At 38.2% G+C, this 72,089-nt stretch overlaps 1 protein-coding gene across 6 annotated transcripts; it reads left to right on the top strand.

The window, feature by feature from the left end:
* Positions 1 to 16,945: 16,945 nt before the first annotated feature.
* On the top strand, positions 16,946 to 42,052 carry LOC149200373 (uncharacterized). 6 transcript variants are annotated; one of them, XM_089402699.1, is made up of 4 exons: positions 16,946 to 17,519; positions 23,641 to 23,778; positions 40,520 to 40,617; positions 41,030 to 42,052. In XM_089402699.1, the coding sequence occupies exons 3-4, from the start codon at positions 40,528 to 40,530 to the stop codon at positions 41,774 to 41,776; spliced, it is 837 nt and encodes a 278-aa protein (XP_089258825.1). In that variant the 5' UTR covers positions 16,946 to 17,519; positions 23,641 to 23,778; positions 40,520 to 40,527; the 3' UTR covers positions 41,777 to 42,052. The 6 variants fall into 6 exon arrangements, with proteins under 6 accessions (XP_089258825.1, XP_089258822.1, XP_089258823.1 ...); XM_089402696.1 differs by having other exon boundaries at positions 40,498 to 40,617; XM_089402697.1 differs by having other exon boundaries at positions 40,471 to 40,617.
* The last annotated feature ends 30,037 nt before the right edge of the window (positions 42,053 to 72,089 follow it).

Genomic DNA, 72,089 nt, shown 5'->3' with positions numbered 1-72,089 from the left:
TTGATAAAGAGTCCATGAAAGACGTTGACTCTTCTCGAAAGTTTGTTATTTTTGCGCTTTTATAAGGGTTAGGGGCAACAGTTGACGGAAGTCAAGGGAATAGCAATTGATGGGAATAATTTTTGTTCCCCAGAGTTTGTCTCCCAAAGGATTCTATTGCACCCACTTTTGGATAGGTCAAGGTGACATAAGGCTAGGAAACATGTTTGACAGATAAAAGAACTGTGAACCAAGTAAAAGGACTAGGGACCAGGTCACGAGGTTAGTCACATTGCGTGAAGTGGGAGGAAAAATTTAAAGTGTCGGGAGCTAATAAAGTGGGTTGCACTTATATATGATATATATGCTTGATCTCGGTGGCTATAATAAGAAGATTGGATCTGGTGGTTTTAAAAAAAGTCTATATTATACCCTTATAGCTCCTCCCATACAATTACAAATACTGAGGGAATTAATTTCCCTTAATTAGATTGTTAGAAGGCCCAAATTTAACATTATGAAAATATTAAACTAACATATTAACACAACCAATATTAAATCAACATCACTAAAACATTAATAAAATCATATAATAAATACATAAATCTATTTTAAATGAATTAATAAAAAAAAAATTCTCTCGTTTATTAATTTTCCCACCAAAAAAACCTAAAACCCCATTACATAGCAAATCAAAATAAATGCCTGCACAATAATTTTCCATCTCCACAAATATTAATCTTCATCTATACCAAAGATACAATGTCCTTGTATTCTTATCCTGAACGGAGAGGCGAGCTGCTAATCTATTGCCATAATCTATTGCCAAAATGAGTGTCATTAAAATTGATAAATAAGTATTGCAACAATGGAAAAATGAAAATGAAAATTACCATAGGCCCATTAATGCTTGAACCCACTTTACAGTGAATATCATCATATTTATTTACGCCTCAAGGCCCTCTGAAAATAACTAGGCCACCTGTACCTGAGTCGTTGATTAGGATGTTAGAGGATTAAAATAGTCTATACCATTGGATTGATTTTTGACAGGTATTAGTAAGTTACGATGTTATTCAACCTGCTCAGACTCCAACCGTTCAAGTTACGCGGGTTCCCTCTAAAAGAACTGCATTTATTATCTTAGATGGCTGCTTTTTACGTTACCACAATCATAGTTTTTTCACAAATTTTTAGTGAGAGAGCTTAAAAATATGTTTTCTGCAACAGTCAGAAACCAATTTGCCAGAGTTCACAATTACTATTAGGGCCCTGCTCCTAAATATTCTTTATAAAGCTTTGAAGAGTCCCAGTGTTTTTGCTGGGGAGCAAGGCGTTGCCCCTTATAATTCGACAGAGCACATCTACAGCTTGGCACAATGTTGGAGAGCTCTGCCCACAAAAGAGTGGCCGGCGTACCTACAATTTGCATTGTCCCAAATATATTACAATTTCATTGTTAGAGCTCTTGGATCAAAATTCGGATCTGTGAATTGCTACCTACGTTCCGAGGTTTATCCATTTTTCAATCCTTCGATTATTTCACCGTCGCCCTCGCCGATAGAAAGCCCTCGAGTAACAGGTATCTTCTTTCGCATAGTTTCACATAATTTATAATTATCTGAAATATCATGGGGGTTTTGTAAAGATTTTATTTTGGTGATTCCTTAGCTTCCTTGTGCAAATTATCTGAGATTTCTTGTGTAATGAGAAATTAGCTTGTTGGCGACTGTAGCGAATCCGGAACTTATTTTCAAAAACCACTTTGAGAGGAGCCACGTCTAATTTTCAGGCACAAAGAAAGCTTGGCGAAGGCGGTTTTGGATCCGTCTTTAAAGTGAGTGTTTGGTGCTACATCCAGTTTAATTTATTTTAATGTAGATACCATTGTTAATGGTTAAACCATAGAAATATTTTGACTGTGCATGATGCTTCTTGATGGGCATGGGGATCTACCTGATGGCAGGGAGGTTTGATTTCCATCCATTCAATTTATCACACAGGTATGTCCACCCACGCTGGTCCACCCACTCTGTCCTTCCTTTATTCTATAAGTCACTCCTTATTTTTGGCTAGGAGCAAGGAATTGCTATAAACTGTAAGAAGAGCTCCCTGTTTTAGACAGACCCCAAATAGGAACTTTTTTTGCGTGTACTGATTCTTAGTAATGCACAGCTGAAAAGATAGCCTCATGAGCTAGGAGATATGGTAAATGGTTTGCAAGAACTATATCTAAAGGAATTACCGGAATCATTTTCAACGCTTGGATATTTAAGAGTGTTGAGAATCAGCTTTTGTTATGGTCTGAGACAACTTCCAAAAGCTTTTGGATCATTGAATTCTCTGCAAAAACTCTATTTGTTCCACTGCAAAAGTCTAGAAGCTCTTCCTAGCAGTCTTGAAAATCTTACATCATTACAAAAACTTGATTTGGGTGGGTGCAAGAGTCTAAAAGCACTTCCTAGCAGTCTTGAAAAGCTTACATCATTGCAAAAACTTGATTTGTGTGGGTGGGAAAGTCTAAAAGAGCTACCTAGTAGTCTTGGAAAACTTATATCATTGCAAGAACTGTGTTTGGACTTGTGTCAAAGTCTAGAAGCCTTACTTACCAGTCTTGAGGAGCTAAGACCACTAATCTTAGCTTTGTTCAGTAAACAAGGCCAGTCTTTGGCATTTGTCAACCTCTTTTTTGTTCACATGCTTACTATCTAAATGCACTGTTTGCAAAAGATTACTCTCCAATTGTTGTATCACAATCGGTAGGAAAAGTTGGTGGTGACATCTTTATACCCCTTTGACACAGTTGATGACCAGAAGAGAGTCACCAAAGATCTGAACTGAATGTTGTTGCATCATCAATTCAACATAATTATTTGAGCCTCCCCTAAGGCCCATTTTTAATGAGAAATTGTGTGTATTAGAAAGGTAGAGAAAAGCACCCCTATCCCCTCGTACTTCCTACTAGCACCTTGTGACACCTTGCCAAAGAATGCCCATGGCCTCGTGGCGTAGTTGGATTCAACAATTATGGTTTCGATTGTAGGGATCTGCTCTTTTTGAGGCAAGAGAGTAAAGATGGCTAGGCATTGTGTCGCTATTTTATTAAGGGAGGATAGGAGGTCTTAGAAGATTGCTTTGTTACGTGCGAGCCATACACTCTAATAGACAATTAAGGGAAAGTGCCTTTGGTTCCAAACATCTCAATTATCCCACCAATATCCCTAGGATTCAAGGATTGACCCACCTTTCCACTCGCCCAACAATCCCAACAGGGTTTTGCAAATTGTCCATACATATTTTGTGAAAAGGCATTGTATGAACATATGGCTCACTGTCTCATACTCTTATTTGCATAGAATGCACCAGCTCGGGTCTTCTAGATGGAATTTTTGAATGTTGTCCCAGGTTGGCGCTTTGTTTTCTAGGGAGCACCACATAAAAAGATGCAATTTTGTCAGACATTTTAACTTCCATAGTGGCTTCCATCACCAAACCTAATTTCCATTGATCTGATTCTCAATTAGATGTTGGTATCCTTTTTTTGTAGTATAATCTCCAAATGGAGACAAATACCAAAGTAGTTCATATCGTCTTTCCATCACATGGATTTGGTATGTGTGTAAAGTCGTGATGAATCTTTCCCAAGCTTCTAAGTGGAATTTTGGGATATCCAACTGCCTAGTTGATACCCATCCTTGTGTTCACAGGGTTGTATGTGCTAGATATGCCACTTAGGAGACACTAAGAAATCCCATTGTTATTTAAAGAGGCCACTAGATCTTGTGGGAGGCAAAATTTTGCACCACATCTAAACCAGGGATTAATGCCCACTCTTACCTTCTGTCCGTACCTAATTCTCCATGCCAAACCATCCTCGATGAGCTGAGAGGCGGCTAGGATTGCCATCCAAATCACTGAAACATTATTTTGAACCTTGTTAGGAGTTTTGATCCAACCTTCAACAGTGATTGGATGGATATATTTCCTCTGAACCATTGGCATCCATAGAGTTCAAGTAGATAGGAATCTCCATCCTACTTTAGCTACTAGAGCTTTGGCGAAAAGTGGGATGTTTTTAAGGCCCCAACCTCCCCAAGCTTTTAGAATTACGATCCTATCCCATTTTACCCATGGCATTACAAAATGGTTCCGGGGTCTTACCTGAAGGAATATGAGGCACACCTCCCTTAATTTTTCTAGAATACCTTTGGGTATCCAAGAGAGGGACATCTAGTAAACTGAGATTGCTTCGAGGATTGATTTTATCAGCACTAGCCATCCTTCTCTACAGAACCATCAAATGCTCCACTACTTTAGCCTTTTTTCCAGCTTTGCCACTAGCTAGTTTGAATTTTCCTTCCTATAATGATTTGGCTTTAAGTGAAAGACTAGGTATTTCAGCCCATCGTCCAATGGAAGAGGTGTATATAGAAAGAGAGTTTGGAATTGGAGTATTTCCTCATCTTCTAGACATCTTGTGGAAAGAGTTGATTTTGCATTATTTATTTTCATACTTGTAACTCTCCCAAAAAGAAGCAAAGAGGATTGTAAAAATTATGCATCCCTTCAAAAGACATATCCAAAGATCAAGATATTATCAACAAACAACATATGTGTGATTGTTAAATTTTTTGCAACTACTATTCCTCTAAATTCCCCCTCATGTTTCGCCTCCCCCAACATTCTGCTCATACCTTTTGCCACAAGGAGAAAGAGTAAGGGAGATTGTGGGCATCCATGTCTCAACCCCCTTTTCACTTGGAAAAAGGGGGACATCAATCCATTGAAGAGGATTGCAAAGGATACCGAGGATATGCAGCTCATCACCTAAGTAATAAAATGAATTTCAAATACTAGATGAGTTAGGAGAATCTAACTAGCTATTGCACCAGATGTTGCAAAGGAAATGCTGTAAGACATAAATTCGAGAAGAATCACGACATATAGAAGATCACTGAATATAAAAATTAGTAAACGAAATGTCATTCAAAACTAGAAGATAAAGAGAAATCACTTACATTATACAAAATTTATATCAATTATATCAACATCCAAACCAATTAATATATATGATTATTTTTATGAATCTTTAAAATGCTATTCATTGTTATCAATGTTGTCTCTTGGCATTAAATGTGATTACCTAGTCAATGCATCCTGGTTAGTGTCTTCACCTGTCACTTGCTCAAACACACTCGTCTCTATCTTCACTCTTGAAATAGGAGCGTCTAGAAGATTTTTCCCTATCTTTACTGGCTCTTCGAGGGTCTTCTTAATTGAGAGATTCGTAGAGATACAAGGTTCACATCCCTAAACAACCATACGACAAAATTATATATATAGGGAAGAAGGAAAGGACATGGATTCTTAAAAAAAACAGAGCTTTGAAGAGGAACAAACCACGAGGGAAGGGACTTTACACCATCACATCAATTCATAGATATGTATCTATTGGTTTGATATTATTAACTGAATGCATATGCTTTGATTTCAATGAATCTCACAACTAGATTAAAAGGATTTTCTTACCTATTTTGGATCTCTACCCTTCCAATCAACTAGTGGAGATCAAGTAGTACAACTGTAGGAAAAATCCCATCAACATAGCGGAATTTTCCAGCTCTCATCTAACCCAACATGTACTAGAACCACATAATACCTTGATATTAGTTTTTCAACAAAATAACATCTCACCCATGTTCAACTCTTTCAGCACCCATTTAACATTGCCAATGACTTACCTCCTATGTTTATAATTACTCTCATATGCCAGAAGCCTTAGGCTATACCATAAGATTTTCAGCAAACAAACACAATGAATAGGCATTGATTAATATGTAAGGTTAGCTATGCAAACCATATCAAAAAGCAGTAGTCAAAAGTGGCTATGGCCATTTAGTAATATCACACATTTGCTTCAATGTTATTAACTTGATAATTTTGATTAAACACCCAATCAAATGTAGAAATTTGAATAATATAACACTTATTCACAGAGATTATCCTGATTATACACTATTTGCGGAATGCATGCATAATACATAACCTCCTCTACCATTGATCATCAACTTGCGGAATTAAAAAAAAAAAAACAATCGCATGCGCACATTGAAACATCAATCACACATATCAACATAGTATGTAATGGGGAAAGCATACAGATGAAAACCCCCAACTATCTGTATATTATAATGATAGATAACATGTAACAATACATAGTACAATACTACTCACAAGTACTCAGTACTATCTCCACATGCTACACACAAAACTAGCTTAGATCTGAACAAGTCACGGGTTCAAATCTCCTCCACTGTTTGCCTGCCTCTACTACGCAATCCAAGTTCGAATTCCCTTTTTTCTTGTACTGCGCAATCCTCGTTGGCAATCTCAATCAATGATTGTGCAAATCTCATGCATAGCTATAGTCACAACTAATAGTAGTCTCACCCTTTCACCCACCTCTAACACTTGTCTCCACTGAACTGTCCATGCACTAAGTTAACTGATGTATTCTTTAGTTGATTTATGAGTTAATAATTAGTGAATTAATTAATAATTAATTCACATCACTCGTCACTGGTGTATTTGGCAGTTAGACTAAATACAACTAGTTCAACTAAGTCAAACTAAACACAACTCCATCAACTCCTCAATCAACTCCACCAAACTTAATCACTTGAGTTCTAACTGAAGTCCATCATGCAATAGCTCAACTAACCCATAGGAAAAGCGTATTTCCTTCTGGCAGTTGCATGTGCCACATCCGTAGCTCGAACTGAAGTGCTGCAAGAGGATAAGATAATGTTTATAGTCCAAATATTATTAAGAGCTAATAATATTCAACTGTTCTATTTTTTGACTGGCAGTCTAAAAATAGACTTCGCCCATATGTCTAAAAATAGAGGTCCATCTATTTTTACCAACATGACCAATCATCCATAAATAGCATCCTGCAACTCATAGACCATGATCCATATGTCTAAAAATAGACTTTGCGCCAAAATAGCCTGCGGGCCCACTTAGTGAAGGCGACTTCTTTTCACTAAGCTCCATCATCTTGTTGCATTTTCAACACTCCCTCTTAACAAGATATGGATTATCTGCAACCCCTATCCTGCCTCTGTGGTATTTGAATTTGCTCCTGGTGAGCGCCTTCGTCAAGATATCAGCATCCTGATCCTCCGTGGGAATGTATGAAAGTAACATGATTCTCCACTGCACACAATCTGTCGATGTGCTTGAATCTATCATGAAATACTGGATTAGCCGAGAGTTTAATGCAACTCTGGTTATCACAATAAATCACAGTAGGCTCCAAGTGTGACCCGAACAACCCGACCAGGATCTTCCTCATCCATATAGCCTCGCATGCAGCCAAACTTACTGCCATATACTCGGCCTTTGCTGAAATCACTGCCACGGATCTCAGCTTCCTGTTGTACCAAGAAACTGTTGTCGACCCGATACTGAAGATCCCTCCAGATGTGCTCTTTCTGTCCGTTGGGCTCCCTGCCCAATCTGCATCCGTGAAGCCACATAGCTTCACCTCATTCTCCTGTCTGTACCACAATCCATATCCCGATGTGCCTCTGAGATAACGCAATACATGCTTGCCTGCCTTCTAGAAGAGCTTGGTTGGCTTAACCATAGCTTTTGAAAGCTGGTTAACAGCATAGAAAATATCGGGTCATGTATTGACCAGATACATAAGCAACCCCACCAACTGTCGACAAACAGTGGCATCCACTACCTCCGCTGAAGTAGCATCCTCCTTCCTCCAACCTCCAGGAAGAGGAGTATCAATAGGCTTGCAGCCATGCATGTTGAACTTCTCTAGTATCTCCCGGGCATACTTACCCTGAGAAACAAATAGTCCATCACTGCGCTGCCAAATTTCCAATCCTAGGAAATAATGAAGGAGGCCCAAGTCCTTCATCTCAAACTCTCTAGCAAGATCCTCCTTGCATGAAAGTATCAACAGCTCATCTCCCGTCAAAATCAAATCATATACATAAAGTACAATGATCAACAACTTACCCTCCACCACAATCTGGTATAGGTTAGGATCCGCCTCACTCTTAGAGAATCCAAGTCCGGTGAAATAACTGTCTATCCGTGTGTACCAAGCACGAGGTGCTTGTTTCAACCCATACAACGCTCTCTTGAGCCTGCACACATGCGACTCGCTGCTGAAGATCTCGAAACCTTCAGGCTGCTCTATGTACACCTCCTCCTCAATGACTCCGTTGAGGAACGCAATCTTCACATCCATCTGATGGATGTGCCACCCCATCTGCGCTGAGAGAGCAAGAATCGTCCGTATGGAAGAATACCTTGCGACAGGTGCAAAGGTCTCCTCATAATCGATCCCCTCTATCTGTGAGAAGCCTTGGGCAACAAATCTTGCCTTGTACTTCTCCACACTCCCGTCAGCTGCCTGCTTCACTTTGTAGATCCATCTCGAACCCACCACTGATTTCCCCTCCGGTCTTGGGACAATCTCCCATGCACTGTTTCTGACAATCGAATCATACTCTTCCACCATGGCATCTACCCATGCGGGATCCTCCACAGCTTCCTCAAAAGAGGATGGCTCAGTCACGACACATTGTGCACAAATCTTTCTTTCATGAAACCGACGGTCTCTCTGGGAAGCAATAGGTCGTTCGATTTCATGTGGGTAGAGGTTAAAAATTTTGTATGTTCCTCCTTCCTCTGGATCTGTACTGTTAAGGGTTGAGACAAAATCATGAGAGTATTTATATAACACGAGGGAAGTTCAATGTCAATTCAATATAGAAACAGAGTATGTATAGATACCAGTAATGGTGTGAGAGAAGTACACATCATCCAAATGCATTAAATGAACCTTGTGGCTGGTTGAGAGTACAATCATGGCATTGTGTAATTATTGTAAGTTTTGGTTCTTTGAGTTGGAATTTGGTGATTTAATTCTTTCTAGGATTGAATTTTTTATTTTCCAATATATTAATGAATTTAGAAGGTATTGGTGGTGAAATTTCCACACTTCAAACATATAAATCTCACAAATTCTAATTATTCTAGAAAGAGGCCAACTGTTAAAATAGTTGCACTAACCAAAAAAGTTCAGATTCTGGAGAGATGGTTCTCTCTGTACATCATATTCTGGTACGGATTCAGTTATCTCCCCATTGACGGTGACTGACCTGCTCTCAAGGAATTTATCTCTGTTCTGACTACATTATATGAACTTGAAACCAGTAAGGATCCTCACAGTACTAACCAGACAGCCTTACACTACAGAGTGAAAGTTTACACATGCATCCCTATCCATTTCAATGGTATCAAAGTGGTTTACATATTGAGTACCAGAGAATCAACACCATATCATCTCTGCCTCCTTCCAGAACAAGATCAAACATACCCCTCAGAGAAGCATGAATGCTTCCTTTGCATGTGAAGGCACGTTGAAACCTGCTACTTTTCAAGTTGATGATTCTGTAACTGAACATGATATTGTAGTAATGGATATAAAGGGAAAATATTTTAAGGTACATAGTTGCCAACTTCGACTTTGAAGAAGACATGTGAAAACAAGCGACCATGGTTACAAACTTCGAGTTTGGAGCTCATTAGACATATGGAATAAACTGAGAATAAAAGTATAGATCCCACCTGTCTCCTTAATTAATCAGTTTATTAACTGCAAAAAAATAGTAAAGTGAACATGAACAATTAACTAGTAAATTGGATATGATATCCTGAATACTATACCTTGAGCTTATCAAGAGCTTCTGCCGCTTCCGGCCGGCTGTTGTCGGCCACGCTGAAGGCCCCCACAAATTTTTCCTCTGTTCCAAAGTATCCGACTGTTGCTCCTCGGATACCCCAGGTGTCTGGTACATCTGCAATATACCATGTTTCACAATGTTAATTCTTTCAAATAGAGTTGAGTTACATTAAACAATACTTGTGGGTGGCCTCATGTGAAATTAGATGCAAACTTACATTCGGTCCAACCTAACCGATTTGATAAACGAGCATTGCCAATGTAAACTTTGTGGTTGTCCACCACTCCGCAGATGCCTTCTCCTTCTAGCATCTCGTCACCTCTGCTGATGGCTCTAGGCCTTTCTGTCGACAGTACAATACAATTGCAACGGACATGGGATGACTTGATCTACTTTCAAGGCTTGCTATCCTGCAACATTCATTCAATACTTCAAAGCTGATTAAGGTTTCTAGTGGAAAAATTTATTACGAAAATATTTTTTTTGAGAGAGGTTTTCGGCAATAATCACATAAACCTCTCTAAAAAATTGGATATGGATCACAAAAGCCTCAATTCAATAACAAAAACAATTGCAGAGAAAGAAAATTCCATGGTTAGTTTTCTTAATCGGATTCCCCTGAAATAATGACTTACCAAGATATCCATTTTTGCTCATCAATGGTTTCAGACTCAACAAACTTTACATCTACCACCCTGAATATTCCTTCTGTGAGTGTTCGAGTTTTATCAAACACTATCAGCTTAAGCCTCCCCAGGGCTTTTAGATACCTCCCAACTTTGATGAGGAGGCTTGTTTTAGTAGCATGGGATAATCCACAACATGTGGTCATTGGAGTTAAGATAACCAATACACATGGGCAAGCAGTCACCAGAACAACTAAGGCTTTGTAAATCCATTTGCGAAATCCAAGCGAGTGGTCAATCAAAGGTGCCAATGTCATCGCTATAATTGCCACATGATATAAAATGGAATCAAATGTTTTTTAACTTCATGAAGATTGATGAAACGAATTTAAAAAACATTACTGCATACAAACCTGGAGTGTAATATTTTTGCAAATTTTTGAAAGAACTCTTCGATGGAGGAGTGTTGACTCCATGCTTCCTCCACAAGCTTCGCCATCCTTGCCATTGTAGATTCTTCATTTAGAGCCATAGTCTTGATGCGAGAAGGTCGACCCGCCTTGGGATAAGGATCCATATGGACCGGGGAAAGTGAAACCCCCTGAAAGGGATAATTCCCCATAGGCCCTGCTTCCTCTAAAACAAATGTTTTAATTGCTTCTTCAAATGTAAAACAAGATGTAGGAAAATTATTATTACCTGGGACCGAGACCATTGAACATAATACTTTTCGACATGTATTTTAAGAGCACCTGCGCAGTGGCCTCAATCAGCATCTCCACGGATGGAGACCTAACCTCTTACATGTCCCCACGCATTTAACTGTACAGGCATTCCAATACAGCAAAGCCCCATTCCCTCCTTCCATCCTTCTAGCAACATCAAAGCCCCATTCCCTCCTTCCAGCAAGGCGCCAAAAAATGAAATGGCCTAAGCCGATGCGGTAAACTTTTCTCTCCAACGGGTAGGCAAGCAGTAGTATTTGTTGTTCCTCTGCCAATCTTGCCACCTACTACCAGTCTTAGGGTGGCAATAGTAGTCGAAACAATGACCAACCATTACTCCTAGTAACCGTAGATGTATAAACCCGAAATTTTCAAGCGAAAGCCACCAATTGTTGGGCAGAAAATGAGAAAATTGGAGTTGTAACAGAAGTGTATAAGTGCATCTTGCTGGGACATCAATGGAACGGAGCTCTGGACACAATTTACGAGTGACCATGGAAACTTTGGCTCATATCTGTAAATTTTTTACAAGAAAACTGTTAGGGTTTAATTTTTCCTTCCAATGAACTTTGCTTTGATGATCGAACGAAAACTATTAGGGTTTAATTTTTCTTTCCAACAAACTTTGCTTTGATGATCAACGATTGGACATCCTCCAATCATCTAACACATGATCCAATGATCCAGAGTAATGACAAGTAGGCAAGAGGGAAGTTCTTCCCAGAGGGAAACACCTTATGACGTAAATATATAGCTAGTTTACTCTGTCATAAGCCTTTGATAGATCAATCTTTAGTACAACACCTTTCAAACTCTGGGATTTGAGGCTATGTAAACCTTCTTGTGCCACTCTTATGGCCTCATGGAATTGTCGGTCCTCCAAGAAACCAAATTGCTCCAAGGATATTGCTCTCGAGAGGATGGGCCTAATTCTTCAGGCTATCAGCTTCAAAATCACTTTGTAAAAGCAATTGCATAAAGAGATCGACCTGAAATCATCAAAGGAGCAAAGATGATCCACTTTTGGAATTAAGGCTATGGACATAGAATTGAAGGATGCCAAGACCCTCCCCTCCATTTTAGATTCTTCCACCACCCTTAAAAGGTCATCCCCAATCACATTTAAGAGTCTAAGAAAGAATTCCACTGACCATCCATTTGGCCCCTCACTCTTATCCTTTTGGAAGCTATGGAGGACCTCCTTGAGCTCATCTTTGGGAATTTTTTCCATTAGGTGTTAATTATCCTCCTCATTCACCAAGTTTAGGAAGAGTTACGCTAGGCATACTTTCTTAGCTATGGATGTTCCATCCTCTTCTTTAAAAAGATTGCTAAAATGTCTCTTCCCCAGATGAGCCAGTTCCTCAAAGGAGCAGGCTTGAGAGCCACCATGATCCTCCAATTTCCAAATTGTGTCGGTTATCTTCCTTCCCTTTGTGAAGTTTTGAAAAAATTTGGTGTTGTCATTACTGCACTCCAACCAAACTGCCCTACTCTTCAACCTCCTTGTAACCTCCTTTTCCTCTTGCATTATTCTCTTTGTAGCTTCCAGTTGAACCAATCTCTCCTTTGCTTCTTCTGTGGATAAGCCTCCCCCTTTTGAGCCACTTATACCACTTATCTCATATTTCGCATTCCTGAGCTCTTGTTCATCAATCAATTGCTTATGGGATGCCCATTGGAGAGTCTCTTGTTTGACCCTGAATAGATTTGTAGCAAACTGAGCTGCCAGAAAGTCCCTAGATTTTGGGTTGTAGGAGACCTAATTTAGTTGAACCAAGCCCAGGAAATCTTCATCTTTCAACAAGGATGCATTGAATTTAAAGGGGCTTGTCGGCTTTTTACGTAGACCTTTGATTTCCAGGAAGATGGGGTGATGATTAGAGGCCCCCCCCCCCGCCCCACTATTGAACCAATGACAAAACCTCTATAAGTCTTTTTGCCAAGAGGAAGCAATTCAATTGTTTGACCACCCTTACCTCCCCAATTCTCTTATTTCTCCATGTTGACACCACCTTGACTTATTCTACATCCACTAGGTGGTGTTCCATAAAAGGATAAGAAAATAAGTTAGTCAGAGGATTCATCTAAGCATGAGGCCCCCATACTTCTGCTGCACCTAGAGAGAAATTTAGGTCCCCTCCAAGGATTAATAAATCTGATTTGATTAGTGCCTTTTGAAACAATGCTTTCGAAAAGGACATTTTGTCCACAAAGGGCCCATACATATTGACAACCATCAACTCCCTTCCTAGTTCTGCTGAGAAAAAATCTAGGCCTAGAGTTGATTTAAAGTCAAGGAGCAAATTTGGTTTATACATTGGGTGTTCCAACCAATGGCCAGTCCCCCTGATCTACCCCGAGCATCTGAGCAGAAGAAACACCAACTTGGAAACAATAACTCTAGTAATTTCGGAATGACATCCCCCTCCCCAAAGTCTCTTGGAGAAGGATAATATCCACATTGCTTGAGCTTACTAATTGACAAAGGGCTAAAATTTTAGATGGGCTTGCTAGACCCCTGCAATTGAAGGATAGTATGATCATTAGGTTACCCCTTAATGGCATTTGTTTCTCTAAGCACCTCATCTATGCATTGTTATTTACTAGTTGCTACATCAAGGCATGCTTTGACCAATAATGACTTTTGCCCTTGGCCCTTTCCTTCACATGGATTCAGTAAGACTTTCCCCAACCGCCCAAAGCAAATTGTGGATGAACCTTTAGATGGATGAGGCTGTAGGTTGTACCGGGAAGCTGTTTCAATGGAATTCCCTGGGCAAACTTCCTTCAATGAGACAATTGAGGGAGGACATTGACGGGCGATAGGAGGACACAAGCAAGGGGGGGGGCAGAAGCAATTCACAATTAAGATCCCATATCACCAGCCTGACCCATACTTAAGTAAGAAAAAGAAACAACCATACTCAAAAGTGAAGGAAGATGAGAGGAATTACCCTTTGTAGTGTCCTCTTGATGTGTCATGATTGCTGGTGCCAAAGCCTCAAGACCCTACACAATTGTTGTCTTCATATGCAACTCTTCTCTCCATAACAAATGACATAATAGGGGTGGGAAGATGCACTTTTGTCGATGTCACCAATTGGTCATGAGCACCATTGCGTGGCAGTTAATATCCCTATCGTGGACGACTCTCTTTTTATTGTGGCTGAGGGAGCCAAGTCCCCTTTATGGCTATGGAACGATAAAGGGTAGTCTCTTACGATATGGGCATGTTGATGGCATCTTCTGCATTGGAAAGATATACATTTGCAATCCATAATATGAGAATGGGGGTGGCCAGGAGGCCCAAATTCCATTTTGGCTGCAAGACCTTCTTGTAGGTCAAGGTTAACTAAAATTCATGCCTCTAACACCCTTCTAGTCTCTTGAAAAGACATATTAGCTTCCAACAAATGCCTTAACTTGTTTCCAATGGCTCTGAAGACATCTAAAGACCAAAATTGAACTGGAAGCATCAACAAACGAACCCATAATGGATCCTTATTCACCCTTTCTTGGCTTGCATCAAACAACGACATCCATCTCTTTAAAAGTGCCACGGAAGAGTTTATATGCCAATTTCTTTCCAGTACCCATGAGGCATTGAATCTTGAACTAAACTAGAGGAGAAACCAACCCTTTTCCAAAGGGGATACCACAGGAAGAGGGTTAATTTGTTGACCCCAAACTTGTGCAACCCAATCCTTTATCGTCTTGATCCTAAAACGACAGCTGTTAGCTCGACTTACCACTACTAATTCTACCATTTGAATTACCTTATGCATTTGAACGTCTTCCCCAAGGATCATCTTAATCTCCTTTGCCTTAATCTTTGCACATCAAACCTTTTTCCTTTTCGCTCGTGAACCACCCTTGCCACTCGTAGTTGGGGATAAAGTCTGGGTTTTTCTCACCTCTCCTGATAGTGGGAGCTTACCCCTTTATTCCTTTGAGAGAACCTGCCCTTGCTGTCCCTCTTGACACAAGACCTTTGCACCCAACCTACTATTGCTAAGGGAAAAGTCCTCTTTTGGTCCAGGTGTGGCCCCCAAAGAATTAGCCAAGAAAACTCCCCTAAAAAAAGAGCCTTCTACTCCCGAGGGCTCCAATGGACTTGATGAATATGGCACATAACCCCTTTCTCAAGCAACCCTTCAACTCCATTGTTTGCATGTGCTCCCATGAAATCTTACTGCAAATTGTAGACATGAGGAGCCTTCGAGCTTTCAAGAAACCCCTCAACAAAGACACATCGGGTTTCTTCCTCTAGCTGGAAGGGAAGAGGAGGTTTGATTAATCCAAGGGAGCTTCCTACAACATTTCGAGCCAAACCCTATCCCTGAGAGCTTGCCGCAGTAGCATGCCCCTTTTGTTACGGATCCGAACTGAAATAAAAAATGATCCCCCCCCCCTTGGCCATATGAAGCCCTCCGCATCAATTAGAGCCCGACCAAAACCATCGAAATTTGTCCCCATTCCTGCTTCAAACCCCATTGACAAGGCCTCCTCCATCCTTGTCTGTGAATTTGTCATATGGCTCCTAGATCTGACAAAATTAGTATGGGTCAAGGGAGAAGTCAACAAGAATATCTTCCATAGCTTAGACAACTAAGCTCCTTTAGTAGATCCTCTTCATTTTTCTGTCTTGATGATGAACCACATTGGTTGGTTCAAAACGCGTCGACCCCAAAATATGCATGTGATTGATCCAGAAGAGTTATTTCTCTAAACTAAGCTCTAGGAAAGAAAAATTTAACCAAAAGACATGAAAGGATAGATAGATGCACAACTATGATTGTGACCTTTCATCTGAATCCTAACCTAGCTTCAATTAGTTTCTTGGTGAAAATTGTTATTCAAACTCGTATGAATTTTATTATGAGCCATACTTTTCCATGACACTTTACACCTAGGTGTTTTGGTCTATTTTAAGACGATACATATTATTAACATTTGGAAAAAGAAATAAAGTTCATAATGAAATTTCATCTCACTAAAAAGATGAACTCCTCATACTCATGAGTTGTCATCATACAACACATGTAAAGGGACAAACCTTATAAACTAAACAAAGTTGCCATAAATACAAAACCCATAAAGTGTAAATGGATTAGTTTATGTGGAATTTAATCATCATTAGGTTTGGTGTTCAAATTTCACAAGAAAGGGTTGAGATAGGAGCTTATTAGTGTGAGGATTGCATTGTTCTAAGAAACTTGTAACAAGAAGTTAGCAACAAGATGAACTAGTCTCCTCATGGGATGACTAAGAAGTTAGCAACAAGATGAAGTAGTCTCCTCATGGGGTGACTGAGTGGTTAACATAATGAGATGTTATCCCCTCCACTTTGTTTCAAATCCCATGGGGGCATCTTTGGTCCATTGTGATACGACTCAATGAGTAAGCATCCCCACCCTCATGGAGTCTTGCTAAGTCATAAATTCATGGTATATCTCGCTTTCTAGTTGTTAGATATATTCTTGGTGTTATAATGACAATTGTTAGGTTTGACCTTGAGCTTAGTTATAGCAAAAAAATCTTCCAACTTACATTTAAACTATCCCTCACTTAAACACAAAACCCATAAAATGTAAACCAAATATATATATATTTTAAATTTAATCATCATTAAATTTGAAATTCAAATCTCACATTAAAATATCAATTATTATAAAAATTACATTTTCCCACGAACATGGTGATGAGATGAACCATTCTTTTAACTAACGTAACTAACCTTCACTTAAACACAAGATAATATGGAAAAGAACAAATATTTTCAAGATTCCAATAAAAAATCAAATAAAACGTTAACGGTCTCAGATATTCAATGAGAACTTAGTGACTTGCAACACACACCCAGAGAGACCATCCCATCCCATAAGGTGGTAGGGCGAGCAAATCCTGATATGCAGTCGAATTCGACCTAAATTTTGGTTCCCTGTTGTGAATGTTTTGACAATTTGGAGTTGTCGTCGCGACAGCCTCATCCTCTTTACATTTCCGAACATTCAGAAAGTTGAGGTTCCATATTACGCCTGCTTGGGGCCTCTTGGTCTTTAAATATACCTATCATCCACAATAATTGCTAATCCCTCTGTCGGGATTTGGATTTAGTGACGGAGCAAAACTGTTGACTCTCGTTCTCTGTGTGGCTTGAGCGTCTGATTTTTCAATAACCTTTCAAGGGAATTGAGTGATAAATTCCTTTATACAAATAAGGACCCTCACTTCAAAACAAGAAGGGCTTCGAAGCCACCGCTGATATCATCTCTCCAGTTGTTTCGAATTCGGATGCTCTGCGTGGGATTGAACCTTGGACCTGCTTGATACAGTAACTGGTCCATTTGACTTCATTGAACCTTGGACCTGCTCGATACATTAACTGTTCCATTTGACTTCTATATGAGGCAAGTCCCGAGTGATTTTTCTTTTGAAAAGGTCTAGAGTGATTTCATTATGGCATCAATTTCAAGTAGATGTTAAATGTTCTGCAATCTGAATCCCTGGAACTCCTTTGCAGTGTAAAATAATTAGAAAATATAAGGGATTTTAGGGTTAAAGTTGAATGTGTAGTTGTTGACATTGAATCAACATTGTTTTGACCTGTATATGGTTTTTTAGGACAATTGTGTTTATTTGTTTTTGTTCTTTCTTGAAATCCCGTGGTATACGCATTAAGGGCTGTTTTTTAGATGTTTTGGTCAATGGTAGGAATTGCTCCCGGGGACTTGTGAAGACGAATCTTGTTTATGAGATTAGGGCAAGGTCAATCTCTTCCGAACACGTGGGAATTGCATTGGCCAAACTCATATGAAACAGATCCTTGCGAATGTAGGTGATTCGTATGAAAGCGATTTTTTGTTAAGATAAATCGTCTCAGAAAGGCCAAGCACATCATAAGTGAGAATTGATTCTTGGGTAGGAAGGATAGACCAGACTACATTGACATGATAAGGATGTGTGCAAGTTCGTTGTCACTACCGAGGTTAGATCTCAATAAGGTCGTGAAAACGGTTCAGAGGCAAGTATGTGATAAGTGAGAGGGGCTAAGTAAGTGAGAATCGATTTTAAATGGAAAATTTAATAATGCCCTGCGTTAACCACCCAAGTTAAATTTTATTAACACATAATCATATGTGAAAATGGTTCCATGTGCAAATAATTGTTGCATTTGCAGATAATAACAGCACTATAAACCCTCATAGGCGCCATTCAAACACCATTTCGACGCTTACTCATAAAATTAAATCAATGCAAAAATGCTTCACAGCCTCGATTTTTTGTCAACTGTTCTCCATTAAATCGCTATATGACCTGAACTTCCCGCGTCCGTTGAATAGCTTCGCTCACTGAAAAACCTAAAAATTCTCTTCATTCAACTGTGATATCGCATTGATGCCAGAAGCTCTGCTTCTAAAAAAAAAATAGAACGACAATGCTGAAATCTCACTTGTGGGGGAAAAAGAAGGTAATCTCGAGAATGAAGGGCTCTTGCAGACCGGCAAAACATGAAATTTACCAGCCAGAAGTATAATTTTTTACAAATTTAATTGCGGCGCACTAAAGAGACTTTCAAGCAATTAGGATCCGGCAGTTAGTGAATCAACCAAAACCGATCCAAAATATAAATGACGTAATATGTATGGCAAGGTACCGAAATTTATCAGCAGTTAGTGAATCAAGCTTCAACCAAAACCAATCCAAAATATAAACGACGTAATATGTATGGCAAGGTACCGAAATTTATCAGCAGTTAGTGAATCAAGCTTCAACCAAAACCAATCCAAAATATAAACGACGTAATATGTATGGCAAGGTACAAGCGGCGAGAACAACAAGTCGGATGCCATTCCCTATTAAATTCGTTAAATGAAGTTTAATGAGACGATTATATTGATGATGACATACCTGTCCAAACCGGACCAGTACTGATGGAACTGGCTGGTCCAACCATTTTGACCCCAGAACTGGTCGCAGTGGCTTGGAACGGGAAAGGCCGGTTCAGTGATTTGACCCCAAATTCAGTCTGGCCAGGAATGGGCAAAGGTCAGGTCAGTTTGGTACTTAATCAACCTTTTTTCATCGAATTGGCTGGTTTTGTATAATGCAACCATGGAGTTCCCGATGCAAATTTAATTAAAAAAAGGAGTAATTTATGATCGGCGCAGCCTAACATTCAATCCTAGGGCCCTACTAATGCTATGTGACAAAGGGACATTCTCCTTTATCTTTCAATTCTCCTTTCAAAGTAACATTCTCTTTTTCTTTTAATTTTCCTTTATCATCTTTCATTTTCTTCCTTTTACTTAAAGCTTTAACATTTCCATTAATTGTTTCAAGATGTTTGATTCTTGAGAGTGGTTCCAACATCATTGGATTTCATATGGAGAAAGTAAAATTTTCTATTTCACTCAAATCCCAGCTAGTTAGCAGTTTTTAGGATTAATGATTTGGTGGGATGGCAATGTTTTCATTGGATTCTATCGTTTACAAGGATATGGAACTAGCATTTAATCAAGAGCACCAAGCTCTCTATATACCTTGATGTTAGTGGCATTGATTGTTGAATGCCCCTTATCATGATCCCAGTAAAATTATCACTCAAGCAAAATCTTTATTTGACATATTAAGCCTTTTTTATCTTATTTTAATACTTGGAGGGTGATATTGATGATGATGATCCCAATACAAGCAATGATTTTGATGTTATGTAGTTATTTGTTGTAAGCTTTTTTTCAACACTAGAATCCATCTAAAGCCTCTTTGTTTATGTATTTTTGGTTGAATATTTTATGTATTTTGGTCCATAGGTTTTTTGGTTGGTTTTTATTTTTTGTTGCCTTTATTTGGGTTTTGGTCCTGTTCTGACTGGTTCTCGGTTCTCACTTCCTCAAATTATTTGTTGACAAGGTGGTTTACAAAGCAATTGTTGTGTTGTGGGCAGTGTGGCTTACTGAGCAATTTTAGTATGGCTTATTGAAAGGGTAAAATCATTGTCGACTCCTTAATAAAGGGTGTTTGTTGGTCACCATCATAAGGTCACTAGTCATTCATCTAAACTTTGATTTTGATTTTGGTTACATACATTAACCCTCTATGGGCGCCCATGTGGAAATCAAGAAGACATATGGTACGGGGATAAGGAAACTTGGAAAGAGATGCAAGTTGTCACACATAAGCACAACAACTCCAATCAATCGAAATTAACTCCAATCATTTGAAATTAACATAAAGTCTATCTTCAAAAGACGATCAATCACTTTCTGTAACTGTGTTAATACATGGTTGATTTGAAGGAGGTGCAAAATTGGATCCCAAAAGCAGAGGAATTCCTTCCACCAAAGCAACTTTTCTTATATTCCTATGGTTATTTGTCATGGTCAGGATAGAGATGTCTTTTTAATAATCACAACAGTTTGTTCAAATTATTTCCACACAGCGGTCGGTAGTCTATTTGTCATGGGAATGGACTAGATTTTTCTTTTTTGGCTAAGATTTTTGTTTTTTATTTTTTTATATATTAACAAGGTCTAGATTGTGCAAAAACTTACGAAACTTGATGCGGTATTAATTACCCCATTAGCTGCTTCAGGCCTTCAGACACAGGCTATCCCATTGACCATTAGAAAAACTGAATTGTAATTATTAACAGGATAGTTCAATAGCAGCTTCTCACTATTACCTACAAGACTTAAGTCTTAGACCGTCCTCAACAGAAAAATGCCCAATGGATTGAGCTACTGAGTCACTGAAGTGGAAGGACAAGTTACAACCTTACCAGATAAAGCATAGTTTGCAATTAAACAGTTCATACATAAAATCAAACTTCTAAAACATATCAGCACATAGAAGGTACCAGAGACACACTATTTATGGGGTTGGGGTCGGGGACAGGGGCAGTAAGTGTCGTCATCCTTTTCCTCTTCAGTGATTACTATTATGCTAAAGAGCTCTTTCAGGACCAGTCCATTGACCAGTTCTCTAGTCTGTTGATTCTGCTGTCCGCTCTTCAAGTTTGGCCATTCTAGCTTCTTGAGTTTTTTGCTAACATTCAACCTGGTCCAAAACTTCCTCCATCTTATTCACATTCCTTTTCTCCTTGTCTTCCAGGTCAAATCCCTTTCCAGCCAAAGAGTGCACCTTCTGTTTCATCCTGCACCATCAAGAAGGTATTTCTTTGTGGCATGGACTGTCCCAGGTCTTACAGCTCCAGGCTGCCTAAACAGCTTGCCTTGCCTCCTTAATTTTTCTAGAGAATCACTCCTCCTGGAACCTGGAAGTTTATTCCACAAGCCTCTCTTGATGGGCCATATTGCTTTGATACTCCAAAATTGGGAAAGATAGATTGCTCCTTTGGTGCTTCCTCTTTGTCCCCTGTTTGATCCTTCTCTTGGGTCCCTTCCTACCTCTGGTGTCTTCTGTGCTTTACTATTATTTGGGCATTTACATATGCATTTCTTCTCCCCACCAATTTGCACTTCTCAGCAAATTCCTTGGCTCTCATGACAATTCCTCCTCATGGCTTTACAATTCCTGTGCAACAAGATTTCTCCCTCTTTGAGCTGGCCAGGAGTATTCTTAGCCTTGCATGGCTTTTTCCACCCTTTGAAATTATTAAGCTGATCTACTTTCAACCTTGGAATTGTATGTGGGATCTCTCTCCTAAATTCTCAAATTAGAACAGGTCCTTCTAAAAAAGCTTATATGATTGGACTGTAACCCATAGTAATGTTGGGGAATACTGGGCCTCTGAAATGCCTCTGAAATGAGGGGATTGAAACAAGACAAATGAACTTTAGATAAAAGACTTCCTAAAGATCATTGCAATTTGATTGGACCAATTTTTGAAGCTTGACGTCCATTCCCCTTCAGCTAGGTTCAGTGAATTTGTGTTTAGGTCTGATCCTTCTATTCCTCCTCTATTGCAATATTGGCCAATAGGTCTGCTACCATATTTCCTTATCTCTTTACATACTGGAAGCTGACCTCCTTAAACTTTCTAACTGTTTCCCTTGGCCAAGTGAGTTATACTTCTGAATGCAATGCAAGATTTTTGTTTTGGTTAAATTTTTTAAAACAAATTGTAACATTTTGCTAGAACATGTTCACATGCAAGCCCAGATGCATCCTCTGAATTCATGAAGTACCAGGGCCTTTGTGAAGGTACTTGGACCACTACCAGATGAGTTTCCTCGACTGTGTGATGGAATTTTATTTTTTACAAGCTATTCCTGTCTGGAAAACACTTGCAATTCACAATAATTTGGAATTCTATCCAAAAGATCATCGGGAAGGTTGGAATCACATTCTCCACAGTACATTATTCACTTTCTAAATAGGCTTAGGAATACAAAATACCATTGCATTGCTCTTGCACTACTTAAGTTCCTCTTTCAATTTCTCATCCGATTTCCTTCAAGAATGTTGTACAGACAGTGTGACTCATCCACGGGTGGAGACTTGATTAAAGTAGGCACTCGAAATCCGTGTTTTTGATAACTAGATATGGATAGATAAAGAAGAAAGTAGGCCATCTAGCATGAGAACTATACTGCAATAGCAATTTTCCTGCTGGCAACAATGCATGAAAATTTCTAAGCCCCTATTGATGGCCTGATTAAAAAGCAAATAAATCTGGAACTTAGGTTCAGATGGAACAGAGTGAACATGTTAATCAGAATAAAGATAGAAGCCCCCTTATATATCATAACTGTGTGCAAGGGGAGAGAAAAATCCCAATGTCCGATGCACTGAAACACAGACTTAGAGGCTTTGGCCATTTGCAGTAAGGCCCATTCTGTGGCATGGTACGAGGCTTGCAGGAAAGTCTGTTGTTTTTATTTCTATTAAGGGAATCAATAACTGAGTGGATTCATACCCGCTAGGCATGGGTTTGAGTCCATTGGGCTGCCACTATAAGTATAAACCCAAGGTCCCACGGAGAGACCTAGCCACACAGAACAGGTAAGTCTGTGAATTCAAATTGAGGCGCGAGCATTAACCCCCTGAGCCTTCTCCTCTCAGTCTAACCCCTGGGGCCCAGAAGTCTGCTATTGTTGAGCCACAAGCAGCTTTGAGAATAATAATGACTCATATGCTTCGAGATCTCCTTTTCTCTGGCAGAAGCTCGTCTGCTTTTTTATGCCAATGTTTGCATGCTTAGATGGTTGATTAAAGCTGGCTCCAATTTGAATATACATGAATTGAAAATCCTAATTAATGACTAGAGTCATGGACGAAGATTTTCTGAAGACAAAGCATTATTGAGGAAGCATATGATGACATAACAGAAGACTCCTGGCAATTTCAACTGCCCACTATAATCTTCAACTTGTTAATATATGAAGCATGTTGGAATGTATTTATCCTCCAACTAAAAATGTGGAAATATAGAGTGTGACTATATTGCTTATGGCAGAGTATGTAACTGCTTCCCACAAAGCATTCAAATGGTCACAATATAAAGTTCCTGAGCAGGAGTTTATACTAATACTGGCTGATATCATATCTCCCTTGTTTTTTGTGCAGAGTCCAGAATGCTTGCAATTTGATATGCATATACAAGACAATCCACAACAGTTTTTGTTAAGATATTCCAAAGGCTATTGAGTGGACTAAAATCTGGAATAATCAGAACATGGAAAACCAAGCCATAACACTTAGCAGGTACTGCATTGAAACATTCCTGCCATTCTTATTGGTTTTCTCTGTTAGAAAATCAGAAAGGCAGAAAGATTTTCTTATACTTGAAAATTACTTGTGATGTTTTTATTATTACTATTCTTTATATCTCCTTTCTTTTAGTTCACCAAGCAATTACCAAAGCAGCAGACATAAAACAATAGACACCAAATGTAGGCACTATGCCAGGGCAAAACCCCCCTCGAGGGGAAAACCCAGTCAAGGTAATTCTTCCTTTCAATAGTTTTCTTTGAGACTCTTCACCCTAAACCAAAATTTTGATTTTTCTTTTCTCCTTAGGCTTCCCCAAACTTGCATTCACTTTGGCTTTCCGACAAGAGAATTTTGCACTTCTTCCCAGCTACAATAGAATTTCACACTTCTTCCCAGCTACAATAGAAATCAAACTTGTGTGAGAGAATGATGCTTCAAATGAATTTGATGAGCTTGTATCTATAGGCTCCATGTGAGGTCAAATAGGGTCCTTAGGCCGACTTGATCTTCTTCTAGGCTGACATGGTGTGGAGGTTACATAATTCACATTTGACTCTATACTTAACCTTTTTACATGATTCAAAAGCCCAAGAAGGGTCTCCTTAAATGTACAATGACTCTATTGACTCAGAATAAATCCTAGAAGTCCTCAATGGGGACTTTGACCTAAAACATGGTGACCCAAGCATGAAACCCATGCTTTAATAAGTCACAATAATAATAATAATTATTATTTTCTTTATTCTTTTGACTCAAGTACATTAACCAAGACTGGGCATAGTTACATTTTCCAACACTCCCTCTTAATTAGGGAGGTATTCATAATGTACAAATACAATGGAAAATCTCAAACTATATGAACCATGAAGAACTTTAGGCATTGCAATGCCATGAACTAGATTCCTGACTAGGGCAATCTATCCAAGTGGGAATAAGATGGACTCAAGCTTTCAGCCTCTCTAGTATCATCAGGCTTACTTGCTAACCACCAACCAAAAAATCCAGGTATGTATCCAAAACAGAGCTCAATAATCAATGCCACCTTTCCAATTTCGGGACCTATACATCAACACAAAGTGTCGGCCAGATGTCTTCCCAGGCAATGCTTCAGTCACAAAGCCTCAACACCGCTTGATCTAGCAGATCAAGGACCACAAAATCTCTCCCGATCAAACTGATCGGTAACCAACATGCTATCAAAACCTTCGAGAGATTCACCTGTACAAACACAACCCAATCAACAATATACTTTCACATGTACATGATCAAAACAAACCTCCGAGGTTGTACTCAATGTTGCTCCTCAACTCAGTAGGACTATCAATAGAATCTTTGATAGGAGATTCCTCAATACTTTCCTTTCCTACTTTTCATGCAACAACATATCCTCCGAAATTTATTAATCAAAACCAAGGTATGCCCTCCCTCTTAACCAGTAAAAACATCTCTTCATCCGGACTCCCTCTTAATCTTAGGGAGATCTTTTCTATGTATGGTTCCTCCGGGAGATCAACTTCTTCTTTTCGTCATCGGAGAATTTTTCGTGGCTTCCAACCATTTCATTAGAGTTATCCTCATCATGCTTATCACATCAACGGACATCTTCGCCATGTTGAAGATTGTGTACCTACACAACTTAGATAGCAAGTAAAACCAAATCTATAGAAGCATGAAGTTACCCATATCAAAATCACGGAAGCATTTCAACTTTATACATATAAGATACCTAGACTTAATTACAAACAAGAGACATGTACTCTTCAACATCTTGCTCAGGACTTTGTCACAAACCCTAGACTACTTCATAATAACTTTCATTCCACCTAGGGTTTCAATGTGTCTTCGAAAGGTATAACATACCTTACAACAACATATAGCAAACCCTAGAAACAATTCAAACAAATATAGATCTGCAAAGCATTTATCAACCTTTCAAAATTCATATGTTAGACTTCTCACTAGGGTTTCATACAAATCTATATTTCATACACAAGAGTCCATCAAAACCAATCACAACGTCATTTAGCATGACCAACTTCCATTAGGGTTAGTTGCACATCCTAGATTTTCGATCAATCATTAATCCCAACCAAAACTTAGATTTCAGCAATCTTACACAAATCTCAAATTACCATATTGTCATCATACATAAGAGATTTTTACTTCTATTAAGGTTCAACTCCAAAACCCTAGAATTCCATTTTCACAATCTCAATCATTAAATAGATCCTAGATTGTAACATTACACATACCATCGATAACTAGGTCAACACACATATCTAGGAATTCATAATCATACATAAGCATATCATATGTCCGACAACATTAATACATCTGAGCTAGACCAAGCTAGGGTTTCAACTATATATCTATATATGCCTAGTTTTCATTATCATTCAAATACATTTCATATCACGTGTTAGTTAAACCCAACTTCACAATGATCAATAAGAGTTAGACACAACAATTTTGATTACACTAGGGTTTGATCAGACAAACACACACATACCAAGGAAAACATTTCTAAGACAATCTAAGGGTCTTGCTCCCACATTCCACCATACCCTAATGAGCCAGGGTTTCAATGTAGAAACATAGCAAAACCAACATTACCAAAACTTCAAGGGTTTAGGATTTTAGACCTTATCATTCAACCCTAACAAGTTAGTTTTTCCTGATCATGCCAAAATCCCAAACATGACATCCTCAAAAACTTCAAATAGCATTTCACAATATCCTTAAGTAGTGTAGGGTTTCAAACATTCACATTAGCGTACCCTTCCGTTAGGGTTTTCCATAACTTGTTTAGGGTTCTACAAAATTAGTTAAGAATATGAATGGGGTGGGTAGATTTATCAGGAGATGAATCACCCAAGACAAGAATCATTATGATTCAATATGGCTAGCCATAACAATGTTAGTCATAGATTGTCAAATTCAATATCAATTTATTTAAAGCATACCTGAGTTCCTTGACCAACCTTTTCTTGAGAGATCCTCTTTCAGACTCCTTGCAAATGTTTTTCCTAATCAAGACAATAGAGGGAGAATGGTGATTAGCATTTAATATAATCAAAACTAAATGAATACATGAAACCAAAATTGAAAGGAAATGAGATACTTATCTTAGGGAGTTGTTAGGGGCTCCCTCCAAAGCTTGAGGGATACCTTCAAACTTATAAAAACAAAAAAATATCTTTTCCAAAACATGTTAAAGACCTATAAATTCTTAAACATATAAAACAAGATATATAAAGCTACAAGCAAAGGACTTAGTAGTGTAAGTCTCTAATGTCAGATTCTTCGGGCTTGGCCTTCTTTGAGTCTCCTTCCTCAACAAAGTTAGCATGATCTCTATCTCTCTTCTTATTCTTTGGATTGTCAGGACAGTCACTCTTGTAGTGACCCTTCTTATGGCATTGATAACACTCTATCTTGGACATGTCAACTTTCTTCCTCGGTTCCTTCAATCTCTTTCCTTTATGTTGAGCAACATAAGCATTTGAAACGCCTTCAGAATTGGCAACTAAAGAGATCCTCAATTCTTCCTAACTACAGGCAATCCATAGTTCTTCAAAAGTGGGAGCTTCCTTCCAACTGTTAAGACCTGTAGCAAATGCACCCCAAGTAGGTGGTAATCCTAATAGGGCAGTGATCACGAGTTCTTTGTCTGGAACAATTTCATCAATGGCCAAGAGATCATCCCTAATTCTAGCTATCTTCACAAAGAAGGTTGACACAGTGTCTTCTTTAGTCATCTTTGCGGTCCTTAGCTCATTCTTCAAACTTGCTACTTGACCAATTTTCTTAATAGTAAATAACTTCGACAAGGCTTCATACATTTCCTGAGCATGATCAATGTTAGTTATGAATGGGACAAGATTGCCCTACCATCAAAGTCATGGTCACCAATTATAATTCTCTGTATTTCACTTTGTCAACATCACTGGAATCCTCTGTAGGCTTCTTTACTTTTCCTCTTACCAAGTCCCGTACTTTGTTCTTTTCAAGGATTAAGTCAATCCTCTTCTTCTAGGACTTGTAGTTAGAGGCCCCTTCAAGTTTGTTCTCTCCCTTGATTGTGTTAGACATCTTCCTCGAATATAGTAGACTCCTTTCTTGAGATAATCCTTTAGAATGGTTCCTTGATCAAGTGATTGAGACTGCCTTTTACTTCCTTCTTCACCAAAGCTCTGATACCATGTTAGAAAATCAGAAAGGCAGAAATATTTTCTTATACTTGATAATTACTGTGATGTTTCTTATTATTACGATTCTTTATATCTTCTTTTTTAGTTGATCAAGCAATCACCAAAACAACAACACAAAAAAGTAGACACCAGATGTAGGAACTATGTTAGGGCAAAAACCCCCCTCGAGGGGAAAACCTAGTCAAGATAATTCTTCCTTTCAATAGTATTTTTTGAGACTCTTCACCCTAAACCAAGACCAGACCTTCCCTCCACACCAAGTTAACCTTCTAGATCTTCAACCCCTTCCAGCAACTTCGACTAGGCAGCAACTTTTGGAAATAGATGGCTTACGACAACAACAAAACTTAGGAGACTCCGATCTCCCAATCCAGACCACGAAACAGAGAGAGAGAGGTACCAAAATTTCGATTTTCCTTTTCTCCTTAGGCTTCCCCAAACTCGCATTCACTTCGGCTTCTCAACAACTGACTTCACACCTTTTCCCAGCTACAAGAGAACTTCACACTTCTTCCCAGCTACAAGAGAATTTTGCACTTCTTCCCAGCTACAATAGAATTTCGCACTTCTTCCCAGCTACAATAGAAATCAAACTTGTGTGAGAGAATGATGCTTCAAATGAATTCAATGAGCTTGTATTTATAGGCTCCATGTGAGGTTGAATAGGGTCCTTAGGACGACTTGATCTTCTTCCAGGCCGACATGGTGTGGAGGCTACATAATTCATATTTGACTCAATACTTAACCTTTCACATGATTCAAAAGCCTAAGAAGGGTCTCTTTAAATGTACAATGACTCTATTGACTCAGAATAAATCCTAGAAGTCCTCAATGGGGACTTTGACCTAAAACATGGTGACCCAAGCATGAAACCCATGCCTTAATAAGTCACAATAATGATAATAAAAATTATTTTCTTTATTCTTTTGACAAGTACATTACATGATGTCTCAAGTACATTAATGAAGACCAAACATAGTTACATTTTCCAACATTCTTTTCAAACTCACTCAATTGCTACTGCTGGTCTTCTCTCCAAAATAATTGCTTCATCAAACTCACTCAATTACTACTCTTGGTCTTCTCACCAAAGCAGTTGCTCTGTACTCTATGTTTCAGAAAGGGAAAAGATACCGTTCCATGGTTGGTGCTGCCTTCTCTTCTTGTTGTTTTCTCTTTTCTTTTTACATTTTTTATGGAGGGAAATAAATTGCCTAATATATTTTTGCTTTCTTCTCCTTCAGTGACAAAATGGAAGGTAATAATTTTAAATTTCGGTTGCAGACAATGATCATGCTTTGCTATTTATTTGGGGTGGATCCTCCCACTGCATTTATTTATAATAATTCATTTCAATTTTTGCACTCCATTTAATATAAAAATATTCTGATGAAGATTTTGAAAAATCTAATGTGTCTAGAAAATGTGCAAACACTTGATTTTCCTTAATCCTCCTCCCAACATCTCTCTTAGTTGCTTGCTTCTCCTCTCTGATTTTGACATGGTAGATACAAGTGGGAGATGCTCTTTGTAATTGACACGGATCTCCTGTCCAACCTCTCTTCTCCTTAAATGCCTTCCTGCAACCCCACTTGTAGCTACGTAATTCGAGTTCCTTTTGCACTCTTAGCACCTCACACTAGGTAGATATGGTATGGGCGATTGTAAAAGTGAAGAACAATTAATTCCAAGAAGAGGTGGTGTCTAAAGGCATCGTTACAACATTGAAGCACAAGTGAGCATAGCTTGGTGTATATTGGACAAAACCAAAATTTTCCACGATATATTGATCCATAGCATTACCTATATATAATGCAAAGTATAATTGACTCCCTTAGAATGAGGAAGACATTCAAATTTGATCACCTTAAGTGTGCTTGGATCCCATGCATCCTATGCTTTCTTGCCTCAACCAGTGCACCAATGCACTGAGCCAAGAACTCAAGTGTTCAACTTGACTGATTAGATGACCTCTTTAGATGACTCCCAAGTTGATATTCAATTATTGATGGTCTGTGTCTTGAAGATCCAGAGTTGAGTTGAATCTAAGGTTCCAACTCCCACCCATTAGCGCAACTCTCTAGAGATTCAAAAGGTGAAATTATCTCAATACACCCCCTAGAATTGCAACTTTCTGAAGCCTAAGCATAGCCTAAAGTTTCACATGCTTACCTTATCTTAATTGCTTCATAAAGGTATCAACAATATGAGCATCTATCCTGCGATAAACAAGAGACGACAGTTCCTATAGCATTTGTCTCATATAATTGCTGCGAAGCTCCACTTGTTGTTTCTTATTATGAGAAATAGGGGTTTTGACCAACGTTTATGAAGCAAGGATGTGGAAGCGTCATTTCTCAAAAATCTAGGAATCGAAGCGTCTTAGAAGTGTCTACTATATATATATATATTACATTTTTTTTGCATTTATATTAAAAAACATCCCAAATACAAAATTAGTTGTAGAAGACATGAAAACATGCATGTTTTTACATAAATCAAGATAGATACGGCATCCATAATTCCATTGTACATCAATGATTAATTATTCGAGCATCAACCATCTAGATTCTAGCAATTACAAACATACATCAAATTTTTAAGCATATCATAAAACATAAAACATTTAGAAGATAAAATCTTCGAACATTCAAGTAACTTATCTAGCAAGTGAGCAATTGTCAACATGAGTCATGTCCAAAATTCAAATAATACTGTTTACAAAATAGGCCACTTGGCCCCCACCAAGACTCAAATACACACTGAACTAGGAAGAGTAAGACAAAAAAGTTCAAATTCACAACAATACTACAAGTCTAATTTATGAAAAGAGTAGCAAACTATGAATATATCTACTAATCTCTCCTCCTTCCACCACAAATAGGTCATGAGCCTCCATGTGGTGGCTCTGGAAGTTGTGGCAGTGGAACTGATGAAGATGAAATGAAGATGAATCCACTGTTGTTGGTGTTGAAGCATGGAACCTAGGAACCAAGGGATCGGATGGGGGTGGCATCTCAACTCGATCATCATCATCTTGGATAAGAGCATCCTCCAATTGCTCTAATCAGAACACTCCATCTTCCAAGTTGGGCTCCTCTTGATTTTTGTCCCAAACCAAGAGGTCTTTATTAGTCTTTGCATCATCACAGTAACGAGACAACAATCGCAAGTTGTAGTGAACATAAACCAAGCTCTTTGCCCGGTCTAAACTCAACCTGTTCCTTTTAACACTGTGGATGAAAGAATAAGAGCTCCAACACCTCTCTGTAGAAGAAGTGTTTACCACCTGTGATAGCACCCTCAATGCCAAAGTTTGTAGAAGTGGAGTAGCACCTCCATGCATGTTCCACTACTCAAGAGAAGATAAATTCTCTCGATCTCTAATTGCATGCATGCTCACAAATGGACCAGTGCTAAGCATAGAATTGCTCAAATATTTTTGTAGCATGGCAAACTCCTCATCAGGGACTGATTTATCCAATGCTTTCATATAACCATTTAGAACCTCTGGATCTAGGTGTGGTTTTCTCCTGCTCCCGTCCCCAAGTGTTGGTGTTGAAAGCTATGATGGATGATAGTATTTAGGTGTTAGAACATATGCTAAGGCATGCAGTGGAATGTTTAGCATATCCCATCGTTTTTCCACCTCTGCATGAATATAATTGTACAAGGTGATATCTCTAGGCCCAACAATGTCTTTAATCTGCCCCAACATGCTATCCATTTGCTCATACCTCCCCAATTATTGGCCGATTTGAATTTGCAAACTTGATCATGTAATAAATTGTTTGGTGAATTGCAGAACATATTTAATCTATATGACCAAAAGTATCTGTCAAGAATAGTGTCCTTGTCGCCATATTAGTTAAAGCTTGTCTTACCTTCACTAGCCGCCTAAAGGTGAGGTAGTAACTTGCAAATCTTGTTTTTGCAAGTTTAAGCAAGCAACTTGGAGTAAGTGCCATAAAAGTAGTTTACCCTTGTATGCTCTATGATAAATTTAATGCGTTGCTTCCCTCTCCTATAAAGCTCATTAATCCATCCACATTCTTTATGCTTCACAATATCATGCATCAAAAGTTTCAATGTGTGCACCAAGCACTCAGACCAATAGGAGATCTGCAATGTTTTGGGCAATTGCAGCGATGGAGGAGTCATGACATGTAATAAACACTGCACCACTAGCAAAAACACTGAGAACATTTATCAAATGTTGGTTTCTAACATTTGTCCACCCATCTGATATAAGGTATACCCTACAATCTACCCACTCATTTGTAAAACATGTCAAAGCTCTTTGAACCTTTGCTTTTTCTCTTTCTAATAACACTGTTCTAGCTTTCTCATAGTTGGGCTCTTGTATCTTTTGGGTTTCATTGATGGCCTTAACCATATCATGCCAAAATGGGGAGAGTGACGCACATTGAATGGTACACCGCAAGCACAAAGAAATTGAACTATCTTTCCATCCATATCATTCCTCCTAGCAGCATTAAGGAAATCCCCTATTGTTCTTCTACTTCTAGAGGTTGCAAAAGTACCATGAGGAGATGAGCTACCAAATCTAGAGGTTGCACTTGATTCAAAATGAGTTTTTCGTTTCTTGTTTTTCTCTTGTGCAACCTCCTCTATTTGGACGTATTTTCTTCTTTGTTCATTTGAAACCTTTGGGCAAATTGCTATTCCCACGACACCCTTTTTGTCATCATTGTCCAACACCCCACAAAGATGCCTCCCCACACGGGTATATGAACCACTATATTGTTTTTCTCCATGACAACCATGAGGGCACATAAACTTGTAGCTTCCACCACCTTTTCCCTGTTCAGGTGTGGTCACAAAATTCCACAAGGGTGTCAATGTAGCTTTCCCCTCTAGCATTTTAGTTTCCTCTTCACCCCCTTCCTCCTCATCATACATTGGGTTACTCATATGGGGATCTCTATCCTCTTGTTCTTTTTCCTGTCTATTCCTACCCTCCCTTGCCATCATGAAAACCAACAGTGGAATATTAGATAGAAGCCAAAAGAACACCATTTTGGAATATGAATATAGATGGACAACCTGCTATGAAATGAGCAAGAAGAAAGAATGGGAAAGAGTAGGAGAGGGAGGAGAAAATACAAACAACAATGACAGAAAAATGAGGGAGTTTGGGGTTTGCACTTTCCTCTTTAGCTCTTGTAGATGGAAGCTGTTAATTTTAGGAAACAATGGTATGTTTTATGCTTAGAGCAATTTTACTTCATTTTCTTATTAGCCCAATATCAATAACCAGTTTAGTAATCACATCAACATGATAGTAAAATGCAGATAGAACATAAACAATAACAGTAGAAGACTAGCCAAGACAAGAGGACACAAGATATGGCACCAGCCAGGGACAAACCCCAATGTGGGGAAACCCTTGATCAATTCTTCTTATAATTCTTCAATAGTTTAAGAGAGAGAGAGTACAATGTATAATATTCACTTGCCCAATTGCAGTGAAAATTTGATCAGTCAAATAACAGAAACAAAAATCCTTAACCATAAAGTCAACGCTGGTCAATAGGGCATAATTCTTCCTCAATTCAGCTTGGTCAAACCTAGTCAACTTCGACCTCCAATAGCAAGTCTAATCAGCCCAAAAATAGTCTGAAAAAGTCCAGTCAAACTTGGTCAACAAAGGTCAACACTACAACCAGCCCTAGCACAATCAATGCCGGTCAAACAAAGGTTAGATTGCCTCGGATTTTGTGCCCAGAACTGTGGCCTTCTCAAATAGAATTCCTCCACCCAAAACCGCACTCAAAACAGGCAACACTTGGTCAACGCAGTAAAAAAACCTCTACAATTTTGGTCAACTCTGGTCAACAGTTGGAACAAAAAACCCTTCCTTTCCTTTGCACATGTGGAGAGCAACCTCTAAATTTCGTACCCAATCAATGAAGGAGAGAGAAGATGTGAGTGAGTGAAGTGTCCAAATGAGGAAAGATCATGTATTTATAGGCAAACGTTGAGGATGAATAGACGTGACTGTTGGGCTTTTGTGCCTACATGAGTTCGCTGGCCGACCTTCACAATTTGTCCATAATCAAAATAAATTCATAATTCCATAGGTACATGTCAGAATGGGATGGTCTTTACATCAATCCTACACCTCTCGGAGAGAGGAATCCAATAAAAATATGAGCTGTCCAATGTGAAGTTTGGCCCTAGTTGCCAAATTTAACACTCCCTCTCAACTAGGGAGAACTTCACTTGCCAAACTGTCTGACAATTTGTACCATCACTGTCTCTGCTTTGCTCTGCTCTGCTGAACTATGAAGAAAGAAGAAATGGTCGAGAATGTATTATTCTCCACTGACCCGAAGTCAATCTCCAATAAAAGAGAGTGTGTCATACCACTCTTACCTGATCGAGAGTTAGTTTCCATTTGATGCCAAATAAATATCAACATCTTAGCATAGGGAGTATGGTAGTACACGATGCGTCCATCGGTAGTACTATGGTCCCTATCCTCATTTCCCTACTCATTGGCCAGATGAGAGGTACTTCCCATGAGTCCCAAACTGCATGGGTAGGATGTGCCGGCAGGAGAAGGTGAATGACTTATCCTGCTCACATGCCATAGGAGAAGGTGAAACACTCAACCTATGCATATGTCACCATGGGGTATCACAGGGGAAGGTGAACCACTCACCTTATACATTGCGCACCATTAGGGGAAGGTGAACCACTCACCCTATGATCGCTCATCGCTCCAAGAAGTACCCCAAGCCCCCCGCAGCTCCCAAAGCTCAATATCCAAATCAAACGAGAACCTCATAAGAGGGTCTCTCCACGACTCCAAGTCATTTACGGAAGGTTAAGAATTTGACTTTCCCCAGGGGCTCCGTAAGAATATGTGTGACTTGATCATCAATTCCAATATGACAAAGCTTTATTACTCCCCGTTGTACTATATCTCGGATAAAGTGGTACCTGATATCAATATGCTTGGAGTGGTCATGAAACGACGTATTATTAGAAAAAGGAATCCCACTTTGGTTGTCGCAGAAGATCACAGTGGTATTCAACACATGTCCAAACATCTCACTAAAGAGCTTGCTTATCCAAACAACTTCACAGGAGGCCAAACTAGCAACAATGTATTCAGCCTCAACGGTGCTCAAGGCAACCAACTTCTACTTCCTGCTCATCCATGATATTGAAGCAAAACCTAGAGAGAAGCAACATCCAGATGTGCTTTTACGATCCACCACACTGCCATCCCAGTCTGCATCAGAGTAACCATGGAGCCTCACATTCCCGGCAGTGTATCTTGGTTCGTAAGTGATTGTGCCTCGAAGATATCTCAAGAGATTCTTGGCAGCAATCCAATGTATGTGATGAGGCTCATCCATAAATTGGCTCAATGTATTCATTGCAAAACATGTGTCTAGACGGGAGTTCACCAAGAACATCAGGCCCCCCAAGAGTTGACAATACTCAAAAGATTTCCCAAATCGAGCCCAACAACACTTCCACATAACTTCTTGAAGTTAAGTTCCATCAGAGTAATCACAGGCTTGCAGTCCACCATCCCAAATCTTTTAAGTATCTTCACAATATATTTTCCTTGGGAAAGGAAAATCTCCCTTGGCTATTGCTAGGCTTCCAACCCTAGGAAGTAATGCATCAATCCTAGGCCCTTCATCTCGAATTCAGAAGCCAACTCCCTCTTATATTGATGGATAAGAGGGTCCACACCTGTTAGAAAAAGATTGTCCACCTGTCAGAAAAACCTCATGTAGATCAAAATATTGCTCCATCTATAGTATCCAATTTATCGGATCCTTGCCATCAAACTTCCTCATATCGTCTTTTCTTGATTTTAGGAGCTCGATCTTGAAACTACTGTAACTCTGTAATTTCAGATCTCCCAGTTCTGCAATTTCGACTTGCGGTATCCCTCTGCGTCCTCTTTCCAATGCCACCAGTTTGATCGAAATTGGATTCTCCAAGAAGGAGTTATGCACAATCTCCTAAGATGACCTGATTATATACCTTTTCAGAAGAGCCAATTTGGACGAAGTGCCACGTGTTACTATTTTGACCTTCGGATCTGAAAATGATACAAAGAAAACTACAGTCCGTCATCTTTCTGTAACTTCTTATGAAATTTCAATCTAATGCTTAGAAAAAAAGTTCTGACGATTTTCCCCAGGTCACCTGTTTGAGATATAATTTGGTATCTTGTAAAAACACTATATTTCTTGGATCATATCTCCTAAAATATAGCGAGACAAGATCTGAAATTTGGATCTAAGCTTCACCAAAATTGTGGCTCAAATGGGTTTTAATTTCAGAGTTTGAACCTTCGCAGAAAAACAATTATAGCGAAAATTCCACGATGACCTGTTTGAGATGGAATTCTGGAGTTTTCAAAAACCCTAACTTCCTCAGATCATATCTCCGAAAATATAGCGAGAGAAGATCTGAAATTTTGACTCGAGGTGCAGAATGATTTCGGCTCAAATGGGTTTTTGTTTTAGCTTCTGAAACTTCGTAGCAAAAAAGTTATAGCGAAAATTCCACGATGACCTGTTTGGAGTAGCGAAACCCTAGAATCCAAAGCTTTGATACCAAATGTTATGAAACCAGCTCACAAAAAGATAGAAAATATATATAAATGCCTTAGAAATAAGCCTCTTCGAGGGCGCAACCTCCTTTACATTACACAAATCAACAATTCTTGGATGATACAAATGACAAGACCTCCTTTCTATATACAGGAGTCTAAGGGGCCATAATATAATCAGAGCCGACATAACAATAATAATGTAAGGGCACAATAATAACAATAGTGGGCTTCTATGGGGCACACAATAATAACAATATGGGGACTACATGGGCACAACAATATAATAAGGGGGTTGTACTAATAACAATAAGGGGTTACACTAGTAGTATAGGGACCTAATAGATACAAGTTGCCAACCCTGAACTTAAAGATAAAAGCATCTTTGAAAATTCCAAACATGTACCTTTCCATCGATGAATGCCACCCTGTAACCTTTGACTTCCAATGTTGAAATGGACACCAGGTTCTTCTTGCGATCAAGTACATAAAAGAGATTCTGTAAATGAATCGAGTTACCCTCATTCAATTGAGGGGTAACATTCCCTACACCCTTTACGGGATAGGTGGCATCCGCACCAAGTATAATCCCACGATTGTTTCCATCTCTACAAAATTAGAGAGAGCACCCTTCTATCCGATGGAGTGCTTTGAAGCACTACAATCAATAAGTCAGATTCCCAAAGAATCTGAAGGAGAGGGCCAATACAAGATAACGCTTCTTTATCTTATTAGAAACAACATTTGATTCTTCATACCTGGGGTTCCTTGCTTTCTCTGAAGAGTCAGCCGTTTCCTTGATGACTTGCATTACCTGTCATTCCTCTGATCATTGAAGATGTCCCTGGAATGAGTCTTATCATCATCAAGTGATGTGCCCCTGCCATTCGGACACTCCTTCGCATAATGGTAGAACAAGTCATTTGTCTTTCTTCCCACCCTTAGATCCAGACTTCCAATGAAGTGATCTTTAGGTAGGCCATCATAAGCTTCCGCTACGCCATTCTGATAATGTTCTCTGCTTCGATTTCACCCTTGGTGAATTTGAAGAGGGATGAGGAATCCATTGATCCTTTTGTCCTTTCCCAACTGTCTTCGGTGATTGCTCTTTCACTCTTGCTTGGGCATTGTCTTCACCTCAACTCTGATACCATGTTAAGTTTAGGTGTGTTCTATGCTTAGAGCAATTTATTTCAATTTTCACAGTTAGCTCAATATCTTATCGAGATTAGCAATCACATCAGCATTAAAGTAAACTGCAGATAGGACATAAACATAAATCATAGAAGACAAGCCAAGACAAGAGGACACAAGATGTGGTGCTAGCCAGGGACAAACCCCAATGTGGGGAAACCTTTGATCAATTATTCTTATATGTTCTTCAATAGTTCAGCAGAGAGAGAGAGAGTACTTTTACATAAATATGAGATTTTATGACAGCAACAGTAAGTCCATCATTCTGTTAATGATGACTAATCTAAGATGCAATCCAGAATTGCCATGACAGTCTTCAATCAATGATAGAACTGTAGCATGTCCCTTGACAGTGAAGAGCTGCTGATCTGATGAGGGCAACTGTAGGCTGTGGCTGTATTAATCTTCCTTCATAATCTCTAACCAATAGAGCAACTCTAAGAGACCCTTGCTATGATGCTATGGCCTATGGCCTAGCACATAGCAACACAGAAGTAACTGTATTTATAATCATCAGTGCTTCAGAATGTTAGCATCCAATCATTTGAAGCCAGCCCTACATTGTATGAGATAAGTCTGAGTGCAGACTCCTTCATCACACAAGTTTACCTTATGACTGTGACTTCCACTTGCAAGCATTCTCATACCTGGAACAACCCTTATCATAGTACTAACATCTACAGTAGTGAGCTGTCACCTACAGCTATGCTGAAGCTTGCTTCGGCTGTGACTTAGCAACCCTTCTAGCTGTGGATGAGAGACAGTTCATGGGTCTTCCATAAGCCTGCGGCCAGACCTCCTTATTGCTGCTAAGGTTTCTCTTTTCTACGATGGCTTCACCTTGGCCAGCGTTAAGGGCACTTTCAGGATAGGAACCTCTTCTTAGGTCTTCTCGATAGTGGCTAGATGCTCCCTTTTACTGCGGATTAAGGCCTCCCCTTTATTGCATATACGTGCCTCCTGTTGCAGCATATATGAATGCAATTTCAGAGCACCATAGAGACTTCTTGAGACTGTGGTTTAGAGCCTCATACATCAGCGGATCTGTGCTCTCCATAAGTGCATATTAGATCATACATTGACTGCGTTTAAGAGCCCTTTCTTGACAGCTTTTAAGGCCTGTCTTCCATAGAGTTAGGTCTCCTCTATACAGTCATTCAATTGCGTTTAGAGGGTTGCATTAGTCCTCCTATTTTCTGCGGCTAGGGCATAACAAGACCCTCCTTCCTCTGCGTCTAGATGACTTCTCCTAGGACAATGCTTAGGGCATTTAAGGACAGTGTCTTAGGGTCTCTTATAGACCTGCGTTCAGCCTCTCCTAGCTGTGTTTCCGTGACTGCATTTGACTGTAAATTAGGGCAGTGTAGACACTCCTAGAAGACCCTTTCTCCTCCACGTCTAGGGCTGCTCCCTGACTGTAATTAGGGCTCTCCATGGCAGCATATAAGAAGCTGTGTATAGGACTCCTCCATGACAGCGTTAGGGTCTAGGGCATCTCTTCTAGGGCAGCGTATAGCCTTTACTTCCATGGCTGTGATTTGATCTTCATTAGGACAGCGTATTAGACTAGGGCACTCCCTCTAGATCTCTCTTTCATAAAACCCAAAACAGAATGAAGAGAGAGATCACAAGAGTGTGAGTGAGTCCAAATGACTTGAGGACCTCTTCTATTTATACTAAAATGTTGAGCACTTGAGGGGTTTATTTGATTGCTGGTCGACCTTGATGAATTGTTCCATAACACAAATAAATTCATATCTCCATGAATACTTATCGGAATCGGATGATCTTTAGATCAATCCTACACCCCTCGATGAGAAGGATCCAAGAAAAATATCATTTGCCATTAATAAGATGACCCACATGGAGTTTGGCCCTAGTTGCCAATTTTAACACTTTTAGACTCATCACTCCACTGTTTTTGAGTTTTAGTTATATCAATTTACTATTCCAGTGTTCAGATTTCAGTATCTATTATAGTTTATTTTGCTTAGTACTAATTAGATTCTAGAATGATGGATGATGAATTCTAATTTTAAATCAATTTAGAATCTAGAATGATGAATGATGAATTTAAAAAGATTCTGAAGTGGTGACTAATGAATAATGAATATGGATTGGAGTATTTCATTATTGAATCTCGTGGTCTATGGATGAATCATGTATGTAGTCTATGGATGAATCATGTATGTATTAGTAAGGATGATGAGTTTGGATCAATGTATTTCATTATTTAATCAACTATGTATGTATAATTGTTTTTATGCTTTCATTATTGAATATGAATTTGAAATATATATATATATATTAAAAATGAAAAAAAAATATATATCCCGACGTCCCCCCGTCCCCCCTAAATTTCCCTAAAATTTGAGGGTACTCCCACACGTCCCCCTTGTGCGTCTCCCCATCCCGGAGTCTTGGTGGAACATTGCTTACTACTATTCTTTAGAAATATGGGTCAAATGGTTTACAGCTCAAGTACAGCTTGATGAAGGAATCGGGTTTGCAAGTTTTCAGTAATTCTTTTTGGCTTGTATTGGGTTGATCTTTTGCGTGTCACAAAAGAATGTGTTATTTATTGTAGGATTTACCGTAGGCATCATAGATACTTTCAAAATTTATGGTAATCAGCAAGTTAATAGATTTGTTTTATCATGTGGATAATAGTAAGGTCATCTTATTATATATTTCTAGACTTGGTCTTTTTGGAGGATAGTGATTGGCATGGATGAAGCAGTAGATGTAGAAGCTCTTGTTGCTCCTGTGCATACATCCCAAGTTAGCAGCAACGACCAGACCAGGATCCGAAGTTTGGTAAGTACATATTTTAAATGATCTTCTGGCGTTCTGAATGAAACGACTTCAAATGAAACTTCCTTTCTGGGCAAGTGTTCATAATACACACTATTCATAAAAAGAGTGTCATTGTTTGGTCTTGACATTTCATTTGTTATTCAAACCATGCATTGCATGTCAAGGAACAACACTTCAGATTGTGTAATGTTTTTGTGGTTTTACCAGAAATTTTAACCTTCATTAATTCCGAAAATCATCATACTAATCATGTTGTGTCCTAGTTGTTCTTTGTCAGCACTCTTGTTGGCTTCTATGGGTCAACATTTTGAGAAAAAGGGCTGAATTTTGTTTTTGATAAATGTATTGTCTAACACTATGAATATGTTAATGTTAGAAGGTGATAATCTTCAGTTTTGATAATTTGTTGCAGGTTTCCCCCCCTACCTTACGTAGGAAGAGTGCAGACATTCGTCTTGTTGGGCGCCACTCAGAAGTTTATGAGCCCTGTGATGATTCATTTGCACTTGTAGATGCCCTGCTCGCTGATCGGGTTCATCTTGAGGAAGTTCAACCAAGCTTGTGTTTAGAACTCGGATGTGGGACTGGATATGTGATAACATCATTGGCACTTATGCTTGGGGAAGGCGCTGGGATCCAATACTTTGCTACTGACATTAGCTCTGCAGCTATTGAGGTTACAAAGAAGACTTTAGAAGCTCATGGTGTGCATGCAGAAGTAATTTTGACTGATCTTGCATCTGGTCTGGACAAACGTCTAGCTGGAACAGTGGATGTCCTTGTAGTCAACCCCCCTTATGTACCTACTTCTGAGGAGGAGGTTGGTGGCAATGGAATTGCTGCTGCATGGGCTGGTGGAGAGCATGGTCGTACCGTGATTGACAGGATACTAGCAATTGTAGACAACCTCTTATCCAGCAAGGGTTGGTTTTACCTTGTCACATTAACTGCAAATAAACCTTCTGAAATTTGTTTGATCATGAAACAGAAAGGATTTGCATCTCGAATTATAGTCCAGAGATCTACAGAGGAAGAAAGCCTCCACGTGCTTAAATTCTGGCGTGATCCTCTGGAGATCACAACTGATATTGGAACAAGCCAGCCCCATCTATCTTCAGCCAGGCGGCTTTCTCGCCTAGCATTTTGGAAGAACAGCTGAAGTATATGATTTCAACAGTGATGTCATTCTGTTCAGACAGTTTGACTTTCATGGGTTTTCAGCGTTTTGGGTGTTTTTTGTAACTCAATGGAGCTCTCTTGAGTGAAGTATATCTTACATAGCATCACTAGAGAGTCATATTTAATTCATGATTGTGTATTCTGTTGTCCAAAGATAGCATGTCTTAGTTTCCAATGTCCGTGATTACTCCAACATTGTTTTTGTTCTAACCTTATTCATGTCTGGAGATCATGAAATACTGTCAAATTTAACCTATTCTGTGAACTCGATATACTCAAAATCCATAGCATGTTAACGGATCTTGTCTAGCATGTTAGTTACTACTAACGATCAGAGATAATCAAGTGCCATGGTTTGCACAAGGGTCAGAGGTTGGATATGAATCAGGGTTTGCTTATAAATAAATATGGATTAAAACTCCCAGGGTTAAGCTAGATTTTAAAATGTAGACTAGTTCTGATGTGAATATATTTAATACTAGCTATAATTATGATGGTCTTTCAAACTGCTAAAATTGTCCTTGATGTTGTTGATCCTTAAACTTGAAGGCGGTTCTTAAAGTGGCTTAATAGGCGATATTGCTCCATTTAGTTTAACTTGTGCAATTCAACTGTAACATTTCTATCTGTACAATAAGGAAGCCATTTTGATGACTGTATCTAGTATATATTATGAGGAAGCCATTTTGATGAATGCATCTAGTATGTTTTGTGGCCACATAATGGGGCTGTACCATGAGTAAAACCATTTTGGTAAGCTATAAGTTAATCTGTTTTGGGATAACTGTGTTAAGTCAATCTAACTTCTTGTCATTTCTAGTATGTATTATGGCCACTTAATGGGGCTGTACATGAGTAAAACCTTTTTGGTAGCTAGAAGTTAATCTGTTTTGGGATAACTGCGTTAGTCAATCTAACTTTTCAATTCCCAGAAGTGAGAAACTCACAAAATAAGTTAAAATCATTTGATCATATAAAAAGCAAATATTTGGCTGATCTCAAAATGAACTTTTGCGTGTCTTTGATGGTAGGTCCTTGTAGAGTGGTTTGAACGTGCAAGAACAATTATTCATCAAAATCGTTCTGAGAACACGTCATGTTGATTGGTAGGCATTTGATATGATGATGTTTAAGATATATGTATTCATAACACAATCAAAGAAGCAATAAGCCGCAATAAGCATACGAAGGCATCAGTTATAGTTGGAAATACTGTTAATGTTTGAATCTTTGTAGTTTCATCATTTATATGAATTTTTTGGCAAAACTATGTCATATCAGTGTGATGGTTTGGATAATCTCAACCCTTTGAATGCGTAGGCATTTGATATGATGATGTTTACGAATATGTATTCATAACACAATCAAAGAAGCAATAAGCCACAATAAGCATATGAAGGCATCAGTTATAGTTGGCAATACTGTTAATGTTTGAATCTTTGTAGTTTCATCATTTACATGATTTTTTTTTGGCAAAACTACGTCATATCAGTGTGATGATTTGGATAATATCAACCCTTTGAATGCTAATGACATGTTAGTTAAATTTCCCACCACTGATCCTTTGAATTTTAAATTAGTCAGCAGCTTTCTCGAGAATTAAACGAGGGGTATTAAATATTTGAGTATGTCAATGTGATTTCATATATAAATACCCTTTCCAAATGTCCATACCATAAAATATATACCTAGCAAAGAAATTATGAATATTACTAGAATGAGGTTGTGTACCCTAAAACCATCTAGCATTCCACATTTGGGAAGACAATAATCAGTGAAATATATCGTGGGATGAGGTATGAAGTATGAAGTGTTGCATCTCAAATAACAGTTCATGAGAGTATGAATTTTCAAATGAGTTTTATAGCTTTGAAACAAAGGATATGGCCTTTGGAAAACTGGTTTAGCATCATATAAAAGAGAAACAAGACTATTGAAATGCTCATAAATTATCAGCTTTTATGTCAATGACCCTTCCAAGAAATTCTAGTGTCATGTTGACAAGTACGAAACCACTGGGATAGCTACAATACATTTGAGAATTTAAATAAATTTCAATGACACAGAAATACAAGAATGTACAATATGCCAAATTCGACAATAAAAACTGAAAGATTCAACAGCCTTACTATCTTTCTTTCAAATTATTCTTACTTAATTTCCTACTTGCTGACTGTTGACTACCATGTAAAATACCATCTAAAATTCCCCATACACTCCCTTCTAAGTAATTGGATTTGTCCAACCCCTTATGTCCTAAATCCCATGTGTCAGACATGATTCTCGAGGGACATATGTTTGATTCGTGGGTTGAGCGTGTCCAAATAAACACGTGGGGATTTGCTGGGCTCATGAATCCGATTCACCTAGCAGCATGTCCCAATTTTGAGACACGTGTCCCTCTAGAAATGCATGTTGCGGCTCCTTAAAAGGTTTTTTGGGTCGCTTTCTCTTCATTGTTGTGTCTCTTGTTGTGGGTGTAGGGGTTTAGGAGTGTTTTGGAGGTGATTCAAGCAACCGGTAAATGCATTTGTTTTTATTTTTTATTTTCCATTTTTTCTACAATAGTTTGCTTGTCCATTTTGTTTACATGCTAATGCATTTTTTCTTTATTTTTTTACAACATTCATGGCTCAATCAAGGGTAGCAGGGAAGGGGAAAAATAAGGGGAATAATGTCCCCATTGGCATGCCATTAGGGTCTGCCAGTGCTCCCTTTGTTGGAAGTGGGGCTGCAACAACAACTTCAAATGTTGAGAGAAAAATAAATTTAGGAAGACAACAAACTCAAGAAAATAAATATTCCTTGTGGGAGTATGTCACAAGAGATCAAGGGTTAGGCAACAAGTTAAAGGGAGGAGGCAATGTTCTTTGGATAGGTAGCTATTGCAACAATGAAATAGAGAGAAATTATTTCCATGTGAAAGCACATTTGTTGGGCTTATTAGGTTGTGCAATTGTGTTTGTAGCTAAGAGGAAAGAAATGGAAAAATATGCCAATGCCAGTGTGGCAAGGGTCGTTGCATCATCTAAAAAAACAAGAATGGGGATCCCCTTCCATTCTTGAGGAAATGAAACTACATATTTCCATTTGAGAGTTTTGGTGAGGGTGTAGGTCAAGAAGCAAAAAGAAACACAATGGCACTTGGTCCAATGGACAAAATATTTGAGCGAGAGAGACGGGAAAAATTTGATATCACCATTTCCTTCTTTTTATATCTAAACTTCATATCATTTAATGTTGCTTAGAGAATGCAATAGGGCAACTATTAATTCAATTTCTCCTAAACCTTAATAATTGCTTGTGAACTTTTTTATCTTGTGTTTCTTTATTAGATTTTTTCATCAAACAAATTATCAAGTGCAAAAAAAAAAAGACAATGGACACAAGTATTAGGTTCAAACAAAACCCTTCAAAGGGAAAACCCAGAAAATCTCTTCTTTTCTTATAGAATCTGCTTTAAATAAGAAAACCAAAACAAACCAAGACCCAAAACCCTAGACCAAGTCCTCCTCTAAGCTCCAAGTTAGCCCTCTAAGAGACCCTTCCAATTAGGTCAAATATCAACCAAGTCAACAAAGTTCACTCCTTCGACCAACTTCCAGCTTCAACTTCGGCCCTTAGCTTTGAACCTACAACTTTGACTTGCAATCTTTGGCTCTGTAGCCGCTGTGGAAACCCTAATTTTTGGCATGTGTCAACCCTTCAAGAGTTCCTCCTTTAAGCAAGTTAATGTCTCCAAAGTCAATGAGAGTTAAGCTAAGTCAAATCAAAGTATTCATCCCTCCTGCAACTTGGATTTGCAATTCACACCTACAATTCTTGGGAGGATTTGCAATTCACACCTACAATTCTTGGCCTCCCAGTGGCTACGGAAACCCTAAACTTTGCACGTGTGAGAGAATAAGGCCCAAAAATAGACTTTATCTTTTCTTGATTTCTCCTTACTTCCTTGACTTTCGCTCTTGCTTCATTCTTGTTCCTAGCTTTAGATCAAACTTCTTTCTTGAGAGATCAAAATTGGTGCCAAATGAGGTCGAAGCTATTTGTATTTATATCTTTTCCATGAGGTCGAATAGCCTTTTCTAGGCTGGCTTGTGCTTGGAGGCTCATAAGACTTTCTAGACTCATAATTAATATTTTTTTCATGTTACAACTTGCCCAATAGGGTCTTATACATTTGACAAGGACTCTTCTTGACTCAAGAAAAATATTATTTTGACATGACAAACCCTAGAAGCATGAAGAACATGCTTGACCTAGATGACCATCAAAATTAAGCATGAAACCCATTCTTAAAATAATATTTTTCTTTCTTTCTTCTTCTTGTACATAAGATATACATATTAACATGAGTACAATGACAATTATGAAGATGGAAACTAATTACATTTTCCAACACTCCCTCTTAACTAGCGAGGTATTCATACTTGTACAACCAGTACAAGGATACTCTCAAACTGAAGAGTTCTCATAAAAAGAGTCAGATTGGTAAGCCATCTTTAAGCATCAACATCATGACCAACATTGTCAACATGGTAAGGCCTTAACTTGATAAGCTCTTTCTAATACGAGAGCATAATGCTGGGAGGCTTTATGTGAGATACCACACTACCTCTACAAGGTATATACCCCATTTGAATGTTCACTAGGTATGTCTTTTTAGTACTATTCTTATCTTGGATTCCAAATCCTCAAAGAATATCGGTCCTTTTCAACCACTTGTCTTGGATACGTGTCCAATTCTCAAAGAGTGTCGATCCACTTCCTATCTTGGGTTTTCTATCCTAAAGGAAATCACAAATGCTTATCCAATCCTCTATCCACCATTCTCTCTCCATGGCCTTCACTTAGACGTATAGTTGTTAGTCTTGGCCTAGTGCATGACACATGAAGAAGAGAATACAAATGTGATGTTCATCATCACTCCCTCTCAACCAGAGAGGAGATCCTCATTCGCTTTTAATTAGGGAATTGATCCTTGCTCCTTTTTCAATTATTAAAGGAGACTTCCTACTCCCTCTATAGCATAGAGGTGATTCTTTCATTTCCTTTCAATTGGGAAGTCATAACCACAAGCTTTGTAGCTTGTCTTTTTAAGTGTATAAGCTACCAATTCTTCATGGATATAGTTGCATGGCTCCCTCTTTCCTTTGTACCTCATCATATTGAGCTTCTTTCTTCCTAGATATTGTAGAACCATCTTCTTCCTTTAATCTTGTGACAGGGTAAGTCATCAACCTTTCATATCACTTTTCTTTAGATATCAATAAAGCATTCTATTAAGCCTTATCATAGCTCCCTCTAAACATGAAAATGATCTTTGTGAGCACAAGGTTATCCTCTTATACTACTACCTTTCAATTCCAAAATGATGATGTAAACATGTTGACTACATAACCTTTCATGGATTGTCAAAACCATTCACTCAATCCATATGATCTTTGAATCGAGTTCAACATCAACAATTGATCTTATCTCAATGTCATCATGCATTTTCGCAACACCCTTCTTGGTAGCAAAACAATGTGTTAACCAAATAACCAAAATCAAAATATTAATATTAGACTTACCTTATCATGATGGCCCCATTCATCAAAGTATTTGCATTCTTGAGTCCTTTGAGATCAACATCCTTTTGCATGTTCCATCTCCATAAAAATCATTCTCCATGCATTCATTTTAATCAGGGTGCCCATGGATCAAACTTGATTACCAAATTAGAATATCTTCCTTGGAGTTGTCATTATTAACTCCATTTCTTTCTTCCGGAGACTATACTAGTCGTTGATCAATATTGTCATATTTGTGCCATGCCACTTTGTGTGGGAGTCTTGATCTTTAGTCATTCCAAAGAGTATCAATTCCTTTGAGATCAACATCCTTTTGCATGTTCCATCTCCATAAAAACCATTCTACATGCATTCAGTTTAATCAGGGTGCCCATGGATCAAACTTGATTACCAAATTAGAATATCTTCCTTGGAGTTGTCATTATTAACTCCATTTCTTTCTTCCGGAGACTATACTAGTCGTTGATCAATATTGTCATATTTGTGCCATGCTACTTTGTGTGAGAGTCTTGATCTTTAACCATTCGAAAGTGTATCAAACTTCTTCTTTCAAGCATCGAGTAACATATGGAAGACTTACCGAGCACATTTTTATATCTAGTTCTTTCTGCATGATTCTTGTAGCTATGAATCCTACCCTAGAGAAGAATTACTTATGCATACCTTTACTTCCATATAACCATCTAGCCATCCTTTCTTGGATGAGCTTTCTTCTTATACTTGTCAAAGATAGGTTTTTTTTTCCCAAGAGAAGAAAGACTTTCATTATGTATTTCACATTGCAACTTGACCATTTGCATTCCTTCATCCTTCAAGAGTATTGTTTCCATACTAGATGTACTAGTCATGATGCTTCTTCCAAGAACCTTCCTAAATGATGTTTTTTATAGGAGGATCTTTAATCCTTCTTGCAAAATGACTGCCTCTAACAATATGTTAGAAAATGCTTGGATGAACTATAATATGCAATATGGTCCAATCTTCTCATTCTTGAAAGCTAGATGATTCCTTTCGAAGCAATTTAATCAAGTAGACTCTTATTCTTCTACTATCACATGCTTATTTTTATGATGCCATGCTTTTGCAAAAACTAAGACTCTTCAATACAACAATGCATGCTACTCTACTTTCTACTTAATAAAATAATGACAAATTGCATAAAGAACCTGGTAGGGATGGAGCTTCCTTCAATAGTAAAGATCCTTGGGATATTCTCCTTTTGGCTTCTTCTCAGGTTCTCGCTTTTCTTCAGCTATGTGAGTTTCACTTCTTTCTTTTCTTTTGTTGTTCTACTTGTTTGGACAATCCCTCTTAATGTGGTTATACTCATTGCATCCAAAACATTTTATCTTGGACATATATGTCTTTCTCTTGGACTTTCCAAACTTTCCCTTCAACTTCTTGTTTCTTACAGTAAAGGCATGAGACCTTTCATTTGATTCAGTGACATCCTCTGCCTTGATCTTAGATTCTTCAAAGATACATTGAGCCCATAACTCATTAAAAGGTGTATTATCCATATTAGAGTAGATACTAGTTGCAAAACTGCTCCAATCAAGTGGCAAAGCATTTAATACACAAATGGTCATTTCATAGTCGGAAATACCAAGCCCTTGCAATTGGTCTTTTATTTGTGAGATCTTCATGAGATAAGTGGTCATGTCTTCATCCTTTGACTTCCTAATTTTATATAGTTGATTCCTCAAGGATATCTTTTGTCCTACTATATTTATAGAGTACAACTTTACCAACTTATCATACATAGCCTTGGATGTCTTTAAATCAGCAACAAATGGAACAAGATAGTCCTTTATTGATTCAACAATGATCCTTTGTGCTCTTACTTCTCCTTTATTGTATTTTTCTAACTCTCGAGTCTTCTCTTTGTTTGGTACAACCACTTCACCAAGGACATATTCCATGACTTCATTTTCTGAGTGCAAGTCAATCCTCTTCTTCCATGCAAGGAAGTTTGTTGATCCAACAAGCTTGTTTCTTTCCTTGCAAAAAGTAGCCATATGATATGTAGATTGAGACAGAGGACAATATAATACTTGTCAACCAAGAGTCCTGCTTCTTGATGATGTCTCCAGCTATTTTGATGTTTTCAAGACCTTCAAAGAGACTTCAACAATGCCCTAGAATGATTCAACAATGCCTTAAGAGAACTTGTCCTTCCTTACTTCAATGGGAGCTTGATGATGAGGTCTTTGAAAGATTGATGTAATAGTATTCTTTCTAGGTTAATAGGTTTTCTTCTTCTCTTCTTGTGTCCTTTTGCAAATGATTCCCCTTGATAATTAAACCCTTCAAGATGACCTTCCTAGCTACCTTCTCTTGTTCACCTTATCTCTGATACCATGTCGGAGAATGCAGTAGGGTAGCTATTAATTCAATTTCGCCTTAAACTTAATAATTGTTTGTGAAATTTATTTATCTTCTTGTGTTTCTTTATTAGATCTTTTCATCAAACAATTATCAAGAGAAAAAACAATAAAGACAATGGACACAAGTATTAAGCTCCAAGCCAGGGAAAAACCCCTCTAAGGGAAAAACCCAAAAAATATATTTTCTTATAGAATATACTTCAAATGAGAAAACTAAGGCCCAAACCCCTAGACCAAGTCCTCCTCCAGGCACCAAGTCAATTCTCAAAGACCCTTCCAATTAGGTCAAATATCAACCAAGTCAACAAAGCTCACTCTTTCAACTAGCTTCCAGCTTCAAGTTCAGCCCCCAACTTTGAACCTGCAACTTCGACCCAATAGTCATTGTATAAACCCTAATTTCTAGCATGTGTCAACCCTTCAAGTGTTTCTCCATTAAGCAAGTAAATGTCTCCAAGGTCAATGAGAGTCAAGCTAAGGTCAAATCAAAGTATTCAACCCTCTTGCAACTTGGATCTGCAATTTGACCTCCTGCAACTTGGATCTGCAATTCGGCCTCCTGCAATTCTTGGCATCCTAGTAGTTGCAAAAACCCTAACCTTCGCACATGTGAGAGAATAAGGCCCATAAACACACTTTCTTTCTTCTTGATTTCTCCTTACTTCCTTGACTTTCGCTCTTGCTTCCTTCTTGTTCCTAGCTTCAGATCGAACATCTTTCTTAAGAGATCAAAATTGGTGCCAAATGAGGTTGAAGATGCTTGTATTTATATCTGCGGCTCTCTGCGGTTCGAGAACAATTACCTCTCTGCGGCTCTCTGCGGTTCGACTTCGACTTCGGTTTAATTTATATCGGCTCGACTGCGGTTCGACGGCGGCTCTCTGCGGCTCCATTGAATCGGCTCGACTGCGGCTCTCTGCGGCTCCATTGAATCGGCTCGACTGCGGCTCTCTGCGGCTCCATTCATTAGTATGATGGTGTGTAACAAAAGTTAGTTTCTGATTCGTCTCTCCCGTGCGAAGGGTGTCTAATTCGTTTCTCCCGTGGGAAGGGTTTCTGCAAAGGGTTTTTGCAGAAATTACTCAACATTATACATGGCATAATCGTATTACTATTATCCGGTTCGAAGGGTTTCTGCGGAGGGTTTTGCTCTTCACGATTCATCTCTGCGATAAGAAGGGTTTTTGATTCGTCTCTCTGGCGCGAAGGGTTTTTTACCGTGCGAAAGGAAATTCAAATTTTTGGGAGTTGGATCTGATCTGCGGTTTGAGCTGTGGTATAGATCTGCAAATTCTTGCTCGTGTCAATTAGATCTGCGGTTTGAGCTGCGGCTAGTGGCTTTCGATCTGGTGCAGATCTGCGTAAAATATGGCTCCGAGCTTCGCAAAAATAACTGGTGGCTCATCCGCCTCTGGAGGGCAATCTCCTGCCCATATCGTGAGTGAAGCCCCAGCTCCCACTATCCAAGTGGTCCAGGACTCACTCGATGAAGCTTTGAAGTTCTTCGAAAGTGCCCTAATTTGCCGGTTCAATGGTTTTTGGCCGCGGCTGATAGCACTCCACAATTGGATCTCAGAGGTATGGAAGCCTATCATTTCTGATGAAATTAATATCTACCCCTGTGCTAGAGGTTTCTTTATAGTAGATTTTGAAAATCCTGAAAGCAGACAATGTATTCTAGATTCCGGCCCTTGGTTTTGGGAAAAATCAGGCCTATTCATGAAGCCATGGAACCCATCATTCGATCCCTCTACAGCAGTGATAACCTCAGCACCAGTTTGGGTGAGATTGCCAAGCCTACCCTTGCATCTCTGGAATCTCTCCTCGCTAAAAGCCATTGGAAATGCAATTGGGAAATTTTACTGCAGGTGCCCAGAAACAGAGGAATATGCCAGAACCACCTATGCACGCATCTGTGTGGAAATGGATTTCAGCGCCGGATTCCCAGCTGAAATAAACCTAACAAGTAAAGACTATGTGTGGAACCAGAAGCTTGATTATGAAAGTGTCCTCTTCAGATGTCGATCGTGCTTTGAGACGGGGCATCTAGCCAAAAATTGCCCAAAAGCCTCTGAGAAAAATTTTGCTAGAAAAAACCACCACAGATCTACATGGTGGGAAGGAGCACAAAAAGAACACTACACTGTCATCAAAGAAGAATATTCTAGAGAAAAATCTGAGTCACAAGAAATCAAGGAAGAAGGAAACAACTCTCAAAGCAAGCAAGGAGAAAGCCCGCCCCAACAAATCAACAGTTATGAGGATTTGAATACCGCAGAAGCAGATCTCCTAAACCAAACTTCTCCGACTATAGATCGCGAAGCTAAGACACCAATGTCCCAAGAACCAGAAGAGATGAAGGAGATGCAAGACAAAGGAAGTTGGAAGACCGTAGAGAAAAGAAAGAAAGCTACAACACCAATCTCGCCAAGAAAGACGAGGAGCCAGACAAGTAAAAATTAAGAAAATTGTAGGTCCGATAGACCAATTTGGTCTCAGTGGACGTTAACCATCATCATCATCATCATCATCATATCCTTTCCATGAGGTCGAGTAGCCTCTTCTAGGCCAACTTTTCATTGGCAAGGTTGACTTATACTTGGAGGCTCATAGGACTTTCTAGACTTATAATTAGTATATTTTTCATGTTATAACTTTCCCAATAGGGTCTTATACAATTGACAAAGATTCTTCTTAACTCAAGAAAAATATTCCTTTGACATGAAAAACCATAGAAGCATGAAGAACATGTTTAACCTAGATGACCATCAAATTGGAGCATGAAACCCATGCTTCAATATATATATATATATATTCCCTTGTAACGTAAGATATACATATTGACATGAGTACAATGACAATTATGAAGACCGAAGCAAGTTACATTTTCCAACAACACAATCACCCTTATTTATTGAGATGTGTTGAGTTCTAACTCAAGGGGATCCATCGAGGTATTTGCCTCTTGGGCCAGAGATGCTTAAAACCACATTGTTATATAAGGAAAAGAAAGAGGTGGATAAAATGCTTGAGCTTATTAAATCAACATGGCCGGTAACAAGCTAAATTTATATAAAAATGAACACAAATAATGTAAAAGACAACAAATACGATTAGTGATTAATTAGTTAGCAATTAATGAAAGGGTATGTCCCTAAGGACATAACCGTTAGTGAAAGGGTACTTACCTGGCTATATATACAAGACCCTCATTCTCATTTGTATCATGCTACATCAATTCTTTATATAATATACAATTTACACTCACTATCCTATGATGGATGTCTTTGTCTACAAAGTATTTTAATATTTCGATTGTGTATACGACTAGTGGTCATTACATTGGTATTAGAGCAGTTCAATCCTCTGGCCGCTCCACTGCTGCATAGAGTCACTCTCTTCGATCCAGGCCCTTGGCCATCTAGGTTTCGTCAACATTGTTGTCGTCGAGATTGAAGCGTTTCGCTACACTTTTGGGAGTTTCTCCGTCGCTAATTTGTCAGAGGTTTGTGGCCATTAAACAAAAAAAATTAAAGAAAAAAATCATATAAAAATATACTATTAAAAAAAAGAAGATATATATAGTCTAGTGTAAAATTTGAAGAACATTCATATATATATATAAAGGTTCTACATTATTGATAAAAAGTGCATGATAAAGTTAAGAGAGAATCTTTCCAAATATCTTTAAAACTATACCTAAGAGAAGGAAGAGTATATAATATTATCTTGATTTTTCATTAAGTGGTTTACAAGCCCGTAGTTTTAGCAACCCATGGTAATTGCCCATGGTATTTTCATAGTAAAAGAAAAACAAAAGGAATATAGAAACTCTATATGTGAATGGTAAGTTTTACTTTTACATGGAGAAAGTTAACCGAGTCAAAGGAACATAAGTGGACATATATAAGTGAAATCATATCTCTTTATATAAGTATAAAGAAAAACATTCAATATATATAAGTTAATATAAGAAAAGGGTAGTATTAAATTTTATTCCTTAGTGGATTAAAGGGAAGATATATATTCTTATAAAACATAAAAATGTGAATTTGGAGAACATTCCAATTGATAGCTAAGCGTTCACAATCCATCAAATTAAAATAAATTTTATATATTTAGATTACATAATATATTAAGTCATCTCGACAAAACAAATGGGATAATCATTGAAAAAAAAATGAAGGAGCTCAATTCTAAAATGATGATGGAAGAAAGGTTTTCATATAATGGTCTTTCAGTTACAGATCATGGAGTAATCACATTAAAAGGAAGTATCCAAGGAAGAAAAGTTAATGTCGCTATCAGCCCAAACAACGATAAAAATTATATCAACATCAACTATTAATTCCAGATATAAGCATTGGTGTAAAGAAAAATATTTTTGACCAAAAAGAGTATAAAATTAGTGATCTACAAGTGACAATAGGTCATTATGAGTACATATATCTATTTCATGTTGTAAGGACGGATAAAAAGACAAACATCATACTCGATCAACCCTGGTTTAAGGATTTGGGTACATTCATGTTAAACATCGAGAAACAAGTTTTGATGTTTACTTATAAAGGGAAGATGGTCACGTTTCGAGACATAACAAGTAAATCAAAATCAATAAAATCTTCATTAGAAGACCTTAAGGATGTCTCAGACTTGATGTTTCAAGATAACAAAAAAGCAATATCAAAGAAGCAAAAGAAGCTTGAAGAAGTCATCTGCAACAAAGACAAACAAATTTCGCACCTCAGAGATCACCAAGAAAAACTGCTTGAACAAGTCAAGAAAGTTAAAGCATCAAAGAAGGAACTCAAGGAGCATTTATTAGAACAAAAAGAAAATTTATGTTTAAAGAGCCTTAACCAAACATTAGTGGAACAAATCAAGTGTTTAAAAGACGAGAATTGTGAAGGCCAAAATAAAGTTGACTCGGAGAATGAAGAATGATTACGTCTTAAAAATCATAATCAAAATATGCTCAAACAAATTAAAAAACTTAAGGACGAAAATAAATCATTGATGAATAGGTTCAAAGAACTTGTCACAAAGGAAGCATCAAAATCTCCAGATGTAGCAGTCCAAACTGAAGAAACAAACATCAATAACACTAATCTCGTAGTTCAGGTAAATGCAAACCCTATTGAAGTGAAAATGTACTTAGAGCTTGTCGTTCAAACAAAAGACACCCCAAATAAGGATTCAGTAGTTAAGTCAACAACAACAATGCCTGATGGAAATCAATGAACTTCCATAAAAACGTTTAAGGAAGTTCAAACAAGAAAAATTCCTTATCTACATCCAAATCACAAGAGTAGACGCCTTAATAAATCTACAAATCTATATCACACAAAACATAAAGAAACTTATGTTTCGAAGAATATTGAAATAAGCTCAATCCAATCATACGATAACTATTCACCACACATCTCCAAGGGTTAGATTATTTCCCAGAAGATTAATCTAGGATGGTCTGATATGTTTTTAGTATGACAATTCTTTCTATCGCTCAGAACATCAGATCGTCTTGTATCAACAAAGATGAAAGTTCAAAAATGAGAAAATATTCCAAATGATAGAAAGTATTTGATCCATAATTAGTAAGCTTTGTGGACAAAGCTTTTTGAAGGGGAAGACAATGTAACAAACTAAATTTATATAAAAATAAACACAAATAATGTAAAAGACAACAAATAAGATTAATGATTAATAGTTAGCAATGAAAAGGTATGTCCCTAAGGACATAACCGTTAGTGAAAGAGTACTTACCTGACTATATATACAAGACCCTCATTCTCATTTGTATCATCCTACATCAATTCTTTATATAATATACAATTTACACTTACTATCCTACGATGGATGTATTTGTCTACGAAGTATTTTAATATTTCTGCTGCATATACGACTAGTGGTCGTTGCAACCAACATCTGGGGTTAGTATTTTTTTTGATGGATGGATAGATCCAGCACACCACCCACTCATCAAATTCTTGGTGTCTTCCTTGAATGGACCAGTTTTCTTGAAATCAGTGGATGCACTTGGAAAATACAAGGATGCACAATATATGGGAAAGTTGTTCATTAAATTTATTGAAGATGTAGGTGTTGATTCTTGTGTGCAAATCATTATAGGCAGAGCACCTGTTTGCAAGGCTGCCGACATGATTGTAGAAGCTAAATATTCACAAGTATTTTGGACACCTTGCATTGTTAATTCCTTGAATTTAGCACTTAAAATTATCGCTTCTGATGTGTCTTGGATTGGAAGTGTTATTGAGGATGCACAACATATTTGCAACTTTGTACAAAATCATACCAATTCCCTCGCAATCTAAAAATATTACACTTATATATCATTGTTGAAGATTGTAGATACACGATTTTCCTTTACATTCATCATGCTGAAGAGGTTTAGGGAGGTCAAGACCACTCTTGAGGCCATGGTTATTTCAGAGTTTTGGTTTTTTTGGAAAAAGACAGATCAAGGAGCCTAAAAAGGAGTCAAGGACACAATGTTAGATGATGCTTGGTTGGAGAGGGTAGATCTCGCTATTAAGATCATGGACCCTATCATTTCTTTGCTACAATTTGCGGATACAAACCAACCCATCCTAAGATAGGTTTATAAGGGATGGGATTCCATGATTGAGTGCATGAGGACAATTATTTTACAGAGTGAGTGTCCTTAGTATGAGACATCATCGGAGGCTGCCTTCACCACCATACATGATATTATTGTCAGCAGGTGGGACAAGAATTGCATAACTTTGCATTGTTTGGATCAATCATTGAATCCAAATTATGATAGTCGTGAGTCGCTGAATGGTGGAACTTCCTGCAGATTCCCTCCTCACATGGATGGTGAAATTTCACAGGGGTGGAAGGATGCATTGAGGTGGATATTTCAGGATAGAGCATCCCTTGATGAGGTGGCATATGCCTTTGCATATTTTTCCACTGGCACTAGGTGATTTACAAGATATGTTGTGATTAGAGATAAGGGGACTGAGAATCCCTATTCTTGGTGGGAAACTCATGGGGCAACATGACCGCGTCTACAACAGTTAGCCATGAGGCTCCTCTCTCATGTTACTGCATCCTCTTGTTGCCAGAGGAATTGGAGCACATATGGGAATTTGTATAGTTTGAAGAAGATCAGGCTTGAGTAGTCCAGGGTAGAGACAATGGTGTATGTGCACACCAACTTTCATCTTATTTACAGGTAGAGGGAAGAGTGTTTGAAGGAAAAGGAAAAGATGTGGGATTTGTTTCCTGATGATATGGGTTTGGACATCAGTTCTGAGTTGGCATTGGCCAACTTAGACCTTAATAAGCCAGTGCTAGAGCCTATCACTTTTGATGATGGTGATACTCTTGAGGGGTCATCCTCCACACCAGCGGATGCAGAGATTACATTGAATATAGAGGAGGAGGATGCAAAGGAGGGCTCTGGTGACCTGACAGTGATGTTGATTTTGATGATGATGATTGATGAGCTACCTACTACCTTGTATTTGTTTTGTATTTGCTATTTCTATTTGCCATTGTGATTACTAGTCAGGAGTCCTCAAGACTAAGTACCTATGTCACATTTTGATTTTGATTACTTAATGACAACACTACAATTTCTTGTCTTTCTCGTATTAGATCATTGATGAATTTGTCACGATTGTATTTGTATGCATAATGTTACAAATTTACAATGTAGAATCTAGATGTATGTATGAATTTGTATCATCATGAGAATTTGTGTAATATGAAATCATTGGAATATATATATGTGTGTGTGTGTGTGCGCGCGTGTGTTTTCTGTTCTAGGGGGTCTACGTGCCCCATGTCAGACACTTGAATTTATGTGCCTCGTGTCCCCATGTTTGGTGACTTAGGCTCCCTTTTATTGACATCTTTTGAATTTATGAGAAGTTACTATCTATTATGATAGCATTTCTCCCAAGTAACTCATTGTTTATGATGAAAGGAAAATAATTTTTCCAAGTTTCAAGTGAATTCTTTGATTCCATATTTAGCTCATTATAATAGTTGGGTGGTTCAATTCCCTTGAGATTTTGGTACCAATATTTATTACTTTAGCAAGTTTAATTAACACCTCTAAAACTATTAATAATTTATCATTAACCAAGTCATTTGTAATAGGAAATTTTCCACAACACTTGTGGAAAAACACCTCAATAAAAAGAAATGAGTTGGAAGCTTAAGTATGAAGATCATGCCAAATAACATAAACATATCCATTAAAGCCAAAAAAGACATTACACAACACTAATATTGAAAGGTATGAGATACATTAGTTTCCATGATATAAAAGTGATTAATTACAATCTCCATTATGTGCCCCAAATTATTATTTTTTTAAATGAGACAAATACTTTATATTAAAGACCTGGATTACACGGCCAAAATTGTTAAAAAAAAAAGAAAAAGAAAAAAAAGAAAAAAAAAAAAAAAAAAAGAAAAAAAAAAAAAAAAAAAACTAGCTTCAGTCATTTCAGTGACTCCATGTTCTAGTATATCCAAAAAAAGACTTTCTTTCCCCTACGAGCCCTCTGGACTATAACATTGCACTGGTATTTCCCATATACCCTGTAGAACTGACCTAATATATAAAGATACTTGCAATACATAAAAACAACATTAACCAAGATTTGAAGCCCTGACTTCCTCATTGGTGCATTTGTTCCTTCTGCTCGTTCCCACTCCTTCGTCACCAAAGCCTGAATTTCCTTACAGTTGGAAAGGACAAATTTAGGGAGCTTGACAATGATTTCATTCACCTCAACGAACACGCTATTACTAATCAACTCCAAATTGGAGGGAAGGAAATATGTTTCCATCTTGACAATATTCAACTCTAGGGACACCTCTACTTCTTGAACTTAGCATTGATATGGTCTGCATTAGCCGCACGATCTTTCTCCAACAACTCCACTCGATGCATGAGGAGGTCGATTATGCCCATCATCAATTTAAACAAGAATTCGACAACCCTTTTTCATCGAGCCAAGTTAGTGTATGGAAGTTGCCCTTCTTGTGATGCCATCCTCATTTCACTCAGAAAAACACAATTAATTAGCTTATAATCCATGTTTGAGCCAACAGATGCCATAGATGGAGATGGAGTTTCCTTATATAAGATTTCATCTTGAACTTCACAGTTACCTTCAGCTCTTGCCATTAATGCATGCATATTTTCCATCTTCGTTCCCATTAAATATATGTCTTTCTTGAGAGACCTGTTAAACCAACCATGCAACCAATTTTTTGTGGCACAAGGTGAATTATTTCTCCATCTCTTCGCCATTAAAGCGCATGTATGAATTACAATCCTCTTAAGTAGATGAAATAACCACCTGTCCATGAAGCTCCTATACTGAGATATGTATCTCGTCAGGGTTCTCAATGCCTTGCCTTATGATTCCAAAACACCTCCAAGTGGTAATTCATTATGTTCCTTCACCCACCTGTCTTGCATGCATTCCCTTACTCCACTCATTCTATATCTGACAGTGCCATCATTGATGGCCATGCGCTCCACCCATACAAACATTCCTCTATGGTATGGAAATTGGGCCCTTATCCCATCCATTTATTTCACATATTCCCACTCCCAACAACATGCCACAATTTTCCATCTTGTCGTGATTGACTTGGTGAAGGACGTGGAATAGTGATAGCTCATCAAACTTCTTCATATGGTAGTTGATCCTTTTAAATAAGGAGGATCTTGAGAGATCGAAAATTATGTTAAGGGTTAAAAACATCTGAATTACCAGCAAGGAGTCCCCTATGACACTTAGATTCTTGATTCCGAGACTTAGAGGGAGGTCTAGGCCCTTCCAAAGTGCGGGAAAATTAGCCTTATTATTTGCTGCTACTCCTAATCCCCACAAAAAAATTATTTCCTCTTGTTTGCTAAGGAAAATGATCACCCCTCCCGCTCCTGCCTCGCATAACCAAACAAAATTATTATACACTCTTTCTTCATCCCTCTTTAACATAAATGAAACTTGTGATTGAGCCATCTTCTAGCGTGTCATAGTACTTCACCATCAATACTTTAACTAACACCCAAATATTACCATTGCTTTAATCAAAACATTTTTCCCTTCTCTTTTTTCTGTCATTTGATATAAGATTTTGACAGATCCATTAAAGAAAAAGAAAGCATTGCATGATACTCATAAAAATGCAGGTGATGAGGGAGATTTTCAAATCTACAATGCCACAACATAGTAGGGGAAGGATCTTGTACAATGCAATGATTGAGGAAAAGAACAAGTTGTTGTGCCAAGAGGTGCTCTCCAACCCAATACGCAAGAGATGTTGTAATTCCATTTCCTGTAAACATTTTGACTCGGTCAAATTACATAAAAATTAAAATAAAATCAAAATCAAAATAACATAAAAATAAAATTAATAACGTGAAAACATGCTTATTGGGTCAAAATAAAATAAAAATAATAAAAAAATAGTGTTAAAATAAAAATAACTTCATGGTGTTGACCCATGGTATTCATGTGGAATATAGCCTATTTAAAGGGGGAAATTAAACTAGCCTAGATCCATCTTAACTCTATATTTACCAAGCGTCGAGAGGGATAAAATCTCCTAATATGTAAAACTATTTTAGAGTGTGATTTGATCCCTCTCTATGCTTGGTAGATCTAGAGTTAAGATGGATCTAGGTTGATTGATAATAGTGTCTAATATGTCCAAAACTTGAAATCTTTCCTAATCAAGTTAATCCATATCATCATGGTGCATCTTTGTTTAGTGAAGTAGAAACCAAATATTGATACATCTTCAATTTCTCCATGATACTTCAATTAGAAAAATGTTGCTAGTGCTTTCTTCTCTTCTTATTTCCTCCCATTTGATGCAAGAATCCATATTGTCTTGGTCATCCCCAACTAATGTGATCACACATATAAATGAATACCAATTTTATAATCCCTTAAATATTTATTATGAATTCCTTTATTTATTTTTTTAACAAAAATGAGAAAGTTTTGCTATTAAAATATGTGCCCCGTCATAGCTTTATTTGGCAAATAGTTACATTGATTCATCTAATTGTTGGTCCTCTAGAGAGGATCTTTCTGCGATTACAAAAATACTATACTAGAAACCAACTATGGATAACAGACTACATGCAAAAACTTTACAAAATTGGCTAAGGAGAAAATCACATTTATGGTGCGAATACATCAAAGATTTGAAGAAGGATTATCTTCTGAAATCTGCTTAAGATCTGGGAGGAGACTGCCCATGAACTAGTTGGAGGCATTGTTGTTGGTGGATTTATTTTCATTGGCAGGTTGATGCATCTTCAATTATTTTTTCCACTATCTGAGAATGTCGGTTTTGTCCTCTTGTTGGGCTAATTTGTGTTTCAAGGTTTGAAGTTCTTCAAGGAGGGGTATGGATGTTGTCATTTCTTGGTGCAAATTCCATTTAATTTCCATTGTTTTCCAGTTGTAGAGCTTCAGTTTCAAGGGAATCATTGCTACAACCCGATATACTCATTGTTTGAGAAGTTTTGGCTCATTTAATCTGCATGCTCAAGCTAATGGCTTGGTGTTGGGTTGTGTTATATTCTTTCCACGAATATCCCACATAGTTAACCGAGGGGTTAGAGGGGGGTAGAGCCCCCCCTTTGTTGCGCTGATTGCATAGCGGGGGGTCACAGGGGGTTTGAGGGGTGCAGGTAACCCCACTTTATGGGGTCCAAGGCAGCGCCCCAGAAAATTTTGGTTTTGGACCCTATATTAGGTTGGGTGGACCTCCCTATGGTTTTGTGCATGTTTTTCGCACATGGTTTTGGACGCGATGGTTTTTGGTCCATGGTTTTGGACGCGATGGTTTTCGGTCCATGGTATTGGATGCTTCAGCATGTATAAATATGTATTGTAACATTGAAAGGAACATAATGAAAAATCAAACTGGTAGTCCCGGTTTTGGGATCCAGGGGAAAATATCTGTGTATATGTGTTTTATGTGTTATGCTCTTGCATTGTTTATTTTCTGTGTTTTAGAATTCGTATGTAGGTAATTTCTGTACGGGGTTAAAACCTACATTTTGTATTAGAGCTGTTTTGGCTTCAAGGGGACGCCTTTGTTGTTGAGGGGTTTCGCTCGGGCCTGTGGTAGACCCTGTTCAGTGGGAGATCTGCGGGATCGATTCTGGTGGTGATAGAAGATGGTGAGTAGTGGAAAGATAGAGATCGATAAATTTAATGGTCAGAGTTTTGAGTTGTGGAAACTTAAGATGGAGGATCTGTTGGTGGATAAAGATCAATGGATGGCAGTAGATTCGGGTACTAAAACAACGGGAGTGTCTGATGAAGAATGGAAGAAGTTGGATTAGAAGGCAAAGAGCACAATACAATTGTGTGTCTCAGATTCAATATTGCTGAATGTATCAGGGGAAGCTACGACGAAGGATTTGTGGGACAAGTTAGGGACTTTGTACCAATCTAAGTCTCTGGTGAATAAACTGTTCCTATGGAAAAAGCTGTATAAACTGAGGATGAAAGATGGAGACTCGGTGACAGAGCATATGAATGCGTTTAATACTGTGGTAAGTCAGTTATCTTCTGTTGATATAAAAATTTCATATGAATATAAGTGCATTAGTTTGTTGTGTTCTCTACCAGATTGGTGGGATAGTCTGGTTATTGCAATAGGTAGCAATGCAATTGCCTTGCAGTTTGATGAAATAGTCTCATCCTTGTTGATGGAGGAGATGAGACAAAAAAATATGGAGAGCCAGAATGGCGATGCCTTGTTTGTACGAGGATGGTCCTAGAACATAAACAAAAATAAATCATCGAGTGGGAGATCTAAATCTAGAGGGAGATCTAAATCTCCAGGAAAACCTATAAAGGTGGTGTGCTGGAAATGCAGAAAGGAAGGGCACTACAAAAGGGATTGTAAATCTAAAGCTCTTGATAAAGGAAAGGGATCTGATGATGCTCCTTCCGCAGAGGCGAAAACCACCTCAGATGAAGGTGGGGATGTGTACTTGGCTTCTTCAAGTACAACTGTAGATCATGAGGCATGTTTGATTGACTCAGGTGCATCCTTTCACTTCACTCTCCATAGAGAGTGGTTCTCTGAGTATGAGAAATATGACAGTGGTGATGTCTTCTTGGGGGATGACAGGAATGCTAGAATCGTTGGTTGTGGAAAAGTAAAGTTGAAGTTGCAAGGTGGAAGGGTTAGAACACTTCCGGGTGTTCTGCATATTCCTGCATTAGCCAGAAATCTAATTTTTGTAAGCAAGTTGGATGATGTAGGTGTAAAAACAATGTTCAAGAAGGATACCTGCAAGATGGTTCGAGGGGCACTGGTATTGATGTGGGGAGTTCGAATTGGAACTCTGTACAAGCTGCAAGGTAGCACTATTGTTGATGGGTGCAACAGTTCCTTGGTTCCTGAAAGTGGAGCAGAAAATCTAGTGGTCTCTAGAGAGAATACCATGCTGTGGCATCAAAGGCTTGGACATATTGGAGAGAAGGGCCTTTGAATACTTCATGGTAAAGGTATGGTAGAAGGTATGAGTAATAGCTCTCTGGATTTTGATTTCTGTGAAAATTGTGCATATGGGAAGCAGAAACAGGTGAGTTTCCCCTCTGGTGGTAAGAGGGAAAAACATATATTAGAGCTTGTGCACAGTGATGTGTTTGGACCTGTGAAGGTTCCATCACTGGGTAAGTCTGTGTACTATGTATCATATATAGATGACTTCTCAAGGAATACATGGATATATTTCCTTAAGAAGAAATATGAAGTCTTTGACAGGTTTAAAGAATTTAAGGCTCTGGTGGAAAACCAGACAGAGAAGAAGATAAAGGTGTTGAGGATAGATAATGGTGGAGAGTTTTGCAATAAGGAATTTGAAGAATTTTGTAAGAAGTGTGGTATAGCACAACAGAAGACTAGTCCATATACACCTCAGCAAAATGGATTTGCAGAAAGAATGAACAAGACGTTGATGGAAAGGGCAAGAAGCATGCTCAGTGGTGCCGCGTTAGGACAAGAATTCTAGGCAGAGGCGGTGGAGACAACATGTTACCTGGTTAATAGATCACCTTCATTAGCGTTGGAGGATAAAACTCCACAAGAGGTATGGACTGGTAAGAAACCCTCTCTTTCACATATGAGGGTATTTGGATGTGATGCATATGTACATGTTCCAAAGGAGAAACGAACCAAGTTGGATATTAAATCTGAAAAGTGCATCTTTATTGGGTATAAGGATGGTTTAAAAGGTTATAAGCTTTGGAACCCAGTAACAAGGAAGGTTGTGTACATTCGAGATGTGGTGTTCAGAGAGGTGAAAGATGTTATTAAACATGAATTCCAACCAAAGGAACCTGAGAAGATAGAGTTTGAGCTAAAGGAGGAAGAATCAGACTCTACAACAGAGGAGGAATCAGAAGATGAAGATCCACAAACCCTGGGTGTGAGAAGATCAGTTCAAGAAAGAAGGCAGCTAGAAAGGTTTAGTCCATTTGATTTCTGTTCAAATTTTGCTTTATCTATTACTGATGATGATCCCAGAAATGTGAAGGAAGCAGTAGATTCAGAGGATGGAAAACTCTGGAAAGAGGCCATGGTTGATGAAATGGAATCTTTGCACAAAAATGAGGTTTGGGATCTGGTGGAGTTGCCGGTTGGAAGGAAATCCATTGGCAGCAAATGGGTGTTCAAGAAGAAGACAAATGCAGAAGGAAAGGTGGAGAAATACAAAGCTTAGTTGGTTGTAAAAGGTTATTCTCAGGTGCCAGGAATTCATTTTGGTGATATTTTTCCCCTGTTGCCAAGGTAACTTCTATTAGATTACTTTTATCTGTTGCTGCTGCTTTTGATTTTGAGGTAGAACAGATGGATGTGAAGACAACATTTCTTCATAGGGATCTGGAAGAGGAGATCTACATGAAGCAACCTGAAGGCTTTGTGGTGAAGGGTAAGAAATAATTGGTATGCAAGTTAAAGAAGTCTTTGTATGGGTGAAAACAATCACCAAGGATGTGGTATCAGAAATTTGATACATTTATACAGGGACTTGGCTTCACCAGAAGCAAAGCAGATCACTGTGTGTATTTTAAATTAATTGGTGACCGTGTTATTTATCTTGTATTGTATGTGGATGATATGTTGCTGGTTGGAAATGACAAAGAAATTATCCAGGATTTGAAGACCCAATTGTCCTCCAAATTTGACATGAAAGATCTTGGTGCTGCAAACTATATTTTGGGCATGAAAATTAAAAGAGATTGGGCAAAGAGGAAACTCTGGTTAAACCAGTGGAAGTATGTCGAGACAATATTGCAGAGGTTTAATACGTAGGATAGTAAACCGATGAAGGTTTCTATTCCTGTAGGTGCAAAGTTATTTGCTGAACAATGTCCCAGGACACAAGAAGAGGAAGAGTATATGTCTCATGTTCCATATGCAAGTGAAGTTAGTAGCCTGATGTATGCAATGGTCTGTAGAAGACCAGACATTGCACATGCAGTGGGAGTATTGAGCAGGTTTATGTCAAAACCAAGGAAGGAGCATTAGACAACAACGAAGCGGGTTTTTAGGTATTTGCGTGGCACTAGTGATTATGGTTTGTGCTACCAAGGAAGACCAGGATTGGACAGAGTTTTGGATATCCTTGGCTTTGTTGATGCAGACTGGGCTGGAGATCTGGGTCAAAGAAGATCTACAAGTGGGTATGTGTTTAACCTATTTGGAGGTGCAGTCAGGTGGATGAGTAAGAAACAATCTGTAGTGGCATTATCAACTACAGAGGCAGAATACATGGCAACCACTCATGCAAGCAAGGAAGCAATTTGGTTGCAGAGATTGTGTTCAAGTATGGGGTTAGTACAGGGAGCTATAAGGATAGACTGTGACAGCCAAAGTGAAATTTTCTTGGCAAAGAACCCTGCATATCATTCAAAGACAAAGCACATTGATGTTCAATATCACTTTCTGAGGGATATGATAGAAGACAAAAAGGTGTTGCTGGTAAAGGTGGACACTTTGAAGAATACTTCAGATGCATTGAAAAAATATGTGAGCTCTGTGAAGTTCTCTTGGTGTAGAGAAACAATGGGCATTGCAGGGCTTGATAAAATTGACTAAGATCTCTTTTGGCCCCCTATGGAAAGAAAAAAACAAGTGGGAGAATGTTGGGTTGTGTTATGTTCTTTCCACGACTAGCCCACGTAGTTAATCGGGGGGTTATAGGGGGCGGAGCCCCCCCTTTGTTGCGCCAATTGCGTAGCGGGGGGGTCACATGGAGATTGAGGGGTGCAGGTAACCCCACTTTATGGGGTTCGGGGTAGCGCCCCGGAAAATTTTGGTTTTGGACACTATATTAGGTTGGGCGGACCTACCTATGGTTTTATGCATGTTTTTAGCACATGGTTTTGGACGTGATGGTTTTCGGTCCATGGTTTTAGACGCGATGGTTTTTGGTCCATGGTATTGGATGCTTCAGCATGTATAAATATGTAATGTAACATTGAAAGGAACATAATGAAAAATCAAGCTGGTAGTCCCAGTTTTGGGATCTAGGGGAAAATCTCAGTGTATATGTGTGTTTTATGTGTTATGCTCTCGCATTTTATTTTCTATGTTTTATAATTCGTATGCAAGTAATTTCTGTACAGGGTTAAAACGTACACTTGGGGGACCTCGTTGCTTTCTTGCATGGTGTGTAGGTGGTATTGGAGGACAAGAAGATAATGACATGTGAGAGAAGCGCTAAGACTGTAAAGCAGACAACATGTCCTCAATAGGTAGGGGACTAAATAAATTTAACAGATATAAGAACCCCCCCAAAGTAAACAAGAGATAGTGACACCTGGGCCCAAATAGTAGTGAGGCGAATTGAATTCATAGACAAAGGTAGAAAGGTGACAAGTGAAATATGAAAAGGTACCAAAAAATTCAGAGGCATAAAAGATGAACTCAACTAGGTAAATACTAGTCAGTAGATAAAAGTAATTTACATTTATAGCATTTTTGCATTGTTGAGTAGCCTTAAAGGGGGGGAAACAACATGCAAATTCAAATATATAATGGCATACCAAAGCGAGAAAACAAGAGATAATGACTCCTAGGCCCAAATAGAAGTGAGGCGGATTGAATTCACAAGCAAAGGTAGAAATGTGACAAGTGCACCAAGACACAGAGGTACCACGGAATTCATAGGCATAAAAGATGAACACAACTAGATAAATACTAGTCAGGAGAGAGATAATCTAAATTTATAACATTTTACATAGTTGAGTAGCTTGAAAGGGGGGGGGGGGGATTTTCAAATTCAAATTGATAATGGTGTATTAGAGTGGGCATGAAGAACTGATGATACTTGTGAAAAGCGCGACCTCTAGAGGATGCTCAGATGTTGAAGAGACAACCCTCCTGTAGGATGAGCCCATTGCAACACAGAACCCTGTAGAAGATGACCTTACTCAAACAAAATAGTGTGGAACATACCCAACAAGAATAGCTAGAAAAGAAAAAAAACTCCAGCATATAGTCCTACACGCGAGTCTGTTATAGGCTCCATTAAGCTTCATAATTTTCACATCCTTTGAAATAAAAAACTCTAGTGTGCGAGGTCTAAGCCTAGATCAGAATGTTGATACTCCCTTGTTATTTTATCAGTGAGGGGGGTGGTTATTAAATGATTTTCATGTAGTGTGTTGTTCATGGGAGCCACATTATCCTTACGCATGCTCCCCCAAATTTCACCCAATTTTCTAATGCACAGAGGGGGGTAAAGGTGATGGGATTATGCTTTATAACCTTTGACATGAGGAAAGAGAAGGGAAGGGGGTTATGGTATGTTTTTCCATCCATGACTTCCATTGATTTCAATTTGTCCGACGAAATTAAGAAGGCAAGCTAAATTTCCTTGTTTGTCAGCATCAATGTTTTGGTACCCGAAGATATGATAAAAGGATTTGGAAAGAAAAAATTCAAGGTTTCTAGAGATTTTTTGTAGTAGGAGTTTGAGGTGGTTTTATTTGGGCCAAGTGTCCTTGCACAAATGTTGGATAGTTTGAAGATGGTCCCTTAATATTACCAAATTTTGATATGATAATCTTTTGCAAAGATTAGGCCTAGAAAAAGTCCATACATATTAGCTTGATTGTTGGTTCTTTGGCCTAAACCCCAAGAATAACTAGTGACTAATTTTCCTTTGGGGTTGTTGTTAACCCCTCCCCCTCCTGCCACCACTTATTATGACTTCCTTGTTGGGAAAAATACTGAGAGGGGGGGTGAATCAATATTTAAAAAATCACAATAATAATTTTCTTTTCTGAAATGTATATGCAACTTGACTGAACTCAACTAGCATATATACGCGACTGCAGTAAAGGAAATTAGAGTATGCTCAGTAAACTTGTAAAACAACTAATTCTTTATCTGTTAAACTTGAACTAGAATGTAAGAGATTTATTAGGCTTTTGATAAGCAATAAACATGTGCACTAAGAACAGAATAAAGTATCACACATGAACACCAGGATTTAAGATGGAAACCAATGTGGGAGAAAACTACTGCTTTTGTTGTCTCAGTCTTAAAAAATTATTAATATAAAAAACTTCTTACATTCTTGTACTGGTGTAGACTCATACTAGTACATAGGCACCCACCTGTTGAAGGCTACAACCTTCAATCATTCTCCAGCTCCTAATGGAAGGGAGCTCCAACCCCCTGATTTGATCACCAACTACTACTGGAACGAAGCTTCGAATTCCACATTGAAGGCTCCAACCCTTAGCAACATCCATGGACCACGTTTCATAAATTTTCAAACTAGATCCAATGTCAACACTTAAGCTCAATAATCAAACTATAACTCATCACTGTAATACAATCATTAATATCTGACACAACTGAATTAACCAATCACTGAAACCCAATCAACTAACACTTAATCAAAACTCAACCAATCAATTGGAACAGTCAGATAATTGTAACCAATAGATAGAATTGAACTCAGAATACAGCTTCAACACATAGAATCAACTGCAACCCTGATCATTCAAATGCAAAAATGTATACACTACTTCACTTAAGGCAACCCGTGTCTATAAACTCTTTTCTGTAGAGAAACCCGCGTACATATCTTAATATATTGAAAACTGAAAACTTGTAATTCTGAATCAGACACAGAGTTGAACAGAGATATTTGGAAATATTTTTTTAGCTTACAGAATCCTCATACAATCAACAACATCAATAATCTTTTCAACCAATCAACATGTAAACAAATTCAACTTCATCATTCAATCAGTTATACTTTAGGAATTATCACTCAACCCATATCAACATGAGGACATCATTGAAAGGCAGTAAATAAACAACAACACTGATAAGGTTGATCAATCATTTATGAATAAAAACCCTTACTTTATATATGCGACTTTGAAGAAGCGAACCCACATGTATACATGCTTTTCTTGGGACCAACCAACGTATAGATCTACAAATTTTGACCTAAAATTGCGCAACTCTTCAGAACTTCAGAAAGACCCAAATCAAAATATTCAGAGATAAAACATGTGTCAGTACTTAGATCTAGTCAATCCATGATTAAATCATACAATTAAAAGTCATTTCAATTCTCATGATCATAATCCATCATTTTATTCATTGGTGCATAGTTATTTAAGATCTATGTGACAATTATGGCCCTTACAATGAAAATATACTTCAGATTGAGGTATTCATAAAAAATCCTTTCACTTTCATGCTTAGCACTTTGATCTTCACCTCTTTATATAGTTTATCCCTTATCCAATACCACGGGTCAAAACTACACTAGTGCTGGTGGTAATCTTTGACAGGATCAATATCCATTGTCGCACTCATTACTATGGGCTAATATCATGGTAAGGACCCCTGGTATTTAGAATGCCATGGTGCAAAAACCATACGCTACTTTGTTTCACCAAACTCGCGTGCATACACGACTTGGCCTTGATGAACCTGCGTATAGATTTTCAAATATTCACTTGTATCAAACTTTTGATTTTGATCTATAAACCTTTGACCCATCATTCTGGTATTTTTCTCCATCATTCTGTCACTTCTGAACTGACTTGTGGATTCATCTAGTTACCATATACTTGTTCTGTTACAAGTGAGTTGCCATCAAGGACAACACATGCATCATAATGCCAACAATCTCCCCCTTTGGACTTGATGGAAACCATGTTGGTGTTGATCACCTCAACCTGTAGAAACCTATTAGATACATCAAATAACCATTATTCAAACACCAAGATATTCTCCCCCTTTGACATCAAGGGAAAAGGGCAGACCAAAGCTCCCCCTTTGGATCTGATTTGCACTATATTGTACGTGATCCCCTTGAGCACATGCTGAATCTTCAGAAGATTTTCAAATGAAGAACATGACTTTATAACTCAAGTGAGTATGACCTTTCTATCACCAAGGACTCATACTTACATAAATCACCCAACCAAGTGGGGATACATATTTGACTCAACCACCCAACCAAGTGGGATTACCTTTTTGACACTACCAACCAACCAAGTGGGATTACATATTTGACATGACCTCAAAAGTCCATACATGACTGAATATGACAATTATTACATCATAGATATCCACATTATTTTTACATCAAATGACAGATATGAAATTAATAACTGAGACCAAAAGATCTTAAAATTAGCATAATTCAACAACCAAAATGCCAACAATGCATTATATTCTGTAAGGCTAATGCTCCCCTTGAACCTGTGCTACCTATTCATTTTCAACAACTCATTCATCAAAGCATCTTCATTAATCAGATAAATATCAATGAAAAAACATAAATCAATACCATATAAGCAGATTATACCCATCAACAAAAGACCAAGAAAAATCAAATCATAGATGTCATAAGCATGTTAGAGGCTGATCTTGAGTCTGTCCCACTGTTTTTCTATCAGAGAAAAACATACGTGACTGTCTACAAATAAAATCACATATATATGTGACTATACTTCATGAAACTCACGTATAGACAACAACTTTCTAAATTTTCACATGTAGACTGAGCAGACTGGATTAACAACAAAATGAGGCAAAGACAACTCCCAATTTCTGTATGAGATATTCAAATGCTTCTCTAGGAAGGGGTTTAGTAAATATATTAGCAACTTGTTCTTTGAAGGGAACATACTCCAATTTAACCTTTTGCTCAAGCACTTGTTCTTGTAGAAAGTGATACTTAATGGGAATATGCTTGGTTTTGGAGTGCATAACATGATTTTTCGAAATAATAATAGCACTTGTATTATCACATATGATGGAGATGGGTGGAGAAAATTTGATTTGTATATCTTGTAATGTTTGCATCATCCAGAGAAGTTGTGTGCAACAAGATGCAACAACCACATATTCTTCTTCTGTTGTAGATAAGGAAATGGAACTTTGTTTTTTGCTGAACCAAGATACCAATCGGGGCCCCATGTAAAATGCACCTCCACTAGTGCTTTTCTGGTCATCAACATTTCCAACCCAATCTGCATCTGTGTATGCATGAAGGGTAAGATCTGCATATTTAGGATACCATAGACCAAAGTATTGGGTTCCTTGGGGATATTTGAATATTCTCTTTACTGCCTGAAGATGTGATTCCTTTGGATTGGCTTGGAAACATCCAACAATCCCAACTGCATGCATGATATATGTTCTGGTACCTGTTAGATAAAGCAAACTTCCAATCATAGATATGTACTCTGGTTGGTTTATTGCAGGGTAATCTTCATCAGAACTGAGGCTACATCCTGTCATCGTGGGAGTACATACAAGTTTGCAATCTTCCATCCCATACTTCTTTAGAATCTTCTTGAGATATTTTTTTTGTGAGAGAAAGATGTCATCTTTTGCTTTTTGCACTTGTAGACCAAGAAAATAGGTTAGTTCCCCAAGTAAAGACATTTCAAATTCTTGTTGCATAACAGAAGAAAAGTTTTGACTCATAGATTCTTCATTACTACCAAAGATGATATCATCAACATAAACAACAATAATTAGCAGTTTATCACCCTCAATTTTTGTGTACAAGTTGTTGTCTGCAGATCCTTTTGTGAAACCTTGTTGTTGAAGATATTTGTCAAGACGATAATACCATGCCCATGGATCTTGTTTTATCCCATATAAATCCTTTTTGAGTTTGCATTCAAGATTTTCATCATTCGCAAAAATGAATCCTTCTGGTTGTTCAATGTATACTTCTTCTAGATCTCCATTAAGGAAAGAAGATTTTACATCCATTTGATAA

The sequence above is a fragment of the Pinus tabuliformis genome, chromosome 2_1 (genome assembly GCF_031772625.1).
Source record: "Pinus tabuliformis cultivar Carrire ecotype Pingquan chromosome 2_1, CPIR1, whole genome shotgun sequence".
NCBI lineage: Eukaryota > Viridiplantae > Streptophyta > Pinopsida > Pinales > Pinaceae > Pinus > Pinus tabuliformis.
The sequence above is the reverse complement of the archived record's forward strand: the minus strand, read 5'-3'. Positions and strand labels throughout refer to the sequence as shown.

Excerpts from the sequence above, each read along its gene's own strand:
- LOC149200373 (XM_089402700.1), top strand. The coding sequence starts at position 40,528 with ATGGATGAAGCAGTAGATGTAGAAGCTCTTGTTGCTCCTGTGCATACA. Across the intron at positions 40,618-41,029 it reads AGACCAGGATCCGAAGTTTG|GTTTCCCCCCCTACCTTACG; the intron begins GTAAGTACATAT and ends AATTTGTTGCAG.